The sequence below is a fragment of the Anolis carolinensis genome, chromosome 3 (genome assembly GCF_035594765.1).
Source record: "Anolis carolinensis isolate JA03-04 chromosome 3, rAnoCar3.1.pri, whole genome shotgun sequence".
NCBI classification, from domain to species: domain Eukaryota; kingdom Metazoa; phylum Chordata; class Lepidosauria; order Squamata; family Dactyloidae; genus Anolis; species Anolis carolinensis.
Window position 1 is genome coordinate 68,952,969 of NC_085843.1, and position 72,089 is coordinate 69,025,057.

At 40.0% G+C, this 72,089-nt stretch overlaps 1 long non-coding RNA gene across 1 annotated transcript; it reads right to left on the reverse strand.

Moving 5' to 3' along the window:
* Positions 1 to 7,624: 7,624 nt before the first annotated feature.
* On the reverse strand, positions 7,625 to 41,864 carry LOC134297440 (uncharacterized). Its single transcript, XR_010004199.1, has 2 exons — positions 41,219 to 41,864; positions 7,625 to 7,769 (listed from the first exon to the last, which is right to left on the reverse strand). It is a non-coding gene; the product is annotated as an uncharacterized LOC134297440 (long non-coding RNA).
* Positions 41,865 to 72,089: the final 30,225 nt, after the last annotated feature.

Genomic DNA, 72,089 nt, shown 5'->3' on the forward strand with positions numbered 1-72,089 from the left:
GTTTTACTACAAAAGTAATCTACAGTAATATTGTTACATTCCATGCTCTGGATTGTAGGCCTAGTATTCCTACCTATATGTTTTATGACTGGTAGATATGTGTGATCCAGAAAAAATAGTTCTAAACTCTGTTCGAAAGTAGGGGGTGCTGGCACTTTGTTTCTAAAGTTATTTCCGAGTTTTGAAGGAAAAAAGTTCAAAACTTTCTGAAAGTTCCAAATATTCTTATGTACCTTGTTAATGGCGGATGTGCATGCACATTGCTATCAATAGGGAAAATTGAGGGGCTTCTCTCTCCCTCATTTTTTGAGCTATCCTGATGAAACTTACTACAGCGGTAAACACATTTTCTAGTGTTAGCTCACCAAATTTCATAAGGTTTGACTTAGCCTCAGAATTTTGGTGAATTTTCAAAGTTTTTATAAAAAAACATATTTAATAATAACAAAAATCTGTTCCTGGTTTGTAAGTATTATTTCCTGTTTCACTGGGTTGTCTTTACTTTGAAAGTCATTGTTCTAATTCAGAAACTTTGTTTTTGTGGCTGAGACTTTGTTAAATTGCTGAGACTCAAGAAACCATAATGTGCTATTTAAAGGACAATGTCCCTTGCGCAAATACAAAGTTTTGGCAGTGTAATAAAGTTTTGCCATGTTTTTATGACAGAACCAATTAGGAAATGACATTTATCAACAAGGAACAGAAATCATAGCACACAATCAAACCACTCCTGACAGGTATCAGCCTCTGAATAAGGAAATCTGTTCCTGGTTTGAAAGTGTTATTTCCTGTTTGATTGGGTTTCCTGGACCTGAGAGTGTGTGACTTGCCCAAGATCACCCAGTGGGTTTTCATGGCTGAGTGGGGAATCAAGCCAAAATCATAGTCCAAATCTCAAACCTCTCTCCCTCCCTTCCGCCCTCCCTCTCTCTTTAAACTTCTCATACCCTCCAAGAATTCACAGATGAAAACATCCAAGTTTGGTCAAGATGGTCAATGTTATTAATAAGGAAAGAGTGAGGTCAAAAGGGGGTGGGGAATGTTAAGAGGAGAGAGGAACTGTGACATCTGGGAAATGTAGTTTTAAAGCAGGCATGCTCCTCCATTACTACAGGGGAAACTTCAGGGACTGCCCTTATTTTAAAAGCCATTGGGGTGAAACTTGTTAATGGGTTTTATGTAGTTTGAAATTGTACTTAAAGTTTAAAGCTAGTAGCCAGTGTATGCGTATCTGTAATGCAGCATGTAATCCAGTAATCTAATAATGCAAGGCTTAAATGCATAGACTAGAGATTTATGGCTAGAGTGAAGCAGTTGAAGCTTCCGATAAGTAACAGGACATTCGTCATGCAATGGAATGTGGGAGGTGACAGAGTGCTTCCCATGCAGTGTTCTGAAGCAGATTGGATGCACAAATGCTAAGGTCCGGCAGATTGAGTAAATATTATAGAACTGTAATAAAATATAAGCTGCTGGTTTCAGCTGACATCCGGGAAGTCAGGATTTTGTTCCGTACGTCTGAGCAGTTTTGCCAGAATGTTGGAGAAGAATTGAGACGGAGAGGTGATTTAGTCTCAATTTAACCATTTCCTGACATGTGTTATGGGCCCAGCAATGCTTCCACTGTACAGATAAGGCTAATGAGGTAATTAGCTGCAGCAAGAAGAGCAAGATTTATGGCTGGTGGTAACCCTGGACTCCAGAAGGCTGCAGATGTTTGTGACTGCCATCCAGCTACTCAAATGGAGAAAGTAAGTAGCAATTGGTCTTAAAACTCAGCTGCTGAGGGTCACAGAATAGCAGTCCTTGAAAGTCTGTTGGATTTATAGTGTCTCCAAGCAGACTGAGGAGGAGCCTGGGAGAGAGGGAACAGAGATGGCTAGTGGAAGCCTTTTAATGTCAATTGAGCAGCTCTCAGATTCGAATTATAGTTAATGGGCTATAATGATGGAGAGCTTATTGGCAAAAAAAAAGGACTTGAGAGAACTATAACTGGCGCTGATGCTGATCAGGACAGAGATAAGAAGGCTAAAACCACAATCATATTGTGCCTTCAATCCAGTCAGTTTGTGCATGTTAGAAACAAAGTTTCCATGAAGGAAATCTGGGATTCTCTTAAAGCAGTGCATCAGAGGGATTCCTGTACAGTTGAGTCTCACTTATCCAAGTTAAATGGGCCGGCAGAAGCTTGGATAAGTGAATATCTTGGATAATAAGGAGGGATTAAGGAAAAGCCTATTAAACATCAAATTAGGTTATGATTTCCAAAACTTCATGTTATACAACAAATTTGACATAAAAAGTAGTTCAATACACAGTAATGTTATGTTGTAATTACTGTATTTATGAATTTAGCACCAAAATTTCACGATATATTGAAAACATTGACTACAAAAATGGCTTGGATTATCCAGAGGCTTGGATAAGCGAGGCTTGGATAAGTGAGACTCTACTGTATTTCACAGTTGATATGGACCTAGAGGCTGTACAATACTAAGCTGAAAAGGGGCCAGAATGTTAAGTGGCACCTAGATTTAATAAGAGAGCTTTTTGTGGAAACTGAGGTATGTGGAGTTGAATTTTCAGAGGCCCAAAGATGTTTTGTCCTGCTAGCAAGTTTGTCAGAGGAGTGGGACTATCTGATCCAGTCTTTTCAATATTTGAGGGTTCAGGATTTGTTGCTGGTCTTGGTTTGTGGCAGAGTCCTCAAGGAGCTGGACAGACGGAAGTTTGAGAAGTCCCAGAAGCAAGAACACAGTGAGTGCTTCCAGGAGGGGGTGCAAGAGATGGACTTCCAACAAGATGGTGGTGGTGAGTACCAAGAGATATCTGTGTATGGAGTCAAAACAAAGATTTGTTTTTCCTGTGGGCGACAAGGTCATATCACCAGGAATTGTCCAAGTGCCAAAAAAAAGGCCTTCCAAAGGGAGATTTTCTCGTGGGAAAGGTGAAGGTGCAAAATCAACAACAACTGAGGCCCATGCTTTCATGGCTGCCAACGACCTGTTCCAGGGGAGAACAAATAGTTCCTGGACTCTGGATCAATTAATCACATCGTAATAGATCCAAAGATGCTGAAAAATCTGAAGGATACAGCAGGTACAACTGATTTTGGCGGATAGGACTGTGAGAACCATCAATAAGTGTGGGACTGCATATATTTCTTGTTTGGGTGTTAATTGGGAATATGTAAATTGTGTTCAAGATCTTAAGACAAATCTATTGAATGCGGCAACTTTGACAGAGTGTGATTATAAAGTTGTATTTAAAGGAATTTATTGCTTTGTTTTGAAAAATGGAAATGTGGGAAAAGGTGTTAAAAGAAACAAATTGTATCAAATGTTTGATAAGATTAATTGAAAATGTGCTCATACCTGCTTGTCAGAGAACAAAGGTTGAGCCAAAGTGGCACAGATTAAGATTTATAAGGTTCTACAAAGATGATGATGATAATAATAATAATAATAAAAAACGTTGGCACCTTCATTGAAAACATGATGGAAAACTGAACTGTTTGTTGGAAATGAAAGCTATGGACTTGTCAACATCAGGAGAGGAATTTTCCAGGGAGACTCATTGTCCCCTCTGCTTTTCATTATTGCCATGATCCCTCTGTCAACAATCTTAGAAAAAACAAATCTCGGCTATCAAACATCTAAGAATTCTCACAAAATTTCACATCTGATGTACATGGATGACCTGAAGCTGTATGGAAAAACGGAAACTGAAATCCAGTCTCTGACTAACACTGTCCGAATTTTTAGCACTGATATCAGCATGGAGTTTGGCTTGGACAAATGTTCGACAGTGGCATTGAAGAAGGGAAAAATCATTGAAAGTGAGGGCATAAATATGCCTAATGGCCAAACAATAAAATGTCACCAGCCAGAGGCCTATAAATATCTGGGCATATTACAGCTGAACAACATCAAGCATGAACATGTGAAGACTATGGTCAGTAAAGAATACACACAAAGGGTCAGAAAAATTCTCAAAAGCAAGCTCAATGGAGGCAACACCATAAAGGCCATAAACACCTGGGCCATACCTGTCATAAGATATACTGCTGGCATCATAAACTGGACACAGGCGGAACAGGACAATTTGGACAGAAAAACAAGAAAACTCATGACCATTCATCATTCATACTCTTACAAGTAAAACAAACAGTCAAAGAAGAAGAACATGCCCTGGCAGAATATGTAAAGCAAAGTGAAGAACCTGTTTTGATTGAAGTCAAAAATCAGAAACTCCTCAAAGCACAGCAGACAAAAAAACAGTACAAGAAAGCCACACTACAAACTAGAGCTGACAGCTGGCACAATAAAACATTGCATGGAAAGTTCCTTGACAAAATTGAAGGAAAAGCTGACAAGGAGAAGACCTGGCTCTGGCTCACAAATGGGACCCTGAAGAAGGAGACAGAAGGCCTGATATCCTTGCAGCCCAGGAGCAAGCCATCAGAACAAATGCAATTAAGGCCAAGATCAAAAAATCAGCTGATGACCCAAAATGCAGACTCTGCAAGGAAACCGACGAAACCATTGATCATATCCTCAGCTGCTGTAAGAAAATTGCACAGACAGACTACAAACAGAGGCACAACTCTGTGGCTCAAATGATCCATTGGAACTTATGCATCAAGTACCACCTCCCAGCAGCAAAGAACTGGTGGGATCACAAACCTGCAAAAGTATTGGAAAATGAGGACACAAAAATACTGTGGGACTTCCGAATCCAGACTGACAAAGTTCTGGAACACAACACACCAGACATCACAGTTGTGGAAAAGAAAAAGGTTTGGATCATTGATGTCGTCATCCCAGGTGACAGTCGCATTGACGAAAAACAACAGGAAAAACTCAGCCGCTATCAGGACCTCAAGATTGAACTTCAAAGACTCTGGCAGAAACCAGTGCAGGTGGTCCCGGTGGTGATGGGCACACTGGGTGCCATGCCAAAAGATCTCAGCCGGCATTTGGAAACAATAGACGTTGACAAAATTACGGGAAGTAATTGGGAAGTAATTGGGAAGTGTTCGACTTGTGATTTTGTGATATGAAATCCAGCATATCTATCTTGTTTGCTGTGTCATAATAAAATAATAATAATAATAATAATAATAATAATAATAATAATAATAATAATAATAATAAGACTGTCTCTCAATACCACAGATAGCTGCTCCAGCCCAATGCATTCTGGGAAATGTAGTTTAGTGCAGGCATGTGGCTTCTTGCTCGGATAAAATTCAGAGGCTCCTTTCTCCCTCATTTTTAAAGCTATCGGGGTGAAACCTGCCAAAACCATAGAACATATTTATCACTCTTTGCCTATCAGGTTTCATAATGTTTCACCCGTCCACTGATTTTTTGGGATTTTTTAAAAAAGGCTACAAGAACAATGCTTCCACCACTCCCTCCCTCCTCCGTCAGCCCTGATTGGCTGAGAGGCATGCCATCATGTTTGACTTCACCTCTCAGTGGGGCTTGGTCACAGCTACATCTGAAGACATCAGAGACATCAGAAACGAAGGCTCCTTTTGATTCAAAGTTTTAATATTGGGAAGGCAGTGAGCAGGTGGGTTGGAACTTGCTTCAAAAGTTCTTTAGATCCGAATTAGATCTGAAATTTACAAAAATACAAACAAATTGCACAAGCCTAATGACTAGCATACCCTCATACAAACCACACCCAAGACACATATTATTGAATTTCTAGGATTTGAGGAGAGGAAGAAATGTCTGAACAAGTAATATACTCTATTTCAGGTATGTGAAACTATTGTGATTAACATCAATTGTAAACAAGACATGTTCTAGATTATACCTAAAATATTCTGTGGCTACCATCATTATTTACAAGTACTCTGGTCACAAATGGAAACTTCAGCCCTTAGGCTGGCAGTGATGATATAGTTTACCAAGCCAATATATCCTGGACATGAAAAAATCTTGTTTTACTGAGAGTTCTCCTGTCTTCATGCATCACTGTCAGGAATCCAATTAAGTGATCCCTGACCTTTGGGATAATATTTGTAATGTGCTGGCTTGAATGGCAACTTTCAGACTGAGAAGCTAAAATCTAGACTAGAATGTTGTCTCCAGAGATGCAGTACAGATGAATCAGATGTGCAGTGGAACAATCAATCAATCATCTTGAAGAAATCCTTTATGGATTTAAAAGATTCATATCTGTTCCATGCACAGGCTCACCATGCACCTTTAAAGACGTAGTAGTATTTTCTGATATAAGTGGTATTATCAGCAGTTGTAGTGGTAAATGTAATAGTAAAAGTAAAACTATGCAAGTAATGCAGTCTATTCATTGCAATTGTATGGGAAATATTCCCTTTCTTTTTCTTGCTTCTGAGATTGGCATGTGTTAATAAAGAGCACATGTATATCATAGAGTTAATGCAGTTTGACACAACATTAAGTGTCATGGCTTAATACTATGCAATCCTGGGAGTTGTAGTTTTAGTGAGGCACAAGTACCCTTTGACAGAGAAGGCTAAAGACTGAGCAAAACTACAACCCTCATGATTCCATAGCTTTGTGCCAGTGGCACCAAAATGCATCAATTCTACAGTGAAGATGTGCCCAAAGTGGGACAGAATTGTATTAGTTCTATAAAACATGAGTTGTTTTCAAAGTGTGAAATCAACGTATATATTTATTTTCTTGAATAAATATTCTAAGTTTAACATTTTCTGTAAAGCAATTGAGAATGTGACTATATAAGCATAAGATAAAAGCACCAAATCAACTTTAGGCAACATAGGTTGGGAACACATAGTTGCAGTATATGTGGCCACAGCTCAGAAAAAGTTAGACTTCCCCAGTGTCAGTTTATGCTCTCCAGCATTTGTAATTTGTATCTTTTAATTAGTCTGGAAAACTTCACATTTTTTCATAGTTACAAAGTGAAGGGCAGGTTTACTGTTTGCCCCACTAGCTCAGTAGACATCTTGAGCAATGACCAATCTTTGCCCCCAAGGATCCCTGCTGGCTCTGGGAAACTGACACTTTTTGTTTAATGTTTTGTTTTGCTTCATGTTTGATAAAATAGATTGCATTTCTTAATTTAATTTTAGTTGTTAAGTTACAATTTGTTTATATATGTTGAATTGTCAACTTTTGCAATTATGTGTTTATTGCATGTTATGTTCAGGCATTGAATGTATGCCTTTTATGATTGGAATCCATCCTTAGTCCCTTTGGGGAGATAGGGCAGAATACAAATAAAGTTTTATTGTTATTTTTCTTCTTATTATTATTATTTCCATAACAGTCTCTCTAGGTATCATGGCTCAGGGGACTGGAATGCATGTTTCTCACTCTTCAAAAACTCTGAGATTTGGAAGAGAGTACTTTCAGGATTGCCTTTCATTTAAGATTGGCCAAAGTGTGCCGCCAAATATTTTAGGAATTTATGGTGCTCTTCCAAGGATAGTCCTTGGAGGTGGTTAAAGAGAGTGACACCTGACCCAGGAACAGTTCTCACTAGGTGGCATATAACCCAATTAGTTATTTCCTTTCTTGAATAAGGTTACTTCCCTTACAGTTTCTTTCCATTTACTGGTTCTTTCAGACATTCTAGTAAATAAATAAACAAATAAATATTCTTGTATCTGTCATTTTTATTCACGGTGGGAATTCAATATGCTCAGTTTGAATCTTCTAATTAGTCTGGAGAGCTTCATATTTTCCATAGTTACAAAGTATGCAAGTCTTCCTTCCTCTTGATTTCAGTAACAATGTAGAATGCTGTAGATTAAAAACAAGTTGTGATGTTAATTATGGCTGAAGGGGGATGTTAAAATTCCTGTAAAAGTTTACAATAGTGGAAGACTTGCTTGGAAACCCACTTTTCTGGCATGACAAACATGACAACATACCCCCAGCAAAGAATAAAGCTTCCTGTTTAAAATAAACAACCACTGAAGAAATCCATGTAGATTGACTGCATCCTTTTTAAAAGCATCTCATAAATAGGAATGTGTTGACAGTGTCACAGTCTTGCTTTACTTGGTATATATTTTGTTCAAGAAGACAGGGGGAGATGAAAATGTTTTGGCACATCTAGTTGTACCTGCTGGTAAATCGAGTTCAGGGTGTTGACGGTAAAAGCAAAGCATCACTATACAAAAAAGGCATCCTAGTGAATTTAAGAGAAGGAATTAGTAGCCCAGAATCATGTATAGAGATACATTACAAAAATGTTGACTTGAGGAAACTATGTTTTGGTTTAATATGGGGATTAAAAGTAGAAGTTAAGTTGATTTATTATTTATTCATAAGCATAAACCTTAATAAGATAATATCTACACCTATTTTTAAAATTCTTGTTAAATTCTGTTAAAGAGAGAAGAAATTAAACCGTTATTTCCTTAACTGTGCAGTGGTGATATGCTTTACTTAATTGTTCCAAAAGGCAGTTTTATTGTTCTTCGTCAAATGTATAGAAAATCTAATCAGGTTTAAAACTTGTCATTTAACTGGTAAATAACACAATTGCAATGATCACTTCTCCATCATTAAATGTGGTTGAAGTCAGAGAAGAATATACATGTATGAGATTATACTGATAACTGTACTAATTGCATGTTTTGGTTTATTGCTTATTGTTCATTTATTTTCAGTCTGCTTGTACCTATATCTACAGAATAGCCATGTACATGTTTAATGTAGATATAATAAGAAATAAGCATTTGTCCCAATAAGTGTATTTTTATGTAGTTTCCTGATAGTACAATGGTATTCTTTACCTATGTAGTATGTGCCACTGCAGGAGAAGGTACAGGTTTGATGACTTCCAGTTACAGAGGTCAGATATGGTTGCATAAGTACTCATAGCTTTATATCAAAACTCTGCATGTGATAGGTGTGCAGCCAGGACCTATTTAAGGCTTGGCTGACTATTCACACGCCCTATTTGGATTTTAGCTTCACAATCATATCACAAACACAAAGGTAGATAGGAAATAAGGTGATGGGACACCAAGTAGCCGGAGCTTTTGAAAAGGAGCTAGATCCTAAGGCACAATCAAGCCAATTTTGGGCAAGTTGGCATGATATTGGTTCAGCTATCATGTCATGTCTTAGCCTTCTCCTCAGGTTAAACATACTCCACTCAATCATCCACAATTCATAGTCATAGAATCATAGAATAGCAGAGTTGGAAGAGACCTCATGGGCCATCCAGTCCAACCCCCTGCCAAGAAGCAGGAAATCACATAGTATAGTCTTTAACCATACTCTTTTTTTCCATATTCTTTAACATTTTGGCACTCATCATGTAACTATACTTCTTTAATTGTGGTTCCAAGAACTGGTCACAGAATAAAGTAGTACAGTAGAATCTCACTTATCCAACATAAACGGGCCGGCTGAATGTTGGATAAGCGAATATTTTGGATAATAAGGAAGCATTAAGGAAAAGCCTATTAAACATCAAATTAGGTTATGATTTTACAAATGAAGCACCAAAACATCATGTTAGACAACAAATTTGCCAGAAAAAGTAGTTCAATACACAATAATGCTATGTAGTAATTACTGTATTTATGAATTTAGCACCAAAATATCATGATATATTGAAAACATTGATTACAAAAATGTGTTGGATAATCCAGAATGTTGGATAAGTGAGTGTTGGATAAGCGAGACTCTACTGTACTATTGTTTTCCCCATTCTCAGGATTATAGTGCTATTGAATCAGCCTATAAAATTGATTATAGTTTAAGAGAATTCATCTCCTTTGTTCCCACTAAACAAATTTGAGAGGGTGGTGGGACAGAGAGTAGGCTCTCTCCAGATAATGTCCTTTAAAATCTTAGTTCAATTGAAAGTATTTTAAACCTCCATTCTGGTTTCTCCTATTTTCCCCACTAACTAACCAATCTTTTCCAGCAGGCCTGTCCAGTCAACTTTCAATTATGAATTTTGATTTATATTCTATTATTACTTTATGTCAATTCTGTAGTTGTGTTTGGTGTTTTATATTGTTGTCTTTTTACCTATGTAATTTATTGTATATATTTTATGTTCATATGGTTTTGACTTTATTGTACCCTGCCTTAAGCCATCAAGAGAGGTGGGTAATAAATAAAAATTATTATTATTATTATTATTATTATTATTATTATTATTATTATTATTATTGTTTGAATTTATGTTTCCAATATATCACTTTTCAGAAACTCCTACTCATAATGAACTCATTTCCTTTTTGGCACGCTGGAGACCATAGGATCACACTCAGTATTCACCTAAATTTATTGAGCAATGTTATTAGGAAAATATTGGTATTTTCAGGTGTTATGCCCATTTTATGCATTGCGTAATTACCTTAGGATGTGAGGTCCTATGTCAAGTCCTATATTTTGTTAGGCAGAATGTTTGCTCTGTTCAATATATCAATTTGGAACTATGTCTTCTAAGGATTTACAACATTTGGGTTTTCAGGGCATTACATTTGAGACACATTCGTTCCAGATTGGGGTGGCTTCTACAGTTTCTACCATGGGCCTGGATCTATCCATCGTTTTCTGTGTTAAGGTGACACATAACGTCAGCTGAATGCACCTCATGTTGTTTTCCCCTTTTACTTATTTCCAGGTTTAACACACAAAGAGGTTTTGGGTCAAATAAAGTGTCCCCCATTTAACCTATTTTTTCTGTGTCTGGTTTCATTATTTCATCAAAGATGTTGTAGGAATAACATTTTTCTATCATTACCCATGTTGGAGAAGGAAGACCTCTTGAATTTAGCCTAATCATAGAATCATAGAATCATAGAATAGTAGAGTTGGAAGAGACCACATGGGCCATCTAGTCCAACCCCCTGCTAAGAAGCAGGAAATCGCATTCAAAGCACCCCCGACAGATGGCCATCCAGCCTCTGCTTAAAAGCCTCCAAGGAAGGAGCCTCCACCACGGCCCCGGGGAGAGAGTTCCACTGTCGAACAGCTCTCACAGTGAGGAAGTTCTTCCTGATGTTCAAGTGGAATCTCCTTTCCTGTAGTTTGAAGCCATTGTTCCGTGTCCTAGTCTGCAGGGCAGCAGAAAACAAGCTTGCTCCCTCTTCCCTATGACTTCCCTTCACGTATTTGTATATGGCTATCATGTCTCCTCTCAGCCTTCTCTTCTGCAGGCTAAACATGCCCAGCTCTTTAAGCCGCTCCTCATAGGGCTTGTTCTCCAGACCCTTAATCATTTTAGTCGCCCTCCTCTGGACGCTTTCCAGCTTGTCAACATCTCCCTTCAACTGCGGTGCCCAAAATTGGACACAGTATTCCAGGTGTGGTCTGACCAAGGCAGAATAGAGGGGGAGCATAACTTCCCTGGATCTAGACGCTATTCCCCTATTGATGCAGGCCAGAATCCCATTGGCTTTTTTAGCAGCCGCATCACATTGTTGGCTCATGTTTAACTTGTTGTCCACGAGGACTCCAAGGTCTTTTTCGCACACACTGCTGTCAAGCCAGGCGTCCCCCATTCTGTATCTTTGATTTCCATTTTTTCTGCCGAAGTGAAGTATCTTGCATTTGTCCCTGTTGAACTTCATTTTGTTAGTTTTGGCCCATCTCTCTAGTCTGTCAAGATCGTTTTGAATTCTGCTCCTGTCTTCTGGAGTGTTAGCTATCCCTCCCAGTTTTGTGTCGTCTGCAAACTTGATGATCGTGCCTTCTAACCCTTCGTCTAAGTCGTTAATAAAGATGTTGAACAGAACCGGGCCCAGGACGGAGCCCTGCGGCACTCCACTTGTCACTTCTTACCATGATGAAGACGACGCATTGGTGAGCACCCTTTGGGTTCGTTCGCTTAGCCAATTACAGATCCACCTAACCGTAGTTTTGTCTAGCCCACATTTTACTAGTTTGTTTGCCAGAAGGTCGTGGGGGACTTTGTCGAAGGCCTTACTGAAATCCAGGTACTGAAATCCACAGCATTCCCTGTATCGACCCAACTCGTAACTCTATCGAAAAAAGAGATCAGATTAGTCTGGCATGACTTGTTTTTGGTAAATCCGTGTTGACTATTAGCAATGACCGTATTTGTTTCTAAGTGTTCGCAGACCACTTCCTTAATGATCTTTTCCAGATATTGTATTGATGTGAGGCTGACCGGACGGTAATTGTTTGGGTCGTTCTTTTTTCCCTTCTTGAAGATAGGGACCACATCTGCCCTCCTCCAATCTGCTGGGACTTCTCCCGTTCTCCAAGAACTCTCGAAGATAATTGCCAGTGGTTCTGAAATAACTTCCGCTAGTTCCTTCAGTACTCTTGGGTGTAGCTGATCTGGCCCTGGGGACTTGAATTCGTTTAGAGAGCCCAAGTGTTCCTGGACAACTTGTTTCCCTATTTGGGGTTGGATTTCCCCCAATCCTTTGTCCATTCCGTGTTGCTGAGGTTGAAGATGGCTTTCTTTTTCTGAGAAGACCGAGACAAAGAAGGCATTAAGTAGTTCTGCCTTTTCCCTGTCCCCTGTCGCCATCACCCCATCTTCTCCTTGCAATGGCCCTATCGCCTCCTTTTTCTTCCTTTTTCTACCAACGTAAGCAAAAAAGCCTTTTTTGTTGTTTTTTTATGTCCCTGGCAAGCCTGAGCTCATTTTGCGCTTTAGCCTTGCGAACCTTTTCCCTACAGGTGTTGGCTATACGTTTGAATTCTTCTTTGGTGATTTCTCCCCTTTTCCACTTCTTGTGCATGTCACTTTTGAGCTTTACCTCAGTTAGAAGTTCTTTGGACATCCATTCTGGCTTCTTTGCACTTGTCTTATTTTTCTTCTTTGTTGGCACTGTTTGCATTTGCGCCTTGAGTATTTCACTTTTGAAAAACTCCCATCCATCCTTAACTCCCTTGTTTTTTAATATCGGCGTCCATGGAATGCCGCTCAGTAATTCCTTCATTTTTTGGAAGTCAGCTCTCTTAAAGTCGAGAATGCGTGTTTGACTTGTCTTAGTTTCAGCATTCCTTTGTATTGCAAACTGCAGGAGCACATGGTCACTTGCCCCTAAGGATCCAACCACTTCAACTGTATTGATCAGGTCTTCCACATTTGTTAAGATTAGATCAAGAGTTGCTGATCCCCTTGTTGCCTCTTCTACCTTCTGGACCATAAAATTATCTGCAAGGCAAGTGAGGAATTTGTTGGACTTTGTACTCTTGGCTGAGTTTTTTTTTCCAGCAGATATCGGGATAATTGAAATCGCCCATGACTACTATATCTCTTCTTTGTGCCTGTTTGGTCAGCTGTTGACAGAAGGCTTCATCAAGTCCTTCATCCTGACTCGGAGGTCTGTAGTAGACACCCACAACAAGATCTTTTTGAGTCCCGGTTCCCTTGATTCTTATCCAGATGCTTTCAAGCTGGTTTCCCGGATTACAGTCTTGCATTTCTTCTGCAACGTAACTGTTTTTGACATATAAAGCTACTCCCCCTCCTCTCCCCTTTGTTCTATTTCTGTGAAAGAGGTTATAGCCCTCAATGGTTAAATTCCAGTGATGGGTGTCATCCCACCAGGTTTCAGTGATGCCTATGACATCGTATGTGTGGTGCTGTGCTAGGAGTTGGAGTTCGTCTTGCTTATTTCCCATGCTCTGAGCATTAGTGTAAAGACATGTAAGCCCCTGTGACCTCCCCTCGAACTGTTTATTTGGGATTATTGTGCTCTCTGTACTTGGTCCTTGCTGTGTTTGTGCAGCCCTCCGTTTAGCCTTTTGGCGGTTCCCTGTGGTCGTGGGTAATATAGTGTTCGCCAGGCTGTTGTTCCCCTCCCCCAGTGGATCTAGTTTAAAGTGTGCCTGATGAGGTTTGTGAGTCTGTGTGCAAAAAGATGTTTTCCTACTTGTGTGAGATGCACCCCATCGCTTGCCAGTAGTCCATGCTCTTGGAAGAGTAGACCATGGTCAAGGAAGCCAAAATGCTCCTCTTGACACCATTTTCTGAGCCAGTTATTGACCTGTACTATTTTTCCGGCCCTTGTAGAATTGAGGGAGTGGTTGTATCATCTGTTTGGCAGCTGATGTACTCTGTAAAACCAGCAAAAAATTAATTGTGGTATCCTAAAAAAGTTTTCCAGATTTTTCACTTGGAGACATGTGAATTTTGGAGCCACTTCCTAGCAGGTTTGTTGCTCCAGCTTACTCCATGGAATTTACTTAGTGACATGATAGACTAAGAATATACCCTTCACTGTACCTGTCTTCATGCACAGCTTGCTAGTATTTTAGCCTGCTGAGTTGTCACACAAACTTCTACTATGAAGATTTTGAAATGGTACATTTTATTTCCATTACAGAGAGCCCTAACCATACATATTAGTTCTAGCAATACTGTTATTTATTAGTAGTGCATTGTCTGACTTTAAAGTTAGGTACAAATAGCTACAGGAAGTAGACAGATAACATCAGCTGACCATGGAGCTTTTAAAGGTATCTGTGGTTTGAATGCTTAGCTTACAATAACTTGATTTTCAGCAACTCCAAAACTGTAAGTCTTCTGGCCATTAATTGCTAAGCCAATACTCTGAAGATGCCTCCCACAGATGCAGGCAAAACTTCAAGAGAAAAATGTTGCTAGAATGTGGCCATACAGCCCAGAAACCACACAAAACCCCAGTGATTCCAACTATTAAAGCCTTCGACAAAATTTTTGCCCATTTTCAAATATTCTACTCAAATTTTATTTTTTTAAAAATCAACCCATTCTTAATATTTATTATCTCCAGCAAAGTTTATGATATAAAATGCAGATCAGATTCATAGATTGTATATTTAATCCATATATGTGCATATATGTGAGGGTGTGAATTCTGCATGTAAAACACATATATACATTCTGTAAGCTTGAATACAATGTATATGTATTTCAAAGCACTTTTCTTGATTCAACATGTGAAAATCCTCAAAAGGTACTAGTTATACCAAGCAGACAGATGATTTGCTAGCTTCCTGCAATTACTAGCATCCTTCACAAAGCTCTCCATTCTGCATGCTGAGCAGTGGAGCTTCCTCTAGCTATGGACATGAACAACTCAGCTCTAGCAAATGAAAGAGAGAAGTATTCATGCTTTAGAAGTGACTACCTGGGGCTGTTTCCTAGCTTGTCACTACCTGCAGCCTGAGGCCATTGATCATTTTAACTGTGATGAAAAGTTATTACTGAACACTTTAAACTTTTGCTCACTTTTATTTTGCCACTAGAAAATATGTAACTATTCACTTGCATTCTTCTCTTTTGTCCAACAAATCTGAAGCAAATTGCATTAGCCAATATAGTCAGAGAAAAATTGTAATTTCTATGTAGCTTCTGATGTGAGAAAATTGGCCTTCTACAGAGACATTGCCCAGAGGACACCCGGATGTGTTAGATGGAAGGCTTCTCTCATGTTCTCACAAGCTAAAGCTGATAGACGAGAGCTCACCCCATCTAGCGGATTCGAACCAAGAACCTTCAAGTCAGCAATCCAACCATAAGGTCAACAGTTCAGTTCAGCCAAAAGTGAGGTTTAACCCATTGTGCTACCATGGCTCCTATCAAAGCAAATGAAATGAAATAAATAAAATGTATACTGTGATTTGGCAAGGTTGCTTTTTTAGCTTGCTGTTGTTTATATGCTGCAGAATTTTCATAATTCTGATCCAAATATACCTATTCAACTGTGTAGCATTCCACAACTGAAAACCACATAGATCACAGCTAACGCTGCTGAAATATACCTTGCTTGTATGCCTAGTAGGCATGTCCGAACGATGAAAAAAATGTTTCAATTCTCATTTCTAAATTAGGGGGTGCTGGCGCTTCGATATAGAAAGTATTTCCGAATTATTCACCCAAAAATTTTGGATATTTCCGAAAATTCGTAATGATTCTAAATGTTTCTAAAATGGCGGATGCGCATGCTCAATAGCCAAAAAAAGGAACCCGGGCGGGGGACTTTTACAGGGCTCTCCCGCCCTCATTTCTTGAACTATCCTCATCAAATTTGCAATGCCCTTGCAAGTTGTGCAAAGATACTTTGAAAACTAGAAATTCCCTTGCTATATTTGTAAGCAAGAAGGACATTGGAAATCAATGGTGTCTCTGGCTATGTGATCCCACAAGTCTCAACCCAATGCCTTCAATTAGAAATGGACCAGTGACCACCACGCCAAGCAATTCCCTGGCAAGGTGTGCAAAGATACTTTGAAAACTAGAATTCCCTTGCTAAGAGAAGGAACCAGTAACAAAACCCTAACCCTTTCTCCAAACCCCTCTGTGGGAACAGCAAGACCGGGCCCCTTCACCCTCTCTCTCCCTCAAGAGGCTTGCTTGCTCTCCGTTTGCAGACCACCACCTTCTCCGCACAAAGCCCAGCCCAGAATGGCTTGCCCGGGCTACACAATGAGCTTTTATGGCAATCTTCCACGTGGATGCAGAGGACCCTAGCCCCCACCTTTGCATCCATCATGGAAGCTTCTGATTGGCTGGGGAGCGGCAGCCATGTTAGGCTGCACTAAGCTCCCATTCAAGGTAGGTTGCAGAAACAATTTTTTTAAAATATATTTTTAAAAATATATTTTTTTAAAAATTTGGGGAAAAAAATTAACGAAACATTAGGAGACAATTAGAGAATGGGCCAACGATGATTCAAAATACATTGCCGGTTGTGCTGTGAGACAACGAATCGGAATGCGTATCAAAAAGCGAGAACAATCTGATATCAATCCGATATAAGATTCAAAATGATTTTTTGGACATACCTAATGCCTAGGACATAATGTCTCTAGGTCACCTTCAATGTATAGGTATGAAAAAAGAGGGGTTTGCTTGTTTTGGGGCCTAAATGTCAAGTAGGATTCAGAGCATGGCCATTCATACACACACTTTCACAAAGACACATTTTAATCAACTTTAAATCTTCCTCAGTTTTCCTCCATTTTCATATAAAATGTTATAAGCAGAGGAGTTCCAATTAGAATGTTAGATAGAAAAACTGTATAATAATTAAGGTTGAGCTGTCCTTTAGATTCATCTCCATAATATTTAAATGCATTCATTAACTCTAGACATAATTGGGAAGCATGTCATTAATGCAACTGTTCTGAATGTTTATCAAATTACCTCCAATCATCTCTGTATCTTGATGATCCCTGGCAATCCGGTGTATGGACATCAATAAAATACTAATTATGAATTACTAATTGTAATCACTCCGCAAGGCCTAAAAAAAGCAGCATGGTTGAAATTAAATTAAGTTAACTTTATTGACTTAATTATTGAAGGATGAGCTGTTTCAAGCTGCAAAACTCTGTACTGGCATATTAAATTACTTTCCACACTTTATAATTAATGTCGATTCTTTTAAAGGCTAAAACTACAAAGAAATACATGATAAAGATACCTACTAAGAAAATAGCCCTGCAAGTACATTCCAGCTGTTGAGACAGTGAACAAATCATATGCTTTTTATGAAAAATATATTGAAAAACATGAAATCCCCCCCCCCTGAAATTCCCACCATTATTTACTAAATGTACAACTATGCACTGGCCATAAAATTCATATCAGACCCAGATTCAGCAATTCAGATTAACAGCTACCCAACTTTACTTATGGAATCCATTATCTTCTTGACCCTCTCATATTCCCAGTGGGAATTAACAAACTACAGTATTTCCTTTCTATTTGTCAGAACTGAATGACATTTTAAGGCATAGCAACCCATTATCGTAACAAAGATCACGCAAACAGATGCAATCTTCTGTATTACACAACTGTACATTTCCATTTTGTCTTGATTTTACTTGGGCTTCAAGCAGAATTTGGAAAGGTTAGCTGAAACAACTACCATGTTAATATTATGGTTAAATGTTATTTACATAGAATGTATTAACATTAAATGCTACTTGCTGTGGATAGATAATATGTTGTTAAACAAATTTCAACAAATTCTGACAAATTCCACCAAATGTCCCAAATGGTCAAATATTTCCCAAATGTCATTTTAAATGCCACCTTTGAGATAACAGATACATGTCACTCATAATACATTAATGTTAGAAAACAAAATTTTCTAATATTATTTTCCCCTTTGAAGTTATTATATATAACATCATTTCCATGCTGGCTTGCAAGACAGTTTTTAGACAAATGGATCTAATTTACATGTTTTAATTGTTATAATGTATTTTAATGATGTATTTTTATAGTTTTAATTGATTATATGTACTGTTTTTGTTTTATTATTATGTTCTTGGCATTAAATGTTGCCAACTGTTGTAAGCCGCCCTGAGTCCCCCCGGGTGAGAAGGGCGGGGTATAAATGCTGGAAATAAATAAATACTGGTCTGAATTTTCATACTGTTTTCCACAGTATATTGCCTTTGAACATATACATATATTCCAAATAGCCATCATGACTAATGCCATACATTTTGAGTTAGGAGTTTAATACCAAGCTCCTGTCTTAATTTTTTTTTATGACATTCCCCATTCAACTATAAAACATCCATGGATGCTCCCATCCAGCACATCAGCTGCTTTCTTATTCATTCTACACTGAACTCAAGAGTTTTAAAATTGCTAGGATTTTTTTCTATGAACTTCCTGAAGTTCTTAAAAACTTATTATCTTTCAGCCATTTATTTGACCTTGCATGAGATAATATTGATAAATTAAGTATAGAGTAGGACATGAAATTATTTTCTATTCAACACTAATTGCATTGAATATTTAACAGTACAGGTAGTTTTCCGCTTGGTTCTGTACCCACATTTGTTCTACTTCTTCCACTTTGATTTCTTCTATTTCAGACATCTCCATTTAATCTTATCTGATGCATATTTTTTTAAAAAATAAATAAAAATAAAACTGTATTAATGTTCATTTTTATATTTAGAATGCATAGACTTGACAATTTAATAATTCATTGTAGTGCCCTTTGTATTTAAGGTATCTTCACTGACAGGAATTGTGAAGAAACCAGGGTCAATATTTTACTGTAATTTGAAGCAATCTAATCCAACTCAGTTCTAACAAGCTTACCCTGTTGCTGGGCATCAGTGATATGATACCCATGCTGCCTACTTACCCCTGTTGCACTATAAGAAACAGAAACCTTTACTGAGTTTATGGCTAGTGTGCAATATAACAATTTTGACCAAAACTATGAGTTTCTTATACCCTTTCCTGTGTATGTTTATTCTGAATGGCAACTTTTACTGTGTTCAATGAGCTTTCTTCCAGATACATTAGATATGCAAATATAACATCAAATAACTTATTCAGGAATTGCTCCCTTAGCTATATATAGGGGGGAGCTATATCACATATCTGTGTTCCTCTATTAGTAGAAGTCTCCCCTTAGAGGTATTTGCTCTCTTAGGCTTATTTCTTAGGTACTGCCAGATTTTTTAAAAAATAGCACAAGGGACAGTGAAAATTAATGCCATGCAGGATTAACTATTAGGAAGCAGCTAACAAGTTTGTGTTGTTACAAAATATCAAACAACAAGATTAATTTATTTCTTTATAAAAGTAACATATTGTCCACATTCATAAATTACATAATGAACACATTTCTGTCTTAATGAAGGACCCATAATCCAAAATACAGGATTATAAAAATATTTTTGCATATGGAAAGAAAAGCTTTCTGTTCTTCAAATGAGGGGCATCTTTTATAAGGAACACATGAGAACCTTACCTGAGGTAAATCAGGTTCTGGATGGGTCTTCCCCAAGCCATCTTTCCAACATGAACCTAACAGTATTCTAAATACAGTAAAAAGTTTATCTATCAGGACTTGGAACAATTATTTTTGAGCCTCTTAGTATCTCCTAGCTGACTAGAACTGTGGGAGTTCTAATTGGCATTAGCACCATCATCATCCTTTGCCAGGCTTTGGGCTCTTTCTTTGTGTAGGGAATCACACAAAACCATCTTTCCATTACTTTTCTGCATATAGAGGATATGCAGACAAAGGAATTAAGTGAAAACCATGCACCTCTTGTGGAAAAAAGAACAGGTGAAGTGTAGAGAAAATTAAAGCTGACTACACACCAATAGGAGGAGAAACAGATATTTAAGGCTCCTGCTAAGAATGAAGTTCATGTTTTTCCTCTCCCACAAATGGAGAAAGGTGAAGTGGAATAAAAAGCTAATAGCTATTTGAGGAACCAGTTGAATGTATGGCCAGCATTGTTACGCCCTTGTAGAATACAAGGGTATGCAAACTCAACTGAACTGTGGTCACAAGCAGTGCTTTGTGATACCATAACATGGTCACACTCCTGTTCCTTTTCTGTACAGTAAGGAAAGACTTTGCACAAGGCTCTAGGACCCAAAGGATTCCCTCTAGCAGGATTAATTCAGGCCATGAAAAGTAAAGGTAAAGTTTTCCCCTTGACATTAGGTCTAGTCGAGTCCGACTCTGGGGGGAGGGGGGTGTTCATCTCCATTTCTAAGCCGAAGACCTGGCATTGTCCATAGACACCTCCAGGGTCATATGGTCAGCATGACTGCATAGGTGAAATTTTTTGCTAGAGAGTTACAATCTAGGGAAAGACACCTGCAAAGTCATTTTGATCCAACTTTGCTAAAGTACCATATTTCCCTCAGTGCCATTACATTTTATCCAGTTCTTTTCACAACAGCATACACATTTCTATGCACTAAGTTTGTTTTTGATCAATCATATTGTGTGCCAACAGGGTAATTACGTTGTAGCTGTCATTCTGTTAGTGGCAGGATGCATAGAAATACAAAATCTTTTCTTGGTTTCTCAATGTGGTCTACTCAAATTATACAGGCATTAAACTTAAAATGCATCTATTATAAAGCAACTTGTCTGGTTTTCCTTTCAGTGCTACGTAATTTCTTTTGTACCTAATAAAACAGAGAATGAAAGTCCTTCACTGGTGGGTCCCTAACTATTGGCATTACTGCTCTGCTGATTTTAGCCTGTAAAGTCAATCTCAGCATTGCTAAGGATTGTTTCTTTAAGGATCCAGTTCCCGTCACCAAAGCCCTAAATTACTGACAAAGGTCTTATGGAAAGCTCCCTTTTTTCATTATTGTAATCTGAAAGCAGTAGAATTTAGAAAGATGTTTACCTTTTTGAGATGAACCAGTGGTCTGCACAACTACGATTGATTGGAAATGTCTAGGAAAATGTCTCCAAAATTGATTGATTAGAATTGCAGTAAAATAGGTTGTTTTAGTCTAGCCAACATGTACAAATCATTTGTGACACTACCAGGAAGAATGTTTTATGTAAAAGGTGGTAGGAAATTGTCTGTGCTACTTTCTAATCAGCAACCACTTCAGCATTTTGCAAATAAAATGTGCCCCCCATTGATTAAACTTCCATTTTTATTTGTATAGTTAACTTAGTACACAGCAAGAGCAACAATGGTAAATATTGTCTGAAATTATTCATATATGACAATTTCCCTTAAATTGTCATTATCAGACGTGATTACTATCCCTGTGTTACTACAAGTCTGAAGGAGGAGAGCTTTAGTTAAGTACAAGCCTAATAAAGGCAAAATAATGGCATTTGTAATAAAATTTTATTTTTCCAGTTCATTTCACATATTTATGGCTGAAAAGGCCTTTAACCTTTTTGAACATGCAAGCTGCCTCAAATATTTTTAAAAGAAGTTTGATTATTCTTTTCCCTTTATAATGACACACGAGGATATTTATGAAGATTGTTGGCCTAGTTACTTCAGCAAAAGTTATTACTAATTCACCAAAGAAGCAAATTCTTTATATCATCTTCAGATAATGTTAATAAAAAAGCATGTATATATATATATATTTACACAGTGAAGGTAACACATTGATCCTTTAGCCAGGATGCTTGAGAAATTTGATATTTTCTGAATCTAAAATAAACTGGAATGCAAGTCTTTACCTCTTTTGTTCCTTCATTTGGAAATGAAAAAAAATGTTCCCATTGAATTAGATGAGACTTCGGTGCATCTATGGTGTAAAATCAATGCAGCTTGACATCACTAACTGCCATGACTCAATGTTTTGGCATCATATGAGCTGTATTTTGGTGAGGCATCAGCTCTCTTTGACATAGAAGGCTAAAGACCTTGTACAACCACATCTCTCATAATTCCATAGCATTGAACCATGGTCATCAAAGTGGAGTTAAACTGCATTAATTTTATAATGTAGATATTGCTGTTGTGCACTTTTTTGGATTTTTTAAAAGAAAAAAAAACACAACCACATTTGCCACACTTCTTTGAATCTTGTGACAGAATACTCCATTCAAAAGTGTATTTCAAAATATTGTAAAGGACATAGTTCAAGAAGAAATCTATGAATCTATTATATTAAATTTATTTATATAGTTTTCACATCTGTCTAGATCAAAAAAGCACAATGATGGGAGTCAAATCTTTGCCAGTATATTTTTGGCATCATGGGGGAGGAAGGAAGGGCAAATGCCACTTTATTCCTAGTTACAACTGTCAGGGATTCTATGCAATCATAAAACTCTTATTCTTGCAGAAGTTACTCTGTTATTTAAAGAACCAGGTATCCAAAAAAAAACCAGTTGTAGTGGTCTTCTACTCAAACAACAAAACACGCATAGACTTTTGTTCTTTCCCAAATAAGTAGGAAGGCTTTTCTTTCTCCCTTGTTGCAGCACTATACAATGTATATACAAGTTTTACAGCCTCTTCTTCCTCACTATTCACAGTAGCAATTCTCCATCATACTCTTCACCATCTGTCCCTCAACTCTCATCAGACTTACTTAGTGTAATTACAGCCTATATACTACCCGCATTGCATTAACCACCACACCCTAGTTCCAATGGCTTAATTCATTCACAGATGGTTAGACCAGAGGTATTAATTCTGCTATCACTTAGAAAATGTCAAGTAATTTCCAAATCATGACAGTAAACCCTAGTCATAGCCCCATCTCACTGCTTCTTTTCACTTGCAACGCTTCAACTAAATATGTGGTAGTTTTAGTTCAATTCCCTTTATAAAAGGCTTGGATAAAGGAGAAATGAGTAATCTCATTTCAATCTTCCTATGATACTAAACAACAATGAGCCACTATTATTTTAGGAGGTAATAATATGAATCATGTTGAACCTGTCAGGATGAAGAACTGAATCAAACCAAAAGAAACAAACATAAACAGAGATAAATCTATATTTACACAGGAGAGGGGGGTTCGATTCATTTTACAGCATACATAGTATCCAGCTTTACAACAATATATGTCAAAATGTTCTAGTCTAAAGTCAGTTGTCTCAAGTTGGATAGACTAGAGTTGTGCACAGATTACATTTCCTTTGGTACCTTTGGGCCTCCTGGTACGAAAACCCATCTGCAATGAAAGGAAAGTGGGAACAAATCTTGGCTCCTCCTTCCCTATTTGGCATCACAGTTGAATCTTTTTGATTTTCCTTTATTTTACTGATTTTTTTTATTTAGTGGGACTGACTGGGAATTGAGTACCTGAGGAACAGTAGATGGGGTGTGTGCGCGCGCATTTAGGGGCTTTCACCCTTTTAGTTTCTTTCCCCCCTTCCCTTCCTCTTGTTCAAAAATTACTTCTAAAAGATAATAATAATTATTAATAATAGTAATCCCAGCAACAAAAAGAGAACCCTACTGTAATGGATTGACCTACCTTGCAGTGTTGGTGTGTAAAGGTAGGTCAAGGCCTTGCTTGGAAAAGCTAAGCCAGGCGGGGGGGGGGGGGGGGGGGGAGTGATCAGGCAGCTTCACAGCTGGAAGTGCAGTCTGATTGGTTGATGAAATTGGAGGGAGTTGCTTAGCAACAGGAGGTAGACAGAGCCAGAAAGACAGCAAGAGCTATTGAGCTAGAAAGTTAGTCAGATAGGTTTTGGTGTTTGAAGAGATAGAGTTTGGTGTTTGTAGAGTCGGGTGGTGGAATTTAGAGGAAAGAAAGAAGGAAGGAAGAGGAGTTTGGGAACTGTTAAAGAGAAACCTTTTTGAAGGGAAAGTTTAATTAGCCTTCAGGGAGAAGTGCTAAGAATTGTAGTGAATCTCTAAAGATTAGAGTACTTGTGTTTAGAACCTCTAGAAGAGAGGACCCAAAGGTTCAAAAAGCCTTTTTTTATTCCTTGTGAGGGAAACTATTTTTAAAGCAACTCAGGTTAAAGAAACCATTCTCTGTTTTAGTATTTATTTATTTATTTACAGTATTTATATTCCGCCCTTCTCACTTCGAAGGGGACTCAGGGCGAATCACAATGTACACATACATGGCAAACATTAAATGCCATTAGACATACAGACATAGAGAGACAAAGACACAGAGGCTATTAACTTTCTCCAGCTTCCAGGCTTCTTGAGGGTATGCTTGATTCCAGCCACAAAGGGAGCTGCTGCTTCATCATCCGCTGTGACATCGAGTCCTTTGATGGATTGCTTCCTCATTCCTTTCTGCATGCTGCTGGATGATTTTTTATGGTGTTGTAAATTAGTTAAATTAGCCTCCATGTATAAGTGGTACCTAAATTTTCCTACTTGATAGATGCAATTATCCTTTGGGTTGCTTAGGTCAACAATGAGTTGGTCTAAGTAACCAGCCTGTTATGTTATTGAAACCAATAAACAATATTTCTGTTCCAGTACAAATAAACATCATATTTTCTGTTTTACTTCACCTCAAGTGTTCATGTGTTTTCCTGCTCATCATAATAAAGAGGTGGCCTGTCTGCTTATTTAACCATAGCTCTATAAAACAGAGTTTCCCGCCATCTTTGGGTCTCTGTATGCTTTCTGAGGTGAGCGGTGGCAGATATATGTTATAAATGGTGGCAGCTAAAGTACATGGTACATAATTGGCGGCAGTGAAAGAAATGCATAATAAATAATACATTTTGGTGGCAGCTTGGCCGCATCCTCTGCACCTACCTCTCCTTTAGAGTAGAAACAGCTTTAAGGAAGCAAAACCCCAATCAGAAAGGAGATTGCAGCCTTGCAGGCAAGAGAGAGGAGATTTTTAAAGGTAGTCCAGGGAGGATAGCTCGGAGCTCCAGGTCATCACTCTTCCTTCTCTGGGCCTCCTTTAAAGGCCTAAGTTGGAAAGCTGCATGGTGTACTGCTGGTGCTGGCTCTAGGAGTGAGTGGTGTGCTTTAAGAAGCATTCAACCTGTCTCCTCCTCTACACACAGAAGGAAAAGGATCCACAGAGTGGTAACATGTTTTTTTTAAATCCATGTCTTAATGAAGGATATGGAAGGGGAGCCTGTAGGAAGTCCTGTCCCCACCCCCTGTCCATAATGGGCAGGATAGGGTGCTTTCTTAACCCCATTGTTAACATCCAGGTTCCCTTGAAGAGAAGAAAGGAAAGGCTCCTAGGGGAAAGGGGAGCCTTGTAAGTTCCCCATTGCTGCCAATGAGCTGAAAAGAACAATTTTTTCAAATGCAGAACAAAAACACCCATTTCGCAGTGCACCCATTTTCAGGAGGTGCTGGAAACTGATATGGGAGGCTTCCTGTAACTGGCAAGCATAAACAGATAGCGATTCACCTGAAATACACAAGCCTACATCTTACATCCATGGAAGGTGTTATGTCAAAGCATTTTATATATCCCATGGATTTAATAGGTATATTTCAATGGGGATTAACAACTGGATTAATCAAAAGGATTTAACTAAACTACAAGCACAAGTCAGTATTGGAAATTGCTCATCTAGAGAAATTTTAGCTTCCACTGCAATGAAACCCCAAGACATGATCTCACTCTACATTGCATAAAGACCATACTTCAGTACTGCAATCATTACTAGTTGTATTCTGTGCCCATTTACTTCAATCTTTTTTAAAGAAAAGGTAGGGGAAAATATTTATTTTTATTCTGTTTTCATCAGAGTTCACTTGGAATACCAGTTTACTTGGAACTGAGTCCTAGCCATCTCAGTATAAAAAACTAGCAACATAATGGACTATGTTTAGAGGAAGACAACAAAAATGGATCGGGGACCAAACTCTATTAAGGACTTTCCTCTAGTACAGTAGGAGCTGGCATAGGAAGATCAACAATTGTGAAATGTTTTAAACCTCCTTCTATGAGCTATAGTTTCTTCTTCAATACAGCTGAGCTTTCATTCCAAATACTTGATAAAGAGTTTTCTGTTTGGACTGTCATGTTCAAAAATGTACAGGTAAAGCATCCAATCATGTAAGCATTTCTGTAGCTCACATTCATACTGTTATAATATTGTATGAATATCTACTGACATTAGGCAAAGAAAAAGATATATGAGATTAATATTAAAAACCACTTTATTTTAGACAGATTTCATCACTACATGTTATCTCTGGCATGAAAGGCATTTCAGAGGAAATTGTATTTGCTGAGGGTCAAATATATCATCCTAATGCAAGATACTTCACTTCGGCAGAAAAAATGGAAATCAAAGATACAGAATGGGGGACGCCTGGCTTGACAGCAGTGTGTGCGAAAAAGACCTTGGAGTCCTTGTGGACAACAAGTTAAACATGAGCCAACAATGTGATGCGGCTGCTAAAAAAGCCAATGGGATTCTGGCCTGCATCAATAGGGGAATAGCGTCTAGATCCAGGGAAGTTATGCTCCCCCTCTATTCTGCCTTGGTCAGACCACACCTGGAATACTGTGTCCAATTTTGGGCACCACAGTTGAAGGGAGAAGTTGACAAGCTGGAAAGCGTCCAGAGGAGGGCGACTAAAATGATTAAGGGTCTGGAGAACAAGCCCTATGAGGAGCGGCTTAAAGAGCTGGGCATGTTTAGCCTGCAGAAGAGAAGGCTGAGAGGAGACATGATAGCCATGTACAAATACGTGAAGGGAAGTCATAGGGAGGAGGGAGCAAGCTTGTTTTCTGCTGTCCTGCAGACTAGGATACGGAACAATGGCTTCAAACTACAGGAAAGGAGATTCCACCTGAACATCAGGAAGAACTTCCTCACTGTGAGAGCTGTTCGACAGTGGAACTCTCTCCCCGGGGCTGTGGTGGAGGCTCCTTCTTTGGAGGCTTTTAAGCAGAGGCTGGATGGCCATCTGTCGGGGGTGCTTTGAATGCGATTTCCTGCTTCTTAGCAGGGGGTTGGACTGGATGGCCCATGTGGTCTCTTCCAACTCTACTATTCTATGATTCTATGATTCTATGATTCTAATACAATGGAAATCTGAATCCTCATTAAGTACAAAAAGGAATGGATAATATCATATGTAGCTAAGACATTTCTCATGAGAAAGTATTGATTTTAATAGCTTCGGGGCACTGCCATACACAAGGGTATTTTAAAACTATTATGAATTAATTACCATAATTGTAAACACAGGCTCCTTTGTTTGTTTTCATAGAGTTAGAGCTCAGATTTGTACTCACTGACAAATGTCTCCCTGAATTTTGCAATTCTAGTCACAGCTGTAAATGTTGAACCCCAAAGTCAAATTTCATAGTACCCTAGCCAAATTATTTTTGAATCTAAAGCAGAAACTTCTTAGGCACATCTACACTGATCACTTAATGTAGTTTTAAAAGCAGCTTGACAGGATGGTGATTAGATGATACACACTGCAAGCATGCACAGCAATGTATATTAAGGGCTCTAATTCAGGATAAGCAAAGTTGGGAGATACTTTGATACTTTCCCACAATGTGCATCCCGCAAAGCATAAACCACATTGCATGGCAAAAATGATTAAGAGATTAGCAGTTTGGTGTTCTAAATAGGCACATTGTAGGGTGTGTAAAAAAAAATAATCAAGGGACACAAGGGGCCTGATTTAATTTGATTCAATCTGATTCATAAATAGCAATGGTATTAAGAATAGTTTGATTAAATAAATAGTCTTCTTAGGAGTTAGAATAGGTCAGTAAGAAATGTTTGCCACAAACACTACCAAATGGCAGCAATAAACAGCCCATTACATTCCTCAGAGATGCAAAAGTCACACCAGAAGGCAATATAGTCTTTGGAGACAGTGGCCTTAGATGCAGGAGTCAGTCTGATTTTGATAGATGGACATTTGCTGTTTGTTGTTTTGATAAACCTCTGACCAAATGGTGCCATGTGCAAAGATGAAATAAGATGAAAGAAGGAGGGGGTGTGAGAACAAGGATGTTTATGTAGTGAGTTGTACCTGCAAGAATATTATAAATACCCTATGTGAAATCTCAGTCGGTGTGCCATTCCTTTTCAAAATGGTCACTCGCAGCTCTTTACCTTAGGTGATCCCTCGTAGTTTGAGGATGATGGTCCTCCATTTCTTGGAAGACGCCTGTGCGTGATTTTTTTTAATGTGTTGAGGTCGGTGCACGGCCGGTCAACACACAGTCTTCACAGATTGAGGTCCCAGCAGTGGTGTGATTAACACAACGAGAGTGGCTTCTCAGTCTGTTGCAGCCTTCTTCCGCCTTCATAGCCGTTGTAACATGTACCATGTTATCCTCCGCCTGCTCTGCCATTGAGGTCTTTGGGTCTTCGGATTGTTCTTGGTCTGGATCCTCCCCTGTGGCCACTCCTGGGAGTGTGTGACTCCCGTGGTTGTGCCCGTAGGTTCATTGGAACACGCAAGCCCCCTCACCACATCAAGGTGACAATCCATCGAGAGGGCAGCTCTATTTGCAAATAAATCTGTGTATTTCCATCTCTGCTGCCTCCTAAAGGGCTTTATTAGACCATCTAGCTCACCTACGGCGGCGCCTGTGTTTTTTGTGGCAAAAAAGACAGGTGATTTAAGGCTTGTATGCGACTATCGGGTCCTGAACAGGACCCGATAGCTATCCCATCCGTGATAGGTATCCTTTGCCATTGATTCCTGAATTGCTGTCACAGGTTCAAGGGGCTTCTGTGTTTACCAATTTGGATTTAAGGGGGGCTTATAATTTAGTACGTATTAGGGCTGGGGATGAGTGGAAGACGGCGTTTAACACCTGTTTCGGAGCCTTCGAATTTTTAGTAATGCCCTTCGGTTTGTGCAATGCCCCTGCAGTATTCCAACGCTTCATTAACAATGTGTTCCGCGATCTCCTCGATCAATTTGTAGTGATTTATTTAGACGACATTTTGATCTTTTCAAAAAACGCTCAGGAACATGGCAACCATGTGTGTCAGGTGTTAACTAGGTTGCGAGAGAATGGGCTGTTTGCCAAAGCTTCAAAGTGCGTCTTCCATGCATCTGAAGTAGAGTTTTTGGGGCATGTAATATCTGGTAAAGAGTTAAAGATGGATCCACAAAAGGTGGATGCGGTAAATACTTGGCAAGAGCTTACATCCAAGAAAGACGTACAAAGATTCTTAGGATTCGCCAACTATTATAGGGAATTTATCCCTCACTTTGCGCATCTAATAGTACCCTTAACGTGGCTTTTGCAGAAAAAGCATCCTTTCGAGTGGACGGATGAAACTAGGGAAGCGTTTTATCAGCTGAAACGTAATTTTCAAAATGGGAATATCTTGGTTCACCCAGATGTGAACAGACCATTTATTGTAGAAGCTGATGTGTCCAATTACACTTTGGGAGCTGTCTTATCTCAAAAGGACCCGTCTGGAAAATTAAGGCCTTGTGGGTTCTATTCCAGGCAACTTACATCTTTTGAACAGAATTATACAATTTAGAAAAAAGAATTGTTAGCCATTAAAGTGGCATTTGAGGTTTGGAGAAACTGGTTGGAGGGGACTAAGCATCAGATCATTGTACGGACAGATCATAAAAACCTGGAACATCTACAGACAGCCAGGAAGCTTAATCAGTGTCAGATTCGGTGGGCTTTGTTCTTTTCTAGGTTTGATTTCAAGGTTCATTTTGTAGAGGGAAAGCAAAATTTGAGAGCTGATGCTCTGTCTAGAAAACCAGAGTTTAAGTTGTCTGAACAACCAGTGACCAAGAGTGTTTTACCCGTCTCTTCGTTAAATGTGGTACAGGATACAGTGGACTTACATGCGCAGGTTCTGGCCTCTCAAAAGGAGGATAGGTGGACGCAGGAACAACTAACATTATTGTCTCTGAGCCTTAAGACCATAGTTCCTAATTTACAGGATGAAAATGGGGTATTATTGTGACATGGTCAAGTCTTTGTACCGCCCGGTAGGCTTCGTCTGGACGTGATACGTGCTTATCATGACGAGCCAACAGCAGGTCACTTTGGTAGGTTTAAGACGGTGCAGTCTATCACACGTAATTATTGGTGGCCTAAGATGCGTCAAGACATCCTGAAAGACTATGACAGTTGTGCCGTATGTCAACAATGCAAAAATCTAGTGGGACGTCCGCGGGGCTTGTTTTTACCTTTACCAGTTCCTGAAAAACCTTGGCAGATTATATCCAGGGACTTCATTACAGATTTATCTTGGGTAGGGGGTTATACATGTATCTGGGTGGTGGTGGATTTGTTTTCTAAGATGGCACATTTCATTCCATGTTCCAGGGTTCCAAAGGCTCCAGCATTGGCTAAATTGTTTGTGCAACACCTTTTCCGATTGCATGGTGCTCTAGAAATCATCATATCGGATAGGGCACCTCAGTTTGTGTCACAATTTTGGAGACAATTCCATGCTCAGCTTGGGACCAAATTGAATGTCTCATCGGCGTTCCATCCGCAAACTGACAGTCAGTCAGAATGCGTGAATGGATTTTTTAGAACAGTACTTGCGTTGTTTTTGTTTACAACAGTCTGGAGATTGGGTACAGGGGGTGCCAGTGGCAGAATTTGCATATAACAATGCCACGCACAGTGCCAGCCAGCATTCACCATTCGAACTTACATATGGTTTTCATCCGTGGGGCGGGGGATGGCACCGTTGCAAAATGTGGTATCGCCTGACCCTGTGTACCGTTCTAGTGAGTTAAGGGCCTTGCAGGACATCGCTCATACGCTTCTCTTAGAAGCTAAGGCAGCACAGAAGTTTCAGGCCGATAGGCATCAGCAGGTTGGTGAATACCTTCAGGAGGGGGATGTGGTGTGGTTATCTGTGAAGCACATTAAGTCAACTGCTGGGAAGTTTGGGGCACGGTTTTTGGGACCTTTCCCTATTGTAAAGAAGATTTGCCCTGTAGAATTTCAGTTGCGTTTGCCCTCATTTCTTAAGGTTCATCCTGTTTTTCATCATTCCTTGCTGAAATTGGATACCTCCAATAAGCGTCCATCAGTGATTTCAGAAGTTACGGATCCGGCGTCGGTTCCGGCGGGTGGGGGCTTTGTGCGGGGGGATAGTGTTGTGAATGAGCCTTCTGGGGTCAACGATACTACTGATAGTAGCAGGAAGAGAAGAAAGACTCCTCGGGAGCAAGACTCATTTGAGGAGTTACAGAAAAAGAGGTTTAGAGAGATATTTGAGGAATCAACAGATGAGGATTTGAACCTTAAAACTCTATTTTGTAACCCAGTTGGGATTCTGTTTATTTTGGACCCTTGGGAATTTGGCCCATAGTTTGTTTTGCCTTCTCCAAGTTATCCTGCAATTTTGAACTGAATCTAAGCAGTTTTGTTTTAATCCGGATTATACTCCGGTTTGGTTTTTTGGAGTTTTTTCAGTTTTAATGCCTTTTTCACACTGAAGTTTAAGTGTTGCAAGCTCCTGTGTTTGTTTTATGAGCTTTTTGAGTTGTTTATACAATAAACTGTATTTCCATCCATTGGCTGGCGTCTGACCTAGACACCTGATCTAATTTGATTAATAAATAGCAATAGGTTGATCAGGAAAATAGCTTTAGCCTTAGAAATCAATTGGTGATAACTTTAGTGTCTTTGAAAATATGTAACACAAATGGCAGTTGAAAGAAGGATTTGACACAAACACCAAATGACAGCAATAAACAGACCATCACTTCTTTAGAGGTGCAAAAGGAATCATTTGGAGGGTCTGGGAATATCAAGGAGTAATAAAGCCCCAGCCAACAACTGCCTTAGATGTAAGGGTTGGAAATGTCATTTTGATGTAGTTTGATTTTGTTTGATTGGGCCACATTGAGGCTTCAAAGGGCTCAGATGGTATATTGATAATATTGGTTATAACCAGACATTTGTCTTGAACTGTTTTGATAAACATTTCATCAAAAGCCCCATGCATGAGTAAAGACCAGATGAAAGGACAAAGGGCTGAGAACAGCAAAACATAGAGGTGTGAAATTTCCCTGGAAAATGTATAAAAACCTAACTGAGGTCGCATTCTATGTGGCATTCTCTCTCTCCATGCTGCCTGACAGATCCTTTGTTTTGCAAAATAAATGTCTGTTTGTACTCATCTCCTCAGAATCCATTATTGGGGAAACAGGGTTCTGAGGCTCAAAAGGGAACTTAGCCTCAACAATACCTTCACAGTTGTCAAGCTACAGGTATTCCAGATCCTGGAACCTGTTCCAGGCCAGGCTTTGTGGTACATATACACCATCCAAGGCCATGAAATAGTTCCAGGTCTTTACATGTCATCATCTACAGACTGAAATCACTTCTTTTGACCTGAATGGTCAATGTAGATGTGCCCTTAGAAGTGACTCCTTCCCTTTCTGACAGTAAAAAGAGCACAATAATAAATAAAATAGCCAACTTTGATTTATATGTTCATAAAAGCTAATGTGATATTTATTTGATATTCCACCTTTCTCCCAATATGAAACTCAAAGCAGATGACAATGTAAGTTAAAATACAATATGGTTAAAATATGTAAGAGAAATGTTTATTATTTTATTTATTTATTTACCTTATTTCTACCCTGCCTTTCTCTGCCCCAAAAAGGACTCAAGGGAGCATTCATATGGAAACCATTAGATGCCTTAAAATACATACAAAGAGAGACTTAAAATAAATTAAATTTAAAATTAATACATATCAAACATTTAAAACATAACATTCAATATTAAAATTACATCATCCGAAAATCATAGTCCAAGTCCATTCCATCAATTATGCATAATTCCAAGTCTATTATTGCACTGTACTAATCACCGAAAGCCTGATCCCAGAGCCAAGTTTTTACTTTCCTGTTTTAAAATACAATGAAAATATTGAATTAAAATTGTTAAAACATTCAAAATATAGGAAAAGGGAGATCACGTGACATTTCTTCTAGCCTTAACCAATTGAAAACTAAAAGCCTATTTACATATATTGGTCTTTGATTGCCAGTGAAAACAGCTGTTTTATAACTGAGGACCAGCACAAGAAGGCTATTTCCCAGGTCATCACAAAATGAGCTTTGAGAATTGTGGGTGGGACAGAGATAAAGCTTTCAAATGAAGTGCATTGATGATGATGATGATGATGATGATTTGCAACCTGATTTTCTCCCAAAATTGGGTCTCAAAGCAACTTCCAATTAAAAGAACAACCCAATTAAAAATACAAAAAGTGCACATTAAAATAGAATTAAACTATTCACAACATTAAAACAATTAAAACCTCTAAAAGTCTACTCATGAGGTTACAGACTGTTCACATAATATTTTTCCTAATAAAATTCTAGTCCACATCAACATGTGGAACTTGACTGGGCATTTAAACTAACAACAGAGTTTCAAAACCATTGTCAATGATTGCACTATATAACTAAACACAAACAGGGGCAAGCAAATTATTCACAGTTTCTTCTTCTTGAAGAATCAGTGAATAATTTTTGAAATTTTAATGCTATTTTATCACATGAAGTTGCTCAATATCAATTGTATTATGATGACTGCAAGTGCCAGAGGAACCTATAGCATGACATCAGTGTGTTCTCATATTGGTTTTTTGTTCATCCTTTTATAATACCTTTCTGGAATCACAGGGGGAAAGCATTAATAGTCCAAACAATCCAGCTGTATCATAATAGAACCAATGTGGGATAGCATCTCCCATGCAGTTTCAATATTCCAGATAGCCACATGGCTTCAGTGAGAATGCTTCTCTTTTCTCCCCCAAATTACTTTCTAGTATCAAAAGTAATTTATAGGACTGTATTTACTCAAATATAGTATGACACCAATTGTAATGTGTACCTCAGTTTTTATTAAACATTTACTAGGAGAGTAGGGGATGAGGGGGCAAGGGAGGAAAGGGGAAAAATGGGGATAATATATTAGTTATTGGATAGTTGCATCTTTACAAATGTTTAATATATCACAAGGAGAAAACAAAGAGGGTGAGGGTTGTTGGGGTATAGGGAATTCTTTTACAAAAATTATCATTGTTACAACTAAGTCTTCATCTCTATTTCTTTGACACATATTTAATAAAATATTGAGATTCTAACCATCTTAATTTTAAGCCCATTGGTTGTATCTTCTTATGTCTTCTCAAATTATCTCCTGGTCTTCATATATTTTTCCAGTTCTTCTTCAATGGAAATTGATCATAATTTTTCATAACAGATTATTTCACATTAAATATTTTCTTAAATTATTTATTATTAATATCTACAAATAAAGTTCAACAACTATCATTTAGATTGTTAGTAGGTTAATATTTTTATAATTTTATCACTATCATGCTGTCTCTATTTCTGTATTACATCAAGTATATTTTCCATCTATATCTCTTGGGTTCAAAAACTCTTCTGATTGTATCATAATCACTCAGTATGATAATATTCTTATAGTCAATTTTTAAGAACGTTTCCTGATAGCTCTTGAGTGCCAGATCTCTCAAATTTCTCTTTCTTAAGGTATTGTTCCCACTAGCCCATTCAACATTTGCCTCCAGTATCTTGCTTGGTTATTTCTCCGTTTGTGAATCCTGTTTCTCATGTTCTGCAATCTCAATCCACGTCTTTTTTTCCAGATTTTGGACATTTCTGTTGTAATTAGAATTACTTCTGTGAACATAATCCAGACGTTTCTCAATTTCCTGGGGCTGTGTGGTAAGCAATTCCACAAATGCTTCTACTACTGCCAATCATAAATTGTCTATCTCTTCTGGAATGCTTCTTGATTTCAAGGAAAATTGCCCTTGCTGATAGTCCAGATGCTGTATCTGGCTGACTTCATTTAGAAGTTTTCCTTCACACTGTTGTTGTTTTCCTTCTAGTTCCTTTAAATTTTTTTCATGTTGATCTTGTGTTCCTTTCATTCTCTCTGCCATTAATTTCACTTCACTAATTTATTTTTTCATTTATTTGTAAGGCCTGCTAGATTATTTGAAATACCAGTTGAAATGTTCTCAAGTCCATCCTGTTTTTTATTAATTTTCCCTATATTTTTGATATAAATTTGTGTCATCATCGATTTTGAAACGTGCTTATCTTTCCTCTTTCATGTCATCATATTTCTTCAATTGTCTTCTGTCTTTATTAATTTTTTCTTACTGTACTATGCTGTCTTGATTTATTTTGTTGTTGCATAAGTTAAGACCTGAGTGTTGGTAAGGTTTGTCCACTAAGTATCTCCCTAGTCTTCTTCAAGTTTTGATCTGTGAAGTTAGATAAATCTAATATTGTCCATCCACCAGATGCTGCTGTTATTTGTTAATTGGGTAAGAGATCATGGTAGACATATAGTCTAACAAACTGCAGACTAAGTTCCCTGGTTATCAGGTGTTTTGCTTAGCTCAAGGTCATGCTTGAAGTTGTTTCCACAGGCAAATTCACAGCTGCACACTGTATTAGATTGCAATGAACCAGACAGTCTAAATAGCACTTTTTTTTAATGTATTCCATTTTGAAAAAACTCTAAAAGTCTCACTTATTTTTCCAGACTATTGTGTTTTGAAAATGAAGAGCCTTTGCTTATAAAGTCTTTTAAAGTCAGTTGGTTTAAATCAAAGTTTGAAACAATCTTACCAGAGACTTCCAATAGTTATAATCCATTCATTAATACCTCTCTCACATTTGCCTCCCATCTCTCCTTCTAGGTTTTTGTTCTTTTGTTATTTAAATAGTCTTTGTTTACCTTACTCCAAGCCTTTTCACAAAGATCTTGAGGGAAAGGGAATTTGTTCAGCTGATCAATAGTTTAGCTGAAAAAATGCTGTTTGTTTTGGGTGCATGCATAAGTCCCTTCTCTTCTCCTCGGTGGTAAATCGCACAAGGTGCTGCTGCCTCTACTTTCACGGATTACAGCACCCCACAGGCAATCCCCCACCATTTGGAAGAATGCACAGTATTTGCACTTCTTGGTATTTGTTTGTAATCCAAAAGAGTTCCATTTTCAGGAAACACCCAAACAAGTAGTAATGATGAGGGACAGCACCAGATGCCATTCAACCTATGCCATGCTGAACCAGAAGTCATAATGCATGCCCCACTTTTGAGGTGCACATTACCAAAAATGAATTTTCTATCCATTTTGTACTCATTCCTTTTTAAAATAAATAATAAGTTTTATTAGTAAAAAAAAGTAAAAGTAAAACAGTAATATATATTTACAAACAGAACACATAAGATACAAAACAGTAACAAACACAGTATACAATGCAGTCTTTCCAACCCTGCAACCATGAACCCACCACTTTGGACATTTTGTGTCAATTCCTACCAGGGTGCAACAGAAGCGATTCCACTTGCCGCCCGACTTGGTGGGCGGATGCTGATTATACTTTGCCTCTCAGCTAACAAAAGACAATAGAGAAGACGGCTGGGAAGAGAGGTGGCTTTCTGTGCTTCTCCCAGCAGGAAAAGCGACAGAAAGGAAGGTGGGCTTTCTGTTGCTTCTACCAGTTGGGAGAAGGAGAAGCTGGCTGGTAGGGAGGTATCCCCCTATGCCGAGACTTGGCTAGGTAGAGGGGCATGACTTCCCAGCTGACCTCATTCATAGCCTGAATGAGGCCAGTTGGAAATCCCCCTTTGGAGCATGATTGTAATGTGCCATTGAATCTAATGCACACCCCAATTTTGGCAAAGTCATTTAGCCAAAAAGGTGCACATTACATTCAAGTAAATATGATAAAACAACTGTCCCTACTATACGTCTTTTAGCATGAATCAGAAAAGATGACATTTATTTACTTGAACCTAGCACACCATTTAATCTAATGCACACCTCTATTTTCCAGACACTGAAATAAAAAATATAGTTTTGCTGGTGAATGTAATGCACATAGCAAGAGAATGGAAAGAAGGTCCAAGAAGGAAGGTGTGCATTAGAATCATGTAAGCCACCTTGAGTCCCCCCAGAGGTTGAGAAAGGTGGATATAAATATGGTAAATAAATAAAAAATGTACAGTACATGAGAATAAGTACTGGGCACAGTAGAAAGAACATTATTATAACTATTTTCCTGAATTCTCAATGTAATAAATTGATAAAGCTACTATCTTGGTTTGGGTTAGTTCTGCTGTAAGTTCAAATTCAGCAACATTTGAAGGGCTACTGTTGCCATCCCCTTTTCAATATTATTATAGACAGATTTTAGTTAAACATAGCACAGAGGTTCTAGAGCAATGATTCTCAACCTATGAGTCTCCAGGTGTTTTGGCCTGCAACTCCCAGAAATCCCAGCCAGTTTGCCAGCTGTTAGGATTTCTGGGATTTGAAGTCCAAAACATCTGGTTGAAAAACACTGCCCTAGGGAGAAAGGGCATATAGTTCTGGAAAGAGATGCAGGGAAGTGAAGAAAACTGACATTCTGATCTTCCCTCTAGTAATTTTAGAATATTTGAATAATCATAACATGTCTGGAGCCATTAGGGAAATATAAATAGCATTTTTGCTGTGGCCCTCAAGCACTCAAATGAGTGCTATTGGCTGGAAGTAATGTAGTGAGAAGATTGGAATTAGAGAGCAATTACAACAAAACTACAACAATTACAGATTCCTTTTACTTCTACAATTTTCACTCTAGAGTTGCATTAAGCTGAACCTTGTGAATTTACTGGATAAAAAAAATATCTGACAGAACAAAAGCTGTTATATGAGAAATTAGTCTGCCTTTGAGCAGTTCTAATTGTGTCCTATTATTCACTGACAGCCCAGACCATGGAATTCCCAATCCAAAGTTGAGTTTATACATCTGTTCTTCCACTGTTATCCTTCTGTTCTGTTACTTCAATTAATAGTGTTGTAGAGTTCTATCTTGATTCTATTTTTGTTGTGGACTTTTAAATCCTATACAGACTGGATCAAGACAAGATTAGTTATACTTTAAGTAGTAATTCCATATAATAAAAGCTCAATAGCTCTTCCTTTAGACCAAATGTTCTTCAACTCTTAGTTAATTCTTCAGAACTAGGACTTAATAGTGTAAAGATACCTTCATTTCCTCCCAGCTCTTGTAGTTGCCTTAGCTCTTAGAAAAATTACCTGCTAAAATTCCCTCTGGTAAGACTTATGCCTCAAACTACTTTAGTAGTATTGTATTTTTTCACAATGTATTCATTTATCTTGTAGATTTTTAAAATACAGTAGAGTCTCACTTATCCAAGCCTCGCTTATCCAAGTTTCTGGATTATCCAAGCCATTTCTGTAGTCAATGTTTTCAATATATCGTGATATTTTGGTGCTAAATTCATAAATACAGTAATTACAACATAACATTACTGCATATTGAACTACTTTTTCTGTCAAATTTGCTGTATAACATGATGTTTTGGTGCTTAATTTGCAAAATCATAACCTAATTTCATGTTTAATAGGCTTTTCCTTAATCCCTTCTTATTATCCAAGATATTCACTTATCCAAGCTTCTGCCGGCCCGTTTAGTTTGGATAAGTGGGACTCTACTATATTGTCAAATTGGCAAATACTTTTTGCTGAAGCTCCAGGTAATGCATTGAACCTTAAACTGGTACGTATTTCAAATTACAAAGGGTATACTATGCTTCATAGTTACTGTGATTCAGTAACTATGCTTAAAAACAGGGGTCCTCAAACTTTTTAAGTGGAGGGCCGAATCATGGTCCCTCAGATTGTTGGGGGGCTGAATTATCATTTGAAAAAAAAAACCGAACAAATTCCTATGCTCACTGCACATGTCTTATTTGTAGTGCAAAAAAACAAAACAAAAACAAAACCCAGTAACAATTATTTATTTATTTACTACATTTATATCCCACCCTCTCTTACCCCGAAGGGGACTCGGAGCATCTTACAAGTTGTATGTGCATACAATATATTATATTATTAGCATAGCACAATATTAGCATTATATATTACTATATTGTACTATACCATTATACCATAATATTATTAGTAATATTACATTTAATATATAATATATAATTAATATTATTATATTATACAATATTATTATATTGTATTATTACTATTATTAGCCACCCTGAGTCCCCTATTGGGTGAGAAAGGTGGGGTAGAAATACTGCAATAAATAAATAAATAAATATTATATTTTAATACATTATAATATTATTATCAATATTATATGTATACACAATATATTATATTATTACCATATCATTCATTTACAATATTTCATTTACAATATTGGTAAATGAAAGAACAATACAATATTTTAAAATAAAAATAATTTTAACCAACATACTGTAAACTTATCAGGATTTCAGTGGGAAGTGTGGGCCTGCTTCTGGCCAATGAGATAATCAAGTAGGATTGTTGTTGTTGTGCCTTCAAGTCATTTCAGACTTTGGGCTAGCCTAAGTCTAAAACTGAGGGCAGGGGCCAGGTAAATGGCCTTGGAGGGCCGCATCCGGCCCCTGGGCCTTAGTTTGGGGACCCCTGCTTAAAAACAATAACAGTATAAATTCCTCAGCTTAGGGGGGACCCTAAGATTGATAAAAGTCTTTAAAGACGGTGGAACTGAGTTAACACAGCAACTCCACCAGCCCATTGAAAAAGTGTGGGCGACCGAGAAAATCCCAGCAGATGCCACCATCATCAACCTTTTCAAAAAGGGGGAAAGAACAAACTATGGAAACTATTGAGGTATCTCTCTTCTAACCTTCACTGGAAAAATCCTCACAAGAATCCTTGAAAACAACCTTCTACCTATCTCAGAAGACACCCTTCCAGAATCCCAGAACAGCTTCTGCCCTTCCAGAGGAACAGTGGATATGATCATAACTGCATGACAATTCCAAGAAAATGCCTTGCAAAGGCATTCGACACAATAAATCACCATGCTCTCTGGACCATCCTTCAAAAAATTGGATGCCCTGACAAATTCGTGGAAAAATGTGTCAAGAGGAAGGCATGTCAAGCCAACTCTGGCTGGGACCACCTTCCATCTGTAAACCGATGTCCTTATTGTGAAAGAGCATGCAGATCAAGAATAGGTTTCTTATAGTGTTATACTTTTGTATGAAATTGCTGTTCATTTTGTGTAGTTTTATTCATTTGGTCTCATTTTTGTATTTGTTCTCGCTAACAAAAATGGCATGCCTATGTGAACAGAATTTTCGTCTGGCTTATGAAAAAAAAGAAAAATTTCAGACCATTGGCTGCAATGAGAGTGCTTCTGAGACTCCCCTCCCAACTCGATTTTTGGGCTAGAGGTGTGAAAATCACCACACATGGAGGGCATTTTGACCCCTTTTAGCCCACCAACTTTTAAAACGTTTGGGTCTCCCCCAGAGTACTATTGTTATTATTAATATTATTATTATTAACACCCATTGACATACATCAGATGTAATGGGAAGCACTGCAGCCCTCTGTCAGTACCTGCTTATTGTAAAGGGGCCAAAATGAAAGGAAAATGAAAGCTAGCACAATGACTGTGCGGCTTTCATTTTCATGTTACCTCTCGTTTCCTACAAAAATGTCGTCATTCATTTTGTGTAGACAAACGGTAGAAATGAAACAATAGCATGAAGGAAATGAAGGAAATTTTTTCGCACACATCTCTAGTCTCTACACTCACCTGCGGACCCACCACCAAGACCCTACACTTGGAAGGCAATCATACTCAGACACGAGGGATCACCAATGATGATGATAATGATGATACTGATGTACACAATACAAACATAGTACACAAACATGTTAAAATACCAAATGCACATACATAGAAGTACACAGGAGTTGTCACAGTATAGGTTCGTGAAGTGACTTATAGTTTTCCAATCACAACCTCCCTGGAACTGTTGCACCCTGGAAAAGCAAGTGCCACAGAGGCAAGCAAAACATAGCAGACTCCATTCACAGCACAAATGTTTTAGTCAGTTAATCAGCAGAGTACAGCTGCAACGTCTAAACTTCTCCACATACTGGCTAATAAACTCACAGATTCAGTTTTTCATCCAAAAATATCAGGAGGCTTTAATCTTCACTGTTGCTCTATTTATAGCTGGATGATCAGTATATACAGATCCATAATAAGATTTGTACTTACAAACGATCCTCAGAGAATCACACACGAAGAGATATTCATGATGAGATTCACACAGGAAACAGAGAGATTGGTCATTTCATCTCCCTTTATAACCACCTGCTGACTTGTCATCAGTAAGGGTCAAATGACTGATGAAATGCTTTGTCATAAACCTCACATGATTATGACTCAGCCATTATTACATGCCCCTTACCCTGTTTCCCCTAAAATAAGACATCCCCAGAAAATAAGACCTAGTAGAAGTTTTGCTGAATTGCTAAATATAAGGCCTCCCCCGAAAGTAAGACCTAGCAAAGTTTGTGTTTGGAAGCCTGCCCGCCGAACAGAACACCAGAGTATGCAAGATCAGTAAATGTATGTACCATAGATTGTTGTACATGGAAATATTGGTAGTAACAAGAAATTCTTGATAGAATTCACAGTTTGTCTGGTTATGCTGGTTTGTGATGACAACTACTGTACAGTATATAATAAATGTTCATTTTTTTTGTTCAACAATAAATGTGAATCCTTCTTCATGGAAAAATAAGACATCCCTTGAAAATAAGACCTAGAGCATCTTTGGGAGCAAAAATTAACATAAGACACTGTCTTATTTTCGGGGAAACACGGTAGTTATTTCATCATGCCTTTCTCAATCTTTCCTAGATGTTATCACATGTCTATCAAAACTGTATTTTTCACATAGAATCAGCATAAGGCATTTCTATGAAACAGAAGTATGTATGCGCAGGTATGATTATTATGGATGTGAATGGATCCATTTTTCAAAACGGGCTCCAGCTGTTTTGGCTCTTTTAGCCAACTGTAATGGCATGGATGCTGCCACCATTTTTTCTGGCCGCAACAGACCATGTGGCTGCCAAAAATGTCTGCTTTCTGTTTCTTTTGGCTACATGTGGAACACAGAGAGGCAGCCACACACCTGCAGGGGCTTACGAGTACCTGTGAGGCTGTGAGCCCTGCTGCCTGCCTGAGCCAATCAGAAGAAAGCTGCTCACATGCTAGCTGACTCTGTGTTCTATCTCAATGCCTTTGATGTTCTTAGGATCATTTCACTTGCTTTTGGACTCAATTCCAATCTTTTCCTTTGGCAATTTCATTTATTTTTCTTAGTTTAATATCTTCCAATCCTTTTTTTTTACTATTTTGCTAGGGTAGTAAGAGTGGGTGTGCATTTGGAACTGTGAAAGGACTTTTGGGGGGTATTTGTTTAAATATTAGGGCAGTTTACTGAAGAGAGATGATAGCCTGACTCATTTAAGTCCCTATGGGGAAAATTTAATTCCTCCCCAGGACTAGTTGAAGGATATTAGGGGAACTGACCCCAGAAAAGGTAGTTTCTTAAGTTTGATCCCTTAACTCAGGTCTAGATTAAGGATATTATAGGAAAGGAATCAGAAAGCTGGTTTTTAAAGTCTGATACCGAAAGGGGAGCCTATGAAGTTCTCCCAATGGGAGAATGATCCCCTTTTCTGGATATTCAATTCCCCTAATATCCTTCAACTAGGCCTGGGGAGGAATGAAATTCTCCCCATGAGGACTTAAATGAGTCAGGCTATCATCTCTCTTCAGTAAACCACCCTAATCTTCCACCCGGATCTTCCTGAAGCAAAAACTGATCTTTTCGCTGTTGAATCAGAAAACAAAATTTTGTCTGCCCGAATTTGGGAGGCTCCTGAAAAACGTACTGGGGGAGGACCAAAATCCAGACACGGAAAACAGCAAGGGGGTTAACTGAATTGCATGCCTATAATGAGGATGCCATCCGTAAAGGTTATTTTCTGAATTTGTAATTTTTTTCTGGATTTTCTTGTATTGTATCTTAATTTGAATACAAGAAAATTTACCTGTAGCACTCTTTAGATAGTGTATGGCATGCATAAAATATTCACTATGGTGTCAAATCACTCTACAACTAGGTTAGCTAGTTCACATTACAGGAAGACTCGACAGCACACATGCATATTTATGAAACTTCATATTTGAAGAACATCAACTCACTAGTTTTTCTTATATGTCCTAGATCTATGAGATAGCCATGAATTTACAACCCATCATTCTACTGACTAATTCATCTCTTAAATATTTATTGCTTAAGTAAGCTAGAGATTGGATATCACAGACAGGTGTTTTTGAATTCGCTCACCTAATCAGGAGTGAAACTTATCTAAGATAACTTTTTCCAATGTGCTTTTAAAAAAAAGCTATTTGAAAAACATTATGTTTTCCTGAGCAAGACTAAATTAATGAGGTTTATAAGTTAGAGCATGTGTGTGTGTGTGTGTGTGTGTGTGCGTGTGTTGTTTTAAATTCATGTCTACTTCCTAGATCTAGAATATGTAAGAAAAGCTAGTAATGTTTTGGTGTTTGTTTGAACAAATAATTCATTCATAGTACTACAGAAAAGAAAGCAATTGGCTGGCATTCTGTTCAACATTTATGAGATTGCAAGTCAGATTTACTGTCTCATAACTTTTAGGATCCAGCCTTTTATGGTCATAAATGGTTGGACAGGATACCTAAAACTTTCCACTCAAACAGGCCAAAGGATTTCTGAAGTGCTGCTGATTAAGAAATGGGGAAATGATGCTTGCATTGATATCCTAGTCATGGGATTTATTGAGCTGCAACACCCCAAGGGCTCTCTCCAATTCTTTGTGTCAATGTACCCCAAGCAGAAAAGTGCTGACATTTTCATTTTCCTGTGCCCACATTTACAACAGCTCAGAAACCACTCAGATAAGGTGCTACCTTAATATGTAGATATTTTGAGGACAGCATCAGCAAAAACAACTGATGATCAAGCTGATGCTGAAAAATAATTATTATTTTAAAATTAAGTTAAATATGTTTGTGGCAGTTTGTGACTTGTTTTTTTTAATGGACCTAAGACATAATAATGCCTGTCATAGAATCAGATTGTTTTAAGAGGTGAATAATCAACTGCCACAATGCAATCTTTTTATCACAAGACTGATTTATCCTGACTAATATATCCAGAGAACTGATGGCTGGACTAAGGTGGTTATCTCCATATTACAGCCCTAATCATGTAGTTCCCCAGCCTATCTCTTATGGAATTGTGTATATCAAGAGTATGTAGTAGGGTTGAGCAAATTTTTCATTAATCCATTAAATTCATTTCAAATTTGGTTTGAAAGCACTTTTGAAGTGATTTTTGAAACATCTGCTCACTGCCTTCCTAATATTACGAATTTGAATAAAAAAGAACCTTTTTTTTGTCTGTTTCTGATGTCTTCGGATGTAGCTGTAGCCCCTTTGAGAGGAGAAGCATGTTGACATGCCTCTCAGCCAATCAGAGAGGAAGGGAGAGGGAGGGAGAGGCGTGGCCATTGTTCTGCTAGCGTTTTAAAAAAGTGTTGTTTCAAAATTCCCCAAAAATCAGTGGATGGGTCAAACATTATGAAACTTGATAGGCAAAGAGTGGGGAATTTTTGCTTTGATTGAGGCAAATTATATCCCAATAGCTTTCAAAAAGCAGGAGAATGAAGCCTCTGATTTTTCTCCATTTATTTAAGTGGAAATGAAGCAAGCAGCAGACATGGCCTGGATAAAACTCCATTTCCCAGAAGTCTTGCGCTAAGCCAATCAGAGCAGGAGAGGGAGGGAGGCATAGGCATGGCCATCGTTCTGTTAGCATTTTTAAAAAATGTTGTTTCAAAATTCCCCAAAAATCAGTGGATGGGTCAAACATTATGAAACTTGATAGGCAAAGAGTGGTGAATTTTTGCTTTGATTGAGGCAAATTATATCCCGATAGCTTTCAAAAAGCAGGAGAATGAAGCCTCTGAATTTTCTCCATTTATTTAAGTGGAAATGAAGCAAGCAGCAGACATGACCTGGATAAAACTCCATTTCCCAGAAGCCTTGTGCTAAGCCAATCAGAATGAGAGAGGGAGGGAGGCAGAGGCGTTACCATCGTTCTGTTAGCGTTTTTTAAAAAAGTGTTGTTTCAAAAGAGACCTCATGGGCCATCCAGTCCAACCTCATTTTGCCAAGAAGCAGGAAATGGCATTCAAATCACCCCTAACAGATGGCCATCCAGCCTTTGCTTAAAAGCCTCCAAAGAAGGAGCCTCCACCACAGTCCGGGGCAGAGAGTTCCAGTGCCAAGAAGCTCTCACAGTGAGACAGTTCTTCCTGATGTTCAGGTAGAATCTCCTTTCCTGTAGTTTGAAGCCATTGTTCCGTGTCCTAGTCTGCAGGGTAGCAGAAAACAAGCTTGCTCCCTCCTCCCTATGACTTCCCCTCACATATTTGTACATGGCTATCATGTCTCCTCTCAGCCTTCCCTTCTGCAGGCTAAACATGCCCAGCTCTTTAAGCCACTTCTCATAGGGCTTGTTCTCCAGACCCTTAATCATTTTAGTCACCCTCCTCTGGATGCTCTCCAGCTTGTCAACATCTCCCTTCAACTGCGGTGCCCTAAATTGGACACAGTATTCAAGGTGTGGTCTGACCAAGGCAGAATAGAGGGGGAGCATGACTTCCCTGGATCTAGACGCTATACCCCTATTGATGCAGGCCAGAATCCCGTTGGCTTTTTTAGCTGGCTTATCTGATGCTTGCTGCTCACATGAGCCTCTTGAGCTAGCTGATGAGATCTGGTACTCAATGTACTAATACCAACCTGTTCCACCGCAATCATCTGTATCTGAAATGGCTTCCTAATAACCATGTGACAAGTAACCTAAAATGGCTACCTACATAAAATGCTGGTTATTCAAAATGGCCAACCAATTGCCTCAATCATGTGCTTAGGCCTTAAAATGACTTTTCTATGAACATGTGACCTGAGTCCTAAAGTGGCTGCCAGGTACAGTAGTAGTAATTAAACAAAATGGCCACCATACTGTTAGTGGAATGTAAAGGCCATGTGCTTAGGCTTCACAATGGTGGCCAGCCAATTTCCCCCTGCTGCATGCAAAGTGGGCAATATCTAAACAAAATAGCCCAAGGACACTCTTGAGTAGCAGGCAAGTCCAACCATGCTCCAGGTCCAAAGCCTCAAACCACATGGAGAAGGAATTCCCATAGTAGGAGCCCAGCACCAATGCTACCCATGAATTTCAAAGGGTTTTCTTAGCCAAGGAATATTCAGAGGTGGTTCTGCCAGCTCCTTCATCAGAAAGAGTGTCTGCACTGCACCTGGCATTCACTGGCTCTCTCCCTTCCAAGTCTTACCCGGGACTAAGTCTGCTCAGCTACCAGGACCAAAGAGGATCTCTTGCCTACAGGGCTGAATCTAGGCCCACTCCTGCTTCCTTTGTAGCCCTCCTTGTGTGTGTGTGTGGGGGTGCAATCTCAATCCACATGGAGTAGGCTCACCAAATAGAAGCCTGGAACCCTCTCTACCACTTACAAGGGGGGCACCTTGTTCCCAAGCCTCCAGGCTCCTTTTGGAAGCCTTCTTCAGGCAGGGGAGGTGCAGAACTTGCCAACGAGCCAGTGACAAGGTCTCTACAGCACAGCAGGAAGGTCAGCGCCTTCACCCTCCAAGCCCGCCCCAAGTACACTAGCCATCCACCCAGCACCCAAGGTCCCCAGGGTGTGGAATTACCCTCCAACATGCACCGCAGCTCACCACCAGGTCACTCTCTACCTAGACTTGCACAGGTGAGGAGCTCCTACATTAATCCATCCAGCCTCACCACACACTGAAAACAAAAGGAAGGAGGAGGGTCAAATCAGCCCTAAATAGCTTAGATTTCACTCCTCCCATGTGATCAGAACTGTAAAAGCTGCTGCACCCCCAACCATTCTGGTCTTATTCGAGGGGGCATTCAAATTCCCCTCTCCCAGTGCCTCACGGGCTTGCCCAGCTGCAGGTGGGGTAAATGTGAATTAGATTTGTAAGTTTAAATCTTTGCAGCACTGTAGTCATCATGAGTTTTATTCCCTTAATCCCATGGCTATATTATTTTTCTCAGGTATAAATTCACAGAAGGGAGAAATTAGATAACTTTCAAGAGAGAGATGTTTTATCACCTGAACTAATATCTATGTTAGGAAAATATTATTTGCTTGAGATGGTAACATGATGGTACCAATAATCATTTGAGATGGAATATTAAGCATAAGAATAGGAAGCAAAGATCTACAATTTGAGTTATTAATCTATTCAGGAAATTCATTCAATGAATGCTTACTAGGGTAAAATCATATTATTATAGTAAAAGAATAATAATTATTACACTAGTACTTTCTAAGTTCTATGAGAAAGCAACTCGGTTCTAAGAGAAAAATAAAACCATTGGGACGTTCACAACTAGAAAAGATACAAAATCAGGGATACCACATGTATGTTTTCCTACTTTTATTCCCAAATAAATAAATATGTGTGTCCCACTTGATAAACAGCACAATGAAAGCATACCAATATCAATCACCATACTGATATCTGACCACCAATATGATGGAAATGTAGAGAGCCTTTCCTGCATATATTAACGTTTGTGCAGAATCATGTAAAATGTTGATGTATGTCCAAGAGAATGAAAATGAACATGTTTTTATTTTGTTTTCATTGAGTTATTCAATTTTGTAAACTGTTGTGGTAGTCTGGAATAAACAAGTAAACAAAATGGCTGCCATATTGTCAAAGGTCAGATGCCAACTGAGAGCAAAATATAGTTTATTTAAGTAACACCTCAAAAATAGCTCAGTAAATTGTCAGAGGCTTAAAACACTTAATCTTCAGTGTTATTAAGAAGTCAAAACAGAAAAAACACCAAAAACATGAACTGCCTTATAATCCGGATTAACCAGAGATATAATCCGGATTTAACATAAACTACTTGAACTCAGCCCAAAGACACAAAATGGGCTTAAAACAAACAAAGGTAATTCACCACAAAGCCCCAAAACCTTCCCCAAAACCCAGGAGTACAGCAGTGGTTCCAAACTGAGGCAAAACTCAAACCGGGTTAAAAAGCTCTTCGCCGAAAACGGCACAAAAAAACAAAACTGGAAAACGCTGAGGAGTTAGCGGCAAGCCGCTGCAGAGATGGAAGCCAGGCCAGGAGCCAAAGGAGCGTGGCATTGTAGCGAAGTCAAGCCGGTCCAAAGTCGGGTTAAGGGAACAGCGTCAGGGTCGGGAACGAAGCCAGCAGTCAGCAACGGTAGACAGCCACGGAGATGAGAACGATGCCAAGCCGAGTTTGGGAGCAAAGAGATAAGCCAAGTCAAAATTCAGTCCAAGGTCCAAAGGGTGAAGTCGTCACAAGAAGGTCCACGTCAAGGGATAGCACAAAAAGCCAAGACAACGAAGGCGAACAGCAGCTAATGCAAAATAGTAATAACAGTGCAGTCCAGGAAAACCCACACAATTCCAGCCCTCCGTTGAAGAATAACCCGGAGCAAACTTACATCTGTTGCAAAGTCCCAAGCCAGTCTTCAGAATCACGTACAGGAAACCCAATGGCACCCAGCAACACCTTGCCACACGCAAAGAATAGTGGCCAAAAATCCCCAGTTTATTTAGGTTTCCTTGGGCGTCCAAACTTCCAATGCCCTAGGGTCAGGTGTCCCAAGTTCCTCATCAGAATCTGAGCTCCAAACAGCCAACACCCTAGGATCAGGCGTTCCAAACTCCTCATCAGAATCAACATCATCCTGCCCACACCCAACTCTGTCCACACCTGTGGAACTACCCTCATTCCTCCAGGCAGACCATGTGGGATCTGCTTCTGAAGATACCCAAGCCTCACCAGCATCTACAGCATCCATGGACCCAGATTCCTCCCCAAGATCCTCCGGAGCCCGTGCCCAATCTATGCCAACTTCCTCTGTCACCACCGGTTCCTCAGCATCCATTTCCAGCTCAAGATCCCCTCCCAAGTCCCCACATGAATCCTCCTCGGAATCAATCTTCCTGATTCTCTTCCTGTGTAAATCTTCCAGCGAGCCCTCCTCGCAAGGGTTCTTCCTTCCTCTCCTGATCCCTCCATTATCACTCACAGCCTCAGAAGACTCATTCACAACACATATTCTATGAATTTGGCATAAAGTATGCACCACATTGGTACACAAAGACTACATTTTAGGCTACAAAAAAGGATTTTACAGGTAGTCTACTGCTCAAAAGCCATGATACCATCAGGTCAAATTGCATGTGGAATTTGCTATTTTGTAGCTGTTTGGTATTCTGTTCTAATATAGGGAAATATCATAGACCTCATTGTCAGAACCCTGCTACTAGAGCCTGGATGTGGCTCTGAGTTTCAGGGTCACTGACATTGATAAGACACCTGCGGCTCAGGACTTGGAGAAGAAACGGCTGCTGGACTTGGCGGGGAATTTGCGCGGGGTTTTACTGAGCGGGAAGAGACTGTTCAAATGAGGGGGAGGGTATATAAAGGAGGGTTGGCCGTAGTATCCCATTCTTGGCTTTTCTGATGTTCATGTTTCCTACAGTAAAAGTTTCTGGTGATATCACAGAGAGTCTTGTGTGTTCATTCAGGAGCGGCTGTGGTGAGCTGACACTAAGCCAAGAATACGGACACCATCCCGCTGTAGCGGTGAGGTGTAACATGCAAGTGGAGGATGAAGAGCTCTTGGGCGCAGGAGGAGGAAGGTCGGAAAGGGCCACTCCCGAGCCGGACGCTGAGTTCCACCAGCTGGCGGCCCTGGCGTCATCCACCGCTTATGCCCAGCCAAATGGGGTAACCCAGAGGCGCGGAGTGGTGCGGGGAGATAGCACCGGAGGAGAGGAAGGTTCACCTTCCCCAGGCCCGCAAAGGATGGTGTTTCTGGAGGAGAGGATGTCGGCGATGGAGACCACCCTGGCAGTGATGTCGAGGGCGATGGAGCGCCTGGCGGTTTTGGCGGAGCCGGAGAGAGGAAGGGAACTTCGGGCTAGCTCAATGTGGGACGTGAGCATGGGAAGCAGCCAGGGCTTTGCAGACCTCCCAGCACCGAAGGGAAGGGAAATGCGAAAGGAGCCCGGTGCCCGGCCCAAGATCCAAACAAGCCTGACGCGGGTGGAGGAGAGTGACGACGAAGGGGAAAAGCCTCCGAGAATCCCGGCTACGCTCCCAGCTGAGACCCTGGTGCCCCTGGCGAATGCCGGGCGTGGCACAGGGCCAAGAGAAGTAGCAGCGGGGCCCACTGGTCCGCAAGGGGGCTTGCGACGGGCGGAGAATTGGGGATTGCCACCACAGGGACCCCTACCGAGACGAGAGGAACTAAGGATCGAGTTTGGGGGAGAGTCCTCTGAACTGGATTTTTTCCTGACCACGGTGAGGGGCTATATGGAGGACAATGCTCACACTTTTAGAACGGAATCCAGCCGGATACGGGCCATTGGTGCAGTGTTGAAGAGGGGAGCGGCCAGCTGGTACGTTCAGCTGCACGCGCGGCGCGACCCATGTCTGGGGTCACTCCGACGCTTTATGGGGGCCCTGGAGACCCGTTTCCGAGATCCACTGGAGCAGATCCGGGCGAGGGAGAAGTTGAAGACTGTCTCCCAGGGGCAGAGATCGGTATCTGAGTATGCGGAGGAGTTCCAATGCCTCGCTGAAAAGGTGCCGGAATGGTCTGCAGTGACAAAGATAGAACTCTTCAAAGAGGGGCTCAGGCGGGAGATCCTCTCCTGGGCGGTGCATCGTGATGAGCCTGACACACTGCGCGGATGGATTCAGCTGGCGGGGCGCATCGAGACATCGCTGGCCCAGGCGAGGAGGCACCGAGGAGGGCTACAGCAGCGGCCGCAGATGAAAGAGGGGAGCCGGAAGGAGGGATCAACCCCAGCCGGGAGGAGAACGGAGCCGACAGGGAACGTGAGCACCAGCAGGAGGGGCTGCTTCGTGTGCGGCCGTTTGGGCCACAGGGCTGCCGAGTGCTGGCAGAGAAAAGGGGAAGGCGGAGGCCCGCCCAAACCAAGAGCCGTGGCAGGGAAACGCGCCGAGGAAGAACCACCGATGAGGCACCACTCGGGGGGGTTGGTAAGTCAGGACAAAGCCATGATAGTGGTCCCCATTCAGCTTGAAAGTGGCAGCAAACAAGCAACCTGCAAAGCATTTGTGGATTGTGGATGTTCCAGGAACATCATCTCCCCTGAATTAGCCGAGGGATTGGGATGCGAAAGAACGAACCTAGAATCCCCAATAGCTTTTTCGCAGTTGGACGGATCCACAGCATCGGGATCATTAGCTAAGTACAGTGCCGAAGATGTAAAGTGTAAGATAGGGAGTTGGGAAGGAAAGGTATCATTTGTGATATCACAAATAGCCAGCTATAATGTTATACTAGGCATGCCATGGCTGGGGCAGGCCAACCCGCAAATCAACTGGGAGGATAAGAGCATGATCTTCAGGATGAAGTTGGAAGAAGGGAGCCAGGAAGTGGAGAGGGAGCCAGGGAAAAGGGGGGAGGAAGACTCTATCAGGATAGCAGAACTGGCAGATAAATTACCCCCAGAGTATCGGGATTTTGTGGACGTATTTGATGAGAAGGAAGCAGACAGTTTCCCACCGAAGCGGAGAGTTGAAGTGAAGATAGAGCTAGTCCCAGGAGCAGAGCTTCCCAAGGCAAAAATATACCCAATGTCGGCTAGGGAAAAGGAGGAACTGAGAAAATACATTGATAAAAACCTAGCGAGGGGTTTCATAGAGCCTTCAAATTCCCCTTTAGGGGCGCCTGTGTTGTTCAGGCGGAAAAAGGACCAAACGCTGAGGCTCTGCATTGACTACAGGGGCCTGAATGCAATCAGTTCTGTAAATAAATACCCCCTACCCTTAGTGAAGGACTTGATCGCCCAGTTATCGGAGGGACAGATATTCACTAAATTGGACTTAATTGAAGCGTACCATAAATTGCAGATCAAACCAGAGGACAGGTGGAAGACAGCCTTCTCCTGTGCATTCGGATTATTCAATTATCGTGTGCTCCCCTTCGGTTTGTGCGGCGGAGGTGCCGCGTTCATGCAATTAATCAACGAAGTGTTGCATCCATTGTTGTACAAGGGAGTCTTTGTTTTTTTAGATGACATATTGATAATATCTCGGACTAAGGAGCAACACATAGAACTAGTCAGGGAAGTCCTGCAAAAGTTGAGAGAAGCAAAACTGTATGCGAAGCTTGCCAAGTGCGAGTTCAATAAAGACCAGATAGACTTTCTGGGGTATAGGATTTCCTCCCAGGGAGTGGCGATGGACCCTGCGAAGGTAGAAGACGTGAGGGGGTGGGAAGCCCCCAAAACGCGGAAGCAGCTGCAATCCTTCCTAGGGTTCGCAAACTTCTATAGAACATTTATCAAGGACTTTGCGCGCCTCACTTTGCCATTAACGGATTTGTTAAAGACTAAAGGCAGGGGAGAAACAGCCAAAGTGAAGGCCCCAGGGGCCAAACTGACCTGGACAATAGAATGCCAGGAAGCTTTCGAAGCCCTTAAAAAGCGTTTTACTGAGGAGCCTGTCCTACAGCACCCTGATATGTCTAAAGCCTTTGTATTACATTGCGATGCGTCAGACCGGGCATATGGGGCAGTTCTGCTACAGAAAGACGAGGGGGGGAACCTGAAGCCATGTGGCTATCTGTCAAAAAAGTTTAGCGATACAGAAAAAAACTGGCCAATTTGGGAGAGAGAAGCCTTAGCTATTCTAAAAGCACTAGAGTGCTGGAGACACTTTCTGGAAGGAAGTGGAACACCGTTTGAGGTGTGGACTGATCATAGAAATTTACAGTATCTAAGATCCCCTCGTAAACTATCGGCGAAGCAAATTAGATGGGCCCAATATTTCAGCCGTTTTGATTTCAGACTCAGATTCTTCCAGGGGAAACATAACATACTCGCTGACGCTCTCTCTCGGATGCCTCAGCACGGGGGAGGAATTCAGGAATCTGAAGGGAGCCTATTCCTAGATAAGCAATGGGGCCTGGCAGTACTAACTCGAGCACAAGCGGCTAAAGAAAACAAACGTACTGCCATTTCCACGGGGGGAGGAGAAATATGGGAGGAAGAGTTGAAGCGAGCGTATGGAATGGACAAATGGTTACAAACTAACAAAGAAAAGGGAGAATTGTGTGGGGATTTGGTGTTTGTAAATAAGAAATTGTATATCCCTGAATGTTTAAGACGAGAAATGTTAAGGAAGTACCATGATAACAAAGGTGCGGGTCATCTAGGCCCCACCAGGACTATTAAACTGTTGGCCAAACAATGCTGGTGGCCCGGAATGAGGAAAGACGCCAGGGGGTACGTCACGCAGTGTGAATTATGTGCAGAGGGAAAAACACCACCGGGGAAGCCCCAGGGGCTATTGCAGAAGGTGGTGGAGCCCATGAGGCCATGGGAATGCGTAGCCATGGATTTTGTAGGCGAACTACCCCCCAGCAGAGGCCACAGATACATTTGGACAATATTGGACCTATTCTCAAAACAGGCACACTTTGTGGCCCTGCCAAAACTCCCTTCAGCTGAAAAACTTGCTGATTTGTATGTGAAGCATGTATATCGCCTACATGGGTGTCCCGACAAAATAATTAGCGACCGGGGAGTCCAATTTACTGCAAAATTTTGGGGAAAATTCTTACAGCTGTTAGGAGCAGAAAGGAACCTGAGCTCGGCCTTTCATCCCGCGACCAACGGGGGGGTCGAACGTACCCAACAGACACTGTGCCAATTCTTAAGGATGTACACCAATTATAGACAGGATGATTGGGCGGACCTTCTACCGTTTGCTGAGATGGCTTTTAACGGGGCCGTACATTCGGCCACAGGTTGTGCCCCATTCGAAATAGTATACGGACAGGAGGTGGCACCTTTCCCCAGGCTACCCGAGTGGAAGGAAGGGGAGGGCCAGACCGACGAGGAATGGCCGGCCAAAATCAAGCAAGGGTGGCAAACCGTGGTAGAGGCATTGCGGGAAACACAAAAGAAGTACAAGCTCTTTGCGGATCGTAGGCGCCGAGAGGGGGACAAATTGGGCGAAGGAGATCTGGTTTGGCTGAGCACAAAAAACCTAAAATTGGGATTCCCATCCAAGAAATTGGCTCCACGCTATATAGGACCATTCAGGGTAGCAAAAAGAATAAACGAAGTGACCTATGAGCTGAGGCTACCCAAGGACCTAGGAAAGGTACACCCGGTATTCCATTGCAGCCTGTTAAAAAAGTATAAAGGAACTCTGGACGGCGGAGAACAATAGTTGTGTTTAATCTTTTCCTTCCAGGATGAAGGGGAGGAGGACGCCATGTCAGAACCCTGCTACTAGAGCCTGGATGTGGCTCTGAGTTTCAGGGTCACTGACATTGATAAGACACCTGCGGCTCAGGACTTGGAGAAGAAACGGCTGCTGGACTTGGCGGGGAATTTGCGCGGGGTTTTACTGAGCGGGAAGAGACTGTTCAAATGAGGGGGAGGGTATATAAAGGAGGGTTGGCCGTAGTATCCCATTCTTGGCTTTTCTGATGTTCATGTTTCCTACAGTAAAAGTTTCTGGTGATATCACAGAGAGTCTTGTGTGTTCATTCAGGAGCGGCTGTGGTGAGCTGACACCTCATTGCATGACTGGTAACAGTGGCAGCAGGCAATAATAAAGAATGGCACATTGATAGCTGCCAATACCTAACATAGATGCTTAAGAAGGAGCCCATCTGTTATGAACCTTCTAGCAACAAAAGTTACTTTTGTAAAATAAAAAATGGCTAGTTTTGCTTTGCTCTAATGTCAAAGCATTATGAGAATAATGGCTTAAGAAACCATCTTAATTGAAAAAATTAAAAATTTGAAAGGTGTAACAAGTAGAATCTATATAATATTGGGTGGAATAAAAGAAGGAGAGAGAAAAAAATACCACTCAAGGAAATATGGGAGGAGGAGTTAGAGGTGAAAATAAATGAAATGGAATGGTCGCAATTGTGGAAACAAAGGCACTTGAAAAATTTATCAATAGGAGTTAAAATTATTATAATATAATTTGGAAATAGTATTTAATACCATTAAAAATGTCAAATATTAATAAAAACCATCCAAAAAAATTGCTGGAGAGGCTGTCAGGAAGTGGGAACATATATACATATGTGGTGGCATTGTAAATATGTAAGGAAATTTTGGTATAAAATATTTAAAGAAATAGAGGATATAATGTGAATGAGCCTTCTGGGTTCAACGATACTATACTACTGATAGTAGCAGGAAGAGAAGAAAGACTCCTCGGGGTCAAGACTCATTTGAAGAGTTACAGAGAAAGAGGCTTAGAGAGATATTTGAGGAATCAACAGATGAGGATTCATTTGAGGTTTTTGAAGGAGAGGTTGGGCTTGAAAAGGACGTTGGGGATGTGGTACGGGCAGAAGAGGATGGCATGGAATGGACACACGCTCCAGAGGGTTGTGATGGGGAGATGGCTCACTGGTAATGGAAACGCTGAGGAAACATGGGGTCCTTCAGGATCAGACCCAAGGTGGTCTAATTGGAGGAGTGGGGATATTTCCACAGCTGCGGGTAGGTCTGGGCGTCGTCAGGACGGTTCCAGCTCGGATGAGGAATGGGAGCAACCTGTGGGAATACAATACTTGCATCATTCTTTTATATCTATTGTTGATTTATATCTACTACAATGTTAACATTTATCCATCTATATTTCTTCACCACTGTGTATCCCCCCCTCCCACCCCGAGCCACTTTTTATGTATTGTCCAACCAAAATCTCATTTCTTCCTGAGGCGGTAGCCCTCCATCCCTTTTTTGAAGTCCTTTCTCAATAAATTTTTCCCATACATCCTCAAAATCATTTTTTTCCATATCCCTCTTTTAACTTTTAATTTGCATGTTAGCTTATCATTTATTGCCAATTTCCATACTTCCTTATACCATTCTTCAATCTGAACATTTATTACTTTTCTCCAATTCCTTGCTATAAGCAATCTTGCTATTGTCAATAAATTTGTTATTGCTTCTTTTTCTTTTTTATCCATCTTATTGTTATTATAAATTGATAATAATGTAATACCAGGGCTTCTTTCCAGTTTGATGTTCATTATATGTCAAGGTCAGACACCAGCCAATGGATGGAAATACAGTTTATTGTATAAAAACTCAAAAAAAGCTCATAAAACAAACACAGGAGCTTGCGACACTTAAACTTCAGTGTGAAAAAGGCATTAAAACTGAAAAAACTCCAAAAAACCAAACCGGAGTATAATCCGGATTATCCAGAGATATAATCCGGATTAAAACAAAATTGCTTAGATTCAGCTCAAAATTGCAGGATAACTTGGAGAAGGCAAAACAAACTACGGGCCGAATTCCCAAGGGTCCAAAATAAACAGAATCCCAACTGGGTTACAAAATAGAGTTTTAAGGTTAAAAACAAACAATGTCCCAAACCGGGCCAAACTTTGCCACCAGAAGCAGTGCAAACAAACTGGTGCCAAAAACAAGGCAACGAAGGGCAAAGAGTTACTGTAGGGTCAGAAGCCAAGCCAGTGACCAGTAACGGAGCGTAACTGCAGAACCAGGAGTCAAACTGGTATTGTAAGCAGAGCGTTACTTCAGGGTCAGGACAAAGCCAACGGTCGATAACGGAAAGTAACTGCAGAACCAGAAGTCAAACTGGAATTGGGAGGAGAGCGTTACTTCAGGGTCAGGAACGAAGCCAACGGTTGGTAATGGAAAGTAACTGCAGAACCAGGAGTCAAACTGGAATTGGGAGTGGAGCGTTACTTCAGGGTCAGGAACGAAGCCAACGGTCGGTAACGGAGAGTAGTTATAGGATTGAGAACGAAGCCAAGCCAGAATAGGGAGAGAAGAGTAATGCCAAAACGATGTCCAGTCGAAGGTCCAATATGAGAAGTCATCACAGCAAAGTCCTCATCAATGGGTTGACACAAGTAGCCAAAACGACGGAGGAGAAGTCAGTTGCACAGTCCCAAGCCAGTCTTCAGGAACACAAACACAAAACCCAATGGTGCCCAACAACCACCTTGCCACAAGCAAGGGCCCAATGGCTAAATGCCCTCAATTTATTTACAACTCATCTTCAGAACTCGAGCCAGGCTCGATAAAAAAATAGATATAAAAGAATGATGCAAGTATTGTATGATACATTATACGAGGGCTATCCACAAAGTTAATGACGCTTTGGAATTAAAAATTAACAATGTATAGGAATAAATATTTATTATATACATTTGAAAGCCACACTGCAATAGTACTTTTAAATATAGTCCCCATTCAAAATTAGGCACGTTTCATAACTATTAGGCACGTTTTGAAAGTTATTACCCTCAGCGCTTTCCTGCCGCCGCCCTGAAGAGTGTGGAACCCGCGCTTTTGCAATGCGGAAGCTCAGCCAGCTAAAGAATGAATGCAAAAAGAAGGGAGGAGCAAGCCAGAACCCTGCTCTCTCTCTCTTCTTTTGCAAGATCGCAAGAGAGAATCAAAAGTTTCTGGCGTTCCTTTCCCTTCCCTTCCTGCCAGCTCTCTTGCCTCCCGAGAAGGGATTCTTTCTTGCAAGTTTTGTACATAAACCATCCTGAAATGTGAATATTCCTCTTAGCCAAAGATTCTTTTATCAAAGTTTCTTGATATTAAAAATATATATTTCAACATTTTTGCAAATATTTGTAATATTTGGCCTCTCTACCTGATGTCCGAATGATAATGCAACATTAGCTTTTTTTATTTACAATGGAATCTGTCAAGAGTCAGACGCCAGTAAACATACAAACAGAGTTTATTCCGAAGATAAGCCAGAAAATAACATAAACACAGGAAATATCCTTGAAACACTTCACTTTTCAGTGTTTCGAGAGTAGATTGGACAATAATAACTCAAAAACGAGCCACGCTAATTTCCCATGCTGGCATTCAATAAAAAACTAAATAACGCTTCAAGTCAGCTTTGGAAAACAAATAGAGTTAATTGCTGGAAAATAAACAAACTAGAAAAGCAATAAAGCTGCTTCCACGGTGCAGATAAGCTGAAAGCCTCAAAGGGATGATGAATAGCTGTCGTCAGAGGAATCCAAGGTCAGGTCAGGAGGCAGCAGAAATTCCGAAAGACAAACCAATAGTCAGAAGCCGGGAGTAGCCGTCAGTCAGAGGGTGTAGACAGAAGCCAGGTCAAATTCAATCCAAAGTCCGAAGAGGGTGCAGTCATCCAAAACAGGTCCACGATAAGACACAGCGAGAGCCAAGCTAGGTGATATCAGCAGATTCAAATCATAGTCCAAGTCCAGTCTTCATGGAAACACAGAGATCCCAATGGCGCCTCAGCAACACCTTGCCACACGCAAAGTGCAGTGGCCAAACATTCCCATTTTATTCCCCTTCCTCCTGGGTGACCAAACACTCACACCGAAACACCAGGTGTCCCAAATCTACTCAGAGTCTGAACTCCACACAGCTAGAGCTCGTGGATCTGGAGTACCTAGCAATTAGTCGGAGTCCCAATCATCCTGCCCACACTTAGCCCCATGAACACTTAAAGAACCATCCTCCCTTCTCCAAGCATCCCAATTGGGATCAGCTCCTGCAGAAACCCCAGGTTCAGAAGTATCCATAGGCCCCAAATCCTCAGACATCTCCGGTGGCTGTGCCCATTCAGTGCCCGCTTCCCCAGCCACCACCTGTTCCTCAGCATCCATTTCCCCAAACTCCCCATCTGAATCTTCCTCAGAAGATCCCCCATATAGCTCTCTAAGTCGCTTCCTGCACAACTCCTCCAGTTAACCCTCATCACGAGGGTTTTTTCTTCCTCTTTGAATTCCATCACCATCAACCATAATCCCCGAAGGCGCAGTCACCAACACAAACAATGGAACCTTTTTCAGCCCCACTTGACCAGATTGCATTCAGCCAGATGACATTTTTCTTTTTTGAAGATGTACAGTCCATCATTCTATTAAAGTTGTAGTCACTAAATCATTACTCTACTCCATCAATGTGACACACACACACACACACACACACATATATGTCAGATATTTGACACTGATCATACATATAATGGAGACATGTAGTGAAGAAATGCATAAATAATAGGGATGTGTAAAAAGTCATTTGTAAAATCTATTTTGTAAAATTCACACTGATGGACACAATATTAAGAAACTTGGGTGACACACACACACACACATACACACACACACACACAAAACTAAGATTCAAAACACTGACCTATAACATTTTGGAAGAGTTCTACGTCTTGCAAGTGGCTCCAAGTCTTTGCCACGGGTGCTGCTTTTTTCTCCAAAAGGACTGGGTTTGGTTCCCCTAAAGGGCCCTGAGGAGAATGGCAAAGCCCAGAGTTGAGGGAGAAACCCCACTCTTTCCTCAAAGGCTGTGGTGAAGGGGGCTCATGGTGGGCAAGTGGGAGGGAGGGAGGAATGCCTGGCTGGATGGCAGGGCAAAGAAGAAACCTCTCTGGCACATGGCCAGCCCAGAGAGCGAGAGGCAGAGTTCATCACATTTAGGCTTTAACAAGGGCAGCCCCAGTATTCTGAAGCAGGCAGAATTCTGGGAATGTAGTTTAGGGCAGGTCCTTTTGAATTTTCTGCCACAGGGGTCTTCATCTTTCCAAATTACATTTCCCAGAATTTTGCTTACCCCCTTGTCCATCCTCCTCCTCCCTGAAAGTGTTTTTTTTTTGGGGGGGGGGGGCTGTGATGATTCTCTAAAAGGATTTTAAAATAAAAGGGGATTGTATGGAGTTGAATCAATAGTAGTAGTAGTAGTAGTAGTAGTAATAATAATAATAATAATAATAATAATAATAATAATAATAATACTTTATTTTTATATCCCGCTCCCATCTCCCCCAGGGGGACTCGGGGCGGCTCACATGGGGAACAAGCCCAATGTCACATATACAGTCATACAATGAAACCAATATAAACAATATAAACAATAAAACTATAAGCATAAAACAGGATAAAAGAGCATATCAGAACAATGAGTCTGAGCATAGTGCAATATATATAGAGAGGTAAAAATTATACAGGCTCAACGTAAGGTTGGCAAAGTTGAGAGATAGTAATTCCAAAGTATACCTAGTAGGTTTCCTGTTGTTGTTGATGTTGTTGTTGTTGTTATTATTATTATTATTATTGTATGACACAGCAAACAAGATAGACATGCTTGATTTATTATTATTATTATTATTATTGACACAACGACGTTGTATGACACAGCAAACAAGATAGATATGCTGGATTTCGTTTCACAAAATCACAAGTCGAACACTTCCCAAGTGTCTAGGACTGTGTGATGTATTTTCGGATGATGCGCGCAGATCCCAGCAGGGTGGCCTTTTGCAGTTGGCAGATCGTGATTTTGTCAATGTCTATTGTTTCCAAATGCCGGCTGAGATCTTTCGGCACGGCACCCAGTGTGCCCATCACCACCGGGACCACCTGCACTGGTTTCTGCCAGAGTCTTTGAAGTTCAATCTTGAGGTCCTGATAGCGGCTGAGTTTTTCCTGTTGTTTTTCGTCAATGCGACTGTCACCTGGGATGGCAACATCAATGATCCAAACCTTGTTCTTTTCCACAACTGTGATGTCTGGTGTATTGTGTTCCAGAACTTTGTCAGTCTGGATTCGGAAGTCCCACAGTATCTTTGCGTGCTCATTTTCCAATACTTTTGCTGGTTTGTGATCTGTGCAATTTTCTTACAGCAGCTGAGGATATGATCAATGGTTTCATCGGTTTCCTTGCACAGTCTGCATTTTGGGTCATCAGCTGATTTTTCAATCTTGGCCTTAATTGCATTTGTCCTGATGGCTTGCTCCTGGGCTGCAAGGATCAGGCCTTCTGTCTCCTTCTTCAGGGTCCCATTCGTGAGCCAGAGCCAGGTCTTCTCCTTATCAGCTTTTCCTTCAATTTTGTCAAGGAACTTTCCATGCAATGTTTTGTTGTGCCAGTTGTCAGCTCTAGTTTGTAGTGTGGTTTTCTTGTACTGGTTTTTTGTCTGCTGTGCTTTGAGGAGTTTCTGATTTTTGACTTCAATCAAAACAGGTTCTTCACTTTGCTTTACATATTCTGCCAGAGCATGTTCTTCTTCTTTGACTGCTTGTTTTACTTGCAAGAGTCCTCTGCCCCCTGATCTTCTAGGCAGATATAGCCGGTCAACATCGCTGCGGGGGTGCAGTGAATGATGGATGGTCATGAGTTTTCTTGTTTTTCTGTCCAAATTGTCCAGTTCCATCTGTGTCCAGTTTATGATGCCAGCAGTATATCTTATGACAGGTATGGCCTTGATGGTGTTGCCTCCATTGAGCTTGCTTTTGAGAATTTTTCTGACCCTTTGTGTGTATTCTTTGCTGACCACAGTTTTCACATGTTCATGCTTGATGTTGTCCAGCTGTAATATGCCCAGATATTTATAGGCCTCTGGCTGGTGACACTTTATTGTTTGGCCATTGGGCATATTTATGCCCTCACTTTCAATGATTTTTCCCTTCTTCAATGCCACTGTCGAACATTTGTCCAAACCAAACTCCATGTTGATATCAGTGCTAAAAATTCGGACAGTGTTGGTCAGAGACTGAATTTCAGTTTCTGTTTTCCCATATAGCTTCAGGTCATCCATGTACATCAAATGTGAAATTTTGTGAGAATTCTTAGATGTTTGGTAGCCGAGATTTGTTTTTTGTAAGATTGTTGACAGAGGGATCATGGCAATAATGAAAAGCAGAGGGGACAATGAATCTCCCTGGAAAATTCCTCTTTTGATGTTGACAAGTCCATAGCTTTCATTTCCAACAAACAGTTCAGTTTTCCAGTGCTCCATCATGTTTTCAATGAAGGTGCCAACGTTTTTACAAATCCCGATGGCGTCCAGGCACTTGATGATCCAGCTGTGTGGGAGTGAGTCAAAGGCCTTTTTGTAGTCAATCCACGTCATGTGAAGATTAGCTTTTCGGCTCTTACAGTTCTCCAGGATCATTTTGTCAATCAATAACTGGTCTTTTGTGCCCCTGCTTTTCCGTTTGTTGCCTTTCTGTTAATCTGGCAAGATGTTTTTTTCTTCAAGATAGTCTTGAATTCTGTCAGCTATGATGCCAGTCAGTAGTTTAAACATAGTGGGCAGACACGTTATTGGCCTGTAGTTTCCTGGTGCTGCTCCTTTTGTTGGATCCTTTTGTATCAGGTATGTTCTTCCAGTTGTTAGCCATTCACTGATACTTCCTTTCTGCAGCATCTCATTGAATTGTTGGGCCATTTTTCCATGTAAACTAATCAGATGTTTGAGCCAAAATCCATGAAGTTGATCACTACCAGGCGATGTCCAGTTCTTGACTTTTTGCACTCGTTTGCTGATCATTTCAGTTGTTATTTCCATCAGTTCCATTTTGTTCTGTGAGAATTTTCCTTCAAACTCCTTTATCCACCCAGTGTTTTTGTTGTAGTTTTTATTGTTTTCCCAAAGTTCTTTCCAGAACTTCGTTGTTGCAGTTTTTTCTGGTTTTATGGTTGCTGTATCTGTTGTTTGGTTCAGACTCTGGTAGAACCGTCTTTGGTCTGATTGAAACAGTTGATTATTATTATTATTATTATTATTATTATTATTATTATTATTATTATTATTTCAAAGGCTGTATGGGCATCTGTTGGGGATGTTTTGACTCTGTTTTTCCTGCCTGGCAGGAGGGGGTTGGATTGGATGGCCCCTAGGGATATCCCAGTGAAATAGTACTGTTAAGTTTATGTTGGTTATAAAAATCCCTAAAAATTAGTGGATGTGCAAATCTTTTTGAAACTTGAGTGGGGTATGGTGTCCTGGTTATGTTGTATCATTGAAAATATAAATTCAAGGAGATAGCTCTTGTAGTTTTTCTTAAGTTGTTCATAAATACTTTTAAAAATTCCTAAAAACCATTAAAGAAATATTTTTTCTTTAATGTGTGAAATGTTCTGAAACTTGGGGGGGGGATAACAGTGGCAAATGTGTTCTACAGTTGTCGCATGCTTCATCCCAATAGCTCTAAAGTTTCTCCACTTGTGCAATTACATAAGGAAAAAGTAACAGAAATTTAGTTATATAATTATAGGTATGATACAGAGCCCCTACGATATTTTAGAAACACTTTAGAAATGCTTCACCATCTTCCCTAATTAAGTAATGAGTATTGAACGATTTTTTTCATTGATCTCATAGGCCTAATAAGTACATCAAATTCTAGCAAACCTTTTTGCCCCGAAGACTATAGATAGGTCATCACTATAATTTTCTGGAAGTTTCCCTCTCTTCCCTTTCCCAATATTATATTTTGCATGTTTTTGTATTCACATATAGTTACTGGAGAAGCAACTATTTTTTATAACATAGTTGTATGAAATTAAAGTAGTTCTGATTGTATTGTCTGCATCTTTCAAAATAACTTTAATGGATACCTACACATGTCTTATTTTTCCTAATATAGAGTGATATCACTACATCTTAATAAGAGCCATTAAACTAGATTTCTGTTTCCTGTTAGGCACAGCAGACCTCTTTTTATGTCAGATGGGATGTAGCTAGTTTAGCCTGCTGTTGCTGTGCAGGAGATGAATTTCTGCACATGAACTATAGGGAAGATAGAAGTAATACATTTCCCTAGATAAAGAGTGGAAGTAATCAATTTGCCTAGATAAACATCTTACAAGTATATCTTTATTTTTTCTAGTTTGCGTGGCAGGAATAAAGGACAGGCTAGTTTATTTTTTGTTCTTTCTTTTTTAAAGCTTTGATAATACTTTCAGTACCACTAAGAAGCAACAAAGAAGACTTGGAAATATTTGTCAGGCTTGTAAAGCCAAGCCTTTTGAAGATATTTCCTTTGTTGCCAGGTCGCAATAGAATAATAGAGCAAAATAATTGACTAATTTGTTCAGTGCTCTTTTTCCTGTGATGTTGTTATGTGTCTGGATGTTTATCTTCCAAAGCTTAACATACTGTAAAACATTCTCAAGTGAATTAATAACTTACCTTTATAGCAGCATTTATTTTTATTATTGCTGGCTAAGGGCCTGTCAATATGAAGGGCTTCATTTTGTTCTCCCACAATGGAGCTCAGGGCTTCTTCAGGCCTCTTCCACACTGCTTATAAAATACAGATTATCTGATTTGAACTGAATTATATGGAAGTGTAGACTCAAGGCCCTTCCACACACCTATATAACCCAGAATGCCAAGGCAGATAATCCACAGTATCTGCTTTGAACTGGATTCTTGAGTCCACACTGCCATATAATCCAGTTCAGTGTGGATTTTATAAAGCTGTGTAGAAGGGGCCTCATATAATCCAGTTCTAAGCAGAAAATATAAGATTATAAATATAATATATAATGATTACTGTGGTATAATAATACAGAACAATATAATTTCTAAAATCAGGACAGTAAATAAAGAGCAACACTATGAAAACAGGAAAATTCCAGAAAGGAAACAACCAGGGCCAGCTAACACCTCCCAACAAAGGATTCTACCCAGGCAGGAAGCAGGCAGGCTTTGAAGCTGCAAGGCCATTAAATGTAATCAAGGTGGCTAATTGCAGCATTCATACTTGCCGCACTGAGACTATTTATTGCTATTCAACCTGGCCAACCAAGAATTCCACAAAGTAGAAAGCAGCCAGGCTTACAAGGAGCAAGGCAATTCAGTGCTGTTCAACCTGGCCAACCAAGATTTCCCATAGATAGAAACCCCCCAGGCTTTGAAGCCACGAGGCTACTCCGTCCCATTGAACCTGCCCAAGGAAGCATGCCCCTATATAGAAAGCGGCCAAGCTTTGAAGCAGCAAGGCTATTCAGTGAAATTCAAATTGGCCAAAAAACCATTCCTCTAGAACGCAAGTACCCAGCCTTCCAAGCAGCAAGCCTATTCTACTGTATTCCAGCTCAACAAACAAAGATTCCCATACGAAGAAAACGGCCAGGCTTTGAGGCTGCAAGGCTATTCACTGAATCATAGAATCATAGAATAATAGAGTTGGAAGAGACCTCATGGGCCATCCAGTCCAACCCCCTGCCAAGTGGCAGGAAATCGCATTCAAAGTACCCCTAACAGATTGCCATCCAGCCTCTGCTTAAAAGCCTCCAAAGAAGGAGCCTCCACCACAGTCCGGGAGAGTGAGTTCCACTGCTAAACAGTTCTCACAGTGAGGAAGTTCTGGTGGAATCTCCTTTCCTGTAGTTTGAAGACATTGTTCCGCGTCCTAGTCTGCAGGGCAGCAGAAAACAAGCTCGCTCCCTTCTCTCTATGACTTCCCCTCACGTATTTGTACATGGCTATCATGTCTCCTCTCAGCCTTCTCTTCTGCAGGCTAAACATGCCCAGTTCTTTAAGCTGCTCCTCATAGGGCTTGTTCTCCAGACTTTTAATCATTTTAGTCAACCTCCTCTGGACACTTTCCAGCTTGTCAACATCTCCCTTCAATTGAGGTGCCCAGAATTGGACACAGTACTCCAGGTGTGGTCTGACCTGGATCTAGACGCTATACCCCTATTGATGCAGGCCAGAATCCCATTGGCTTTTTTAGCAGCCGCATCACATTGTAGGCTCATGTTTAACTTGTTGTCCATGAGGATTCCAAGGTCTTTTTCACACATACTGCTATCGAGCCAGGCGTCCCCCATTCTGTATCTTTGCATTCCATTTTTTCTGACGAAGTGGAGTATCTTGCATTTGTCCTTGTTGAACTTCATTTTGTTAGTTTTGGTCCATCCCTCTAGTCTGTTAAGATCATTTTGAATTCTGCTCCTGTCTTCTGGAGTGTTAGCTATCCCTCCCAATTTGGTGTCATCTGCAAACTTGATGATCGTACCTTCTAACCCTTCGTCTAAGTCATTAATAAAGATGTTGAACAAAACCGGGCCCAGGACAGAACCCTGCGGTACTCCACTCGTGACTTCTTTCCATGATGAAGACATCGCATTGGTGAGCACCCTTTGGGTTCATTCGCTTAGCCTATTACAGATCCACTATATGTAGTTTTGTCTAGCCCACATTTTACTAGTTTGTTTGCCAGAAGGTCGTGGGGACTTTGTCGAAGGTCTTACTGAAATCCAGGTACACTACATCCACAGCATTCTCTGTATCGACCCAACTTGTAACTCTATCAAAAAAAGAGATCAGATTAGTCTGGCATGACTTGTTTTTGGTAAATCCGTGTTGACTATTAGCAATGACCGTATTTGTTTCTAAGTGTTCGCAGACCACTTCCTTAATGATCTTTTCCAGAATCTTGCCTGGTATCGATGTGAGGCTGACCGGACGGTAATTGTTTGGGTCATTCTTTTTTCCCTTTTTGAAGATAGGGACCACATTCGCCCTCCTCCAATCTGCTGGGACTTCTCCCGTTCTCCAAGAACTCTTGAAGATAATTGCCACTGCTATTCCACCTGGCCAACAAATGATTCCCATAAGCCACAGCAACACATGGCCGGGCACAGCTAGTTTGATTATAAATAAGAAGACAGTCTCATAGATAAGAAAGAGGGAAGAAGAAAGTCTAAAAGTGAGAATAAGTAGAGAGTGGGTGTGGAAAAATAAACATGTTCACTGGCAGCTACTTGCAGAGTTTGCTTACACTCCTTCTCAACCATGCAACCATCCCTGATGTTCTCACAGCAATCCTCTGGTAAATAGTCAAGATTTCAATAACTGAACACTAGGTCATATAGATATTTCCTTTCCCACTTAACCTATTCATCTTGTTATATTTTATGCTAATGTGCCTTCTTCTCTGTTTGAAAAATTGTAGTTGTCTTTCATGTTCAGTTAAGCCAAAGTTGATCAAAATTGAAAAAAAATATTTGCATGGCTCTGTTGCAGTTATGTATTCTTCCTCTGAGATGCTAACACTACTAGTAATATGAACTTTTCCATACATCACTAATTTGCCCAATCTACTGCATCAGGGTAATATATGAGTTTTGAAATATTGGAAGTTGGTAATTTCAGTTTAACATTCATAGTCCCCTTTAAGTATTCTCACACCTTCTTTACTCCAATCCAGTCCACTGCCTGGGTTCAGAAAACTAATGCACCCACTGATATTCATTCTTGTTTATCAGTTTTCCTCTTGCCATTTTCTGAGTTTTTTTATTTTGTAAATAACCGAATGGAACAACTGCCAAAAGAGAAAAACAAAAACAAAAACAGGAAACTACTTTAAAAGATTCAAATACATTGCAAACAGTAACAGCTAATATTCAGACTTCTGTATTTTCCTTTGATGTCAACTATTTCTAACTAGTTTTGCCCCTTCTAGTTTTCCCCCAGTTTTAGATAGCCTTTCCTTCCTTTTCTTAATGTGCCATGGCAGAAAAGCATTATATCTTGTGTTTCTTTTGTTCTGTCTAGAAACTTGGGACAAATTCCTTCTCAGATTAGCTCCTTCTATTAATTTTTGCCTTTTTCCTTATTGTTATTTATTTTGCAAAGTAGTGATGAGGATGAACTCTAGAAGGATCGTGATATAATTTATTGCCCTGTGCTGTATTGGTTTTGGAAACCAGTGGAGAGCACGCAATGGTAAATGTACCTGTCATAGCTCTAAGTAGCAACAACTTTGTGCTATTAATGAGGGCTTAGGGAGTTGAGAAGTGCTCATAACTTTCACTGTATACTGAATTGTGAGTGGTGCTGTAATTCAGCAAAAGTGTAGTTGAACTGCAGTGCAAGGCAGACTACTATTCTTGGTTGTCATCCAAGCTGCCATTATCAGGAATATCGTTAGCCTGCTTTTAACATGGGCAGACTCAAAAGACCAAGAAGATGCATTCATGGCTTTCATCCTAGAAGACATCAAAGCACCAAGACTACATCATGCTTCAGAATAAACTTCAATCCATTGTAGCTCAAATAGATGCCCACAGCATAAGCTTTTTCAGAAATGAAAGCTTTGTTCTGCTGCATCTGTCGATGAAAATAATTATAAACATTTCATTTTCTGCTTTTACAGGTAACTTGTACTTTGAGACATTAAAAAAATTGGGTCCCCCCCCCCCCCAAAAAAAAAGGCCAGTTCAGTTTAGGGTAGAGAGAAAAATTAATGGCTGAACATTTGAATGTGAACTTTCTTAACTTACATTTTCTGAATCAATATCCAAACCAAAAACCAGTTATATAAACATAGCACTTCTACAAACCTTGTGATGTGGTTATCTGATTTTAGAACATTTAATTTAAAAAGCACTTTAGTGGAATTAAAAACATAATATTTAAATATATATGTGCAAAAATGCATTATGTTAGGGTAAACACTTGCAAAAGAACATATACAAGAAAAACTTGCGTGGACATTTACATACCTTAGGAGAAAACAGAACCAAAATGTGTATAGAAAAGAGCAAACTGATAATCGTTTGGGACAAAATAAATGTAATACTGGAGATAAGAGAAAAAAACTGAAATGAAAATATTTCATCAATTGCTTGTTCAGTTGTGTTATAATGATATTTGTGATATGAAATGTAAAGAAAACTTGGGGAATATATTAAGATCTTATGGAAACCTTCTGCTCAATAAGAAAGAAAAATTATTCTGGTCCCAAGCTTTTTTCTGAAGAACCCTTCTCAGCTTTACATTTAGGGGAGAGGTAAAATTATTTTGTTTGTTCCCACAATTTATTTGTTTATTTAGTTTTCTGGTTCTTCTTATCTTCAGTATTCTAATGTTTGTCCATCTGTAGTCCTCAAATGAGAAGAGCTACAAGAGTGAGATCTTTTAACATCAAAGGTTCCAGTATGCCCACACTTCTGATGGTTTCTTGCCAAAAAGATGTCAGCTATAGGCAGCAATTAGAGTAGACACAAACTCCAAATTGGAGGTCTGTTTGGAGCTTAAAGAGCTGCTAGTCAAGCTGATCTAAGTGGTCTTATTGTATACATACTGGCACAGTTCAGCCATCCAACTTTGTCAATCTTGGAGATAAGGGTCCTAACAGGATCAGGTAGCCACTGCATCAATGCCTATAAGGGTTCAGATGGGAAATGCAAGTGTGAGGGCTTCCATTCTGAGTTTACTGTTTCAACAATATCATTGGACCTTAAAGGCAAAGACACATTTTATATTGTGACATTTTTCTAGCATATGGGAAAGGATAGCTATTCTATTCTGTATTGTAATTGTATATCATGTTTATATGACCACAGTGTTGTCTCATTTTGTGCTTCAGCTTGGAAATTTTTCATGAGCAATGGTGTTCTCGTGATTAATTGAAAATGTCGCATTGAGCATATTTCAGGGGATAAAAATATCTCACATCTATAGGGTTAAACCACTGAGCTGCTGAACTTGCTGACCGAAAGGTCAGCGATTTGAATCCGGGGAGTGTGGTGAGCTCCCGCTGTTAGCCCCAATTTCTGTCAGCCTAGCAGTTCAAAAACATGCAAATGTGAGTAGATCAATAGATACTGCTCCGGTGGGAATGTAACGGTGCTCCATGCAGTTATGCCGGCCACATGACCGTGCAGGCATCTATGAACATCACCAGCTCTTCAGCTTAGAAATGAAGATGAGTACCAACCCACAGAGTAAGACATGACTAGATTTAATGTCAGGGGAAAACCTTTACCTTTTACTAGAGTTTATGGGTAAGATAATAGTTGTTGCACAGTATTTATTTATTTAAAATATGTATATCTATACCTGAATATTTCAGTGAGGTTTGTAATAATAACAATTTTAAAAAATGAATAATTACAAAAGATTAAAACTATACTAAATTTCCAAAGACAGAGTGTCAGAAGAAACACATTCATGTGAGGCAGGATGTTTATTTTTTTAACTATTCTGCAAATAATGTTGCTAACAGAACCTATGTGTCTTAAAAATACTACTGCTACTACTACTACTACTACTACTACTACTACTATTTTATTATGACACAGCAAACAAGGTAAATATGCTGGATTTCGTATCACAAAATCACAAGTCGAACACATCCCAAGTGTCTAGGACTGTGTGATGTATTTTCAGATGATGCGCGCAGATCCCAGTAGGGTGGCCTTTTGCAGTTGGCAGATTGTGATTTTGTCAATGTCTATTGTTTCCAAATGCCGGCTGAGATCTTTTGGCACGGCACCCAATGTGCCGATCACCACCGGGACCACCTGTACTGGTTTCTGCCAGAGTCTTTGAAGTTCAATCTTGAGGTCCTGATAGCGGCTGAGTTTTTCCTGTTGTTTTTCGTCAATGCGACTGTCACCTGGGATGGCGACATCAATGATCCAAACCATTTTCTTTTCCACAACTGTGATGTCTGGTGTGTTGTGTTCCAGAACTTTGTCAGTCTGGATTCGGAAGTCCCACAGTATCTTTGCGTGCTCATTTTCCAATACTTTTGCAGGTTTGTGATCCCACCAGTTCTTTACTGCTGGCAGGTGGTACTTGAGGCATAAGTTCCAATGGATCATTTGGGCCATATGGTTGTGCCTCTGTTCGTAGTCTGTCTGTGCTATTTTCTTACAGCAGCTCAGGATATGATCAATGGTTTCGTCGGTTTCCTTGCACTGTCTGAATTTGGGTCATCAGCTGATTTGTCGAACTTGGCCTTGATTGCATTTGTCATGATGGCTTGCTCCTGGGCTGCAAGGATCAGGCCTTCTGTCTCCTTCTTCAGGGTCCCATTTGTGAGCCAGAGCCAGGTCTTCTCCTTATCAGCTTTTCCTTCAATTTTGTCAAGGAACTTTCCATGCAATGTTTTGTTGTGCCAGCTGTCAGCTCTAGTTTGTAGTGTGGCTTTCTTGTACTGGTTTTTTTGTCTACTGTGCTTTGAGGAGTTTCTGATTTTTGACTTCAATCAAAGCAGGTTCTTCACTTTGCTTTACATATTCTGCCAGGGCATGTTCTTCTTCTTTGACTGCTTGGGCCATTGTTGGGCCATTTTTCCATGTAAACTAATCAGTTGTTTGAGCCAAAATCCATGAAGTTGAACACTACCAGGCGATGTCCAGTTCTTGACTTTTTGCACTTGTTTGCAGATCATTTCAGTTGTTATTTCCATCTGTTCCATTTTTTTCTGTGAGAATTTTCCTTCAAACTCCTTTATCCACCCAGTGTTTTTGTTGTAGTTCTTATTATTTTCCCATAGTTCTTTCCAGAACTTCGTTGTTGCAGTTTTCTCTGGCTTTATGTTTACTGTGTCTGTTGTTTGGTTTAGGCTCTGGTAGAACTGTCTTTGGTTTGATTGAAACAGTTGATTTTGTCTGTACTGGATGATTCTGGCTTCATATCTTTCAATTTTTCTGGCTGTTGCTGTAATTTGTTCTTTCACAATTTCCAAAGGTTCTTCAATTTTTCTGGTGTTCATCTTGATTTGTTGGGGGGGGGGGCTTAACTGCTCCAATGATGACTGAGGACTGTGCTGGCGGTAGTGTAACTATCGGCAGGTCCAACCAGGCCAGAGAGGCCTCAGCTGAGGAGCAGAACTAAGAGCACCTAACCCATTAGCATTATGGAGAATCCAACCAAAATGAAGTCTATACTGGCTTGGTCGTCGCCCAGGATAAAAAGGACCGCGGTGGATGCTGCTAATTCTGGACATCCATCGACAAGTGAGCTATGGAATTAAAATACAAATGAACAGTCATAGAACCGCAAAAATATACAATGCCAGAAAACCGCACTATTATTGTTGTTGTTGTTGTTGTTGTTGTTGTTGTTGTTGTTGTTGTTATTATTGTTATTATTATTATTTACCTTCCATGGGAGGCTACACTTCTCCCCTCCCAGATTTCATTCTGCTGGCAAGTGAAAATGTCCCTATTCAAGAGGCTTTTAACCTCTGAGCAGGAGAGCTTTTAAAGGGGATATTATATTCTTTTAAAATTTTCTCTTATACTAGAGTTTTGTTTTTTTAAAAAAAAGTTTTATATTGTTTTGTGTGATTTAAATATTTTTTGTCAATTATTG